The sequence below is a fragment of the Dipodomys merriami genome, unplaced genomic scaffold (assembly GCF_024711535.1).
Source record: "Dipodomys merriami isolate MVZ:Mamm:240054 unplaced genomic scaffold, mDipMer1.0.p SCAF_465, whole genome shotgun sequence".
Lineage (NCBI taxonomy): Eukaryota > Metazoa > Chordata > Mammalia > Rodentia > Heteromyidae > Dipodomys > Dipodomys merriami.
In genome coordinates, this window is record NW_027206030.1 from 96362 (window position 1) to 168450 (window position 72089).

A 72089-nucleotide genomic window follows, 5' to 3' on the forward strand; every position below is an offset into this window, starting at 1 on the left:
TGGTGTGAGTTCTGCTTTGAAGGCCTTGTAAACTTCCGCTGTAAAACCATCTCGTCCTGGACTTTTCTTAGCTGGGAGGCCTCTTATTGCTCTTTCTATTTCAATGGTTGATATGGGCCTGTTAAGATGGTTTAACTCATCTTGGTTTAGTTTTGGCATGTCAATATTTGCTAGGAAAAGTCCATTTCTGTCAAGTTCTCAAACTTTTGAGCATAAAGTTTTGAGAAGTATTCCCTTATAATGTTCTGAATCTTGGTTGTTTCCGTGGTGATGTTTCCATTCTCATCTCTGAGTTTATTTATTTGGATGTGTTCTCTTCTTTTTCTGATAAGATTTGCTAGGGGTCTGTCAATTTTGTTAATTTTCTCAATTAACCAACTCTTTGTTTTGTTGATTCTTTGTATAGTTTTTTTGGATTCTAATTCATTTAATTCTGATTTAATTTTAATTATTTCTTTCTGTCTACTGGTTTGGGGTTTATCTTACTGCTCTTTTCCAAGGAGGTTTAGATGTGTCATTAAATTGTTGGTTTCAGATCTCTCCAATTTGTTGATGTAGGAGCTCAGAGGTATAAACTTGCCTCTGAGTACTACCTTTGCTATGTCTCAGTGGAGCTGGTAATTTGTGTGTTCATTTTTGTTGAATAGTATGAGCATTTGAATTTCCTTTCTAATCTCTTCCATGACCCACTCGTGATTCAGCAGTGTGTTGTTAATAGATTCCATGAATGCCTTTAGTGATCTTTCTGTATTCTTTTTCTGCTCTCTCAATTCCTGTATTACTCTTTGATTAGCTTCCTCCCGTTCGTGGGATTCCTGTAGTTCTCTTTGAGTGTTCTCAGCCTGCTCACGCCATTCCTCCCTTTCTCTTTGAGTATTCTCAAGCTGCTCACGCAAATCCTGTGTCAGTTTTTGGGTAGCTTCCTCACACTTATGATATTCCTGTATAAACTTTTGGATTGCCTCCTCTCTCTCCTTATCATGCTCATACAGAGTCCTTTGTAAGTTTTCAATCTTTTCATTTATCATGTTTGCCAACAGTGTTTGTAGAGCTATTTGGGAACTCTCCTCTGGATTATTAATTATCTGTTCTGTTCCCTGATTATCAAGATTGGGAATTGAGATACACGGACTTGCCATTTTTCTTGTGTTTTTCCGGCTTACTCTGCCCATTTGAGATGAAAATAGCACCAGTTTTGTGCTAGAACACTATCTTAAGGCAAGCATCAACCAAAGTCTGAATTTGCACAGTCAATAGTCTACAGATACAATCTAGTTCAACAGATACAATCTAGTTCAACAGATACATTTATTCAATATCAAACAACTATATGTTAATGGGCTACGAACCACGGAGAAGAATTTGGAAAACCAGAAATTATTAGGGTTAGGGAGTGATGTGGGTAAAAAATAGGAATAGATTGATGTGGGAAATCACAGGGAGTGTTAACTAAGTCCTAATCTCAAAGCAGGAAAATGGTTGGGTAGGATGAAAGTAGAGAGAGAGAAAAAAATGAAGAAAGGGAAATGGAAAAGAAAAGAGACCATAAAAAATAGAAAAATAAAATTAATAATATTATGCAGGAATTCGACAAGAATCTATTTAGAGAAGAATGTGAATATAATGAGAGAAGGGGAGGGATATAAAGGAGATGTGAAAACTTAAAAATAAAATGCTTAATATATTATATAGTTATAAAGAAGTATTACTGCTATTAAGGAATTTATATCTCAGAGGTATTGAATTGAATAATAAATTTGTGGATTAAGTGTGTACACAATGGAGGATAGGGTCTAATAGTCAACTACAGGTTTATCTGAGGATGTGCAGAACAAGAGGTACATTCCATAAAGAAGAACGAAAGAGAGGAAAAGATGAAAAGGATAAGAAAGGAAGAAAAAAAGATGAGAAGTTCAGTAGAGCTAAACAAAAAACAAAAAGATAAGTAAAAAAGAAAAAAAGAGAAAGAAATCAAAAATGAAGGAAAAATGCACACACGTATCCCTAAAATAAAAATTGTAAGAGGAAAAAAAAGTTACTGGAAAACATTTTTTTTTCAATCAAGGCAAAAATTAATGATTAAAAAAAGTTTTAGAAATGAAATTTTTTTTATATAAGGTACCAAAAAAAAAAAAAAAAGAAGAAGAAGAAGAAAAAAAATTCTTTGATTTTTTGCGGAGGGGTGGGAAAAATCCTGTATCTCCCTTGTGTCCGTAACCAGCCTCTTGTTGGAGTCTCTTGTCTGCTTTTGGTCCTTTGGCTTGGTTGGTTTCTTAAGTCAGTTTATTCTAACAAGCAGAAAAATGTTCTACTTTACCCAGGATTTTGTGATCCTCCTCCCAGGCTAGTTCAATGGGAGTCAGATCTGCTTTGAGTATCACAAAAGAGGGAGATGCAGTGATGAGGCTAGTTTCTGGGTATAGTTGAAGACTTTCAACAAGCAGTAGCTTTTCCGGGTGGCTAGTTTGTGAAAGACTCACAAAGCCCAGCCTGGAGACATTCTCAGGGTTTCTGTTTACTGAATTTCAATTGATTGTCGAAGCTTCTCTAGGGAGGGCCAGCCTCTGGCTCTGATTACCCAGTGAAGAATGCCACTACTAGGGCTGGCGCCCAACCTGGGTGACTTTTCCCTGGGTGGAGCTGAGTCTGGCAGGTCACAACGCCGTTAAGTTCTTGTGACCTGTTAAATGATTCATTTTATTCCAAGGCTTGAGTTGGAGCTCTTTGTCAGTATCCAAGATGGAGATCTCCAATGGGGGGGGGGAGGGGTAGCATTCCCTCCTCTGCTCCCTGAGAAGGAGTGAGGACATCAGGCTTCTACTCACGCCGTCTTGGTTCCTGGGTCGTCTCTGGTCTGTGAACTGCAGGATGAAGATGTGTGCTCCTTGTCGGTTCTTGCTGGTTTTGAGTAGAATCCGCTCACCCGCTGCGTCTGGCTCCTTCGTCCCGGACTCTGTGTGGCTCAGGTATGGCGCCTGCAGTCTCAGCTGCCACTGCTGCCGCCGCTGCGGCGGCTGCTCACAAGAGCTCAGATCTGTCTCTTTGCCTGGATTTTCCCTCTCTGGCCTGACTCTCTGTCCTGTGATGGCACACTTGGTGTGATTATCTGGCTTAGGACTGTTCACTGGAACTCTAAAACTGCTTTCTATGTGAGAGCTTGTTTAGACTCCAGCTTCTCCACCATCGTCCCAGGTCTGACTTTCTTATATTCAAGTACAGTGATCTTCTCCTTCATCAACATTGCTGCAGATTTACCGAGATCCTGAGTTCAAATTTAAAGCTTGGAAGATTAAACATCACGAATTGCAAGCCAGTGAGTTAATTTTTTATTTTACTTTTCTCAGTATGGGCTTGAAGTCAGTTTGTGGCAACTCTGCCTCAACTTGGATCACCCTAGGCTGGGGTGCAGCGACTAGACCTACAGCTCCTTCTGGGATCCTAGACCCTCAGGTCTTTCAGGGAAAGCAATGCACAGAAAAAATGTGGCCTTTTTATGTTTTCTTCCTTTGCACGGTGACCCTCATGGGTCTGAATGACACTGTTGCAAAGGGTACTTCACCTTGCATTGCTGAAGGCTGCCAGACTATCTGGGAACCCATAGGCCCACGTGGCAACATAGGCCCTGATTTCGAATCCCCCTCCTAACACCAACCAATGGCAGGAGATACTAAGAAAATTGTTCCCAACCATAGGAAGAAAAATGGAATGTTATCAATGTCAATGTTCAATGAGTTGATCATGAATGATGCTACTATAAATTTAGGCAGCATCATTTCAGGAGGCTAATTGATTTTTATTTAGTATTTATGAAGAATAAAAAGAATATTATTACTTAAAGGAATGCAATAATTTCAGGACACTGATTGATTTCATTAATAGTATAAGGATGAAAACAATAACATTATTGACATGGACGCATTATTAATACCCAGGAATTGGTAGGAATCTAGTCTATATAACTGAGTAATATATAGACATCTTTAACACTCTATATAAATACATATTAATATATATATATATATATATATACATATAAATACTTCCATCTGCAGTTCAATCTGTTCTTATTTTGCTAACACCTGGGGCTTGATCTCAGTTCCTGGTTATAGCCTTTCAGCTTAATTTGCCCCAGTATGGCATGCTGACACTCACCCATTCATGAATTGGGCCTACTAGGCTTGTAGGCTGTGAGTTCAGTTGCCAGCACTCCCTAAAAATGAATTGTGGAGTAAGAAGTTGATGGCGATGCATGTTTTCCTTTTCTGTGAAAGTCTTGAGTGTCAGGTATGAAGTGGAATACATATGCAGACCTATATCTTATGTAATCAATGTTTTATGTGCCATAATAGTCAAAATAAATGGTCAATACATGAATAAAACAAATAAAATAACTGCACTGAATGCAATATGGAGTCAACGTATGTATGTAAATATGAATCATATATGTAAATTGTACATGAATAGGATGTTTTCTAGTGGTGGGGATCTATTTCAGGCCTAAAGAACCGACTTGTATTTCTTGACTTCAAGGAGGCAAGCTTCCCCTTCCCACACAGTGCAACAGAGTTACCAAGACCATAGGTTCCAATCCCAGTCCATGCAGAATAATGGCACCTTTATATTATGTAATAGCATAGTAATTCTTAGGTATTTCTTTATGCCTCCATTTTATGAATGTGATTGTTTAAATGCTTCATAAAGCATTAACTAACATCGATCAGTGTCCTATAAAATAATTATATATAAATTTATCCTACAATCTTTCAAGGACTGCTCTTTCAATCATGACATACATCATATTCTATTGGTAATCATATGGACAGGAGTAAGTTTCTTAGGATCTCCTTCCATTTTGAGGTGGCTGGACCAGGATTCCAACTGTGGGCTATAGCTCCCACCACTTAAACCCAAGGATAGGGAACTTATCAGTCTGTCCAAGAACACCAGTAAGACCAATGATTAGGCAGGCACCAGTGGCCCTCAACAGTCTTCCTTGATACTTACAAGGCTGTGATGGGTGGCTCATGGTCGAAGTCACCCTAGGCAGGAAAGTCCAACTTCAGTGCCAACAAAGCCAGAATCCCTGTGGCTCCAGTGTGGAAGGCCAGCCTTGAGCAAAAGCAGCTCACAGACTTTGCCCATATCCTCAGTTCATGGTCTGGGACTGGGAACAAACAGCCATATACAATGATCTGTGCAGCCATTCAGCTTAAGCAGGTCACGCTCTTGTCTCCAACTGAATTGGACATTGTTCCCTGGGAAAAGAGCTGGGGGAGCTGCTATCTTCTTGACTCAGCACATGCTGTTTGCATCACAGGATTCTGGCCACACCCCCATTCTTTCATTGTTCTTTCTGACCAATGAGATACAAGCATGGTGGCCACGCCCACATTCCATGCTGCCTGGTAGCACCAGGATTCCCTCTGTTAGTTTACAACACTACCAGCAGTTGAGGAAGGTATAGATGGCTGAGTGGTGAGAAGACACTCAAGGCGACTGGAATATAGAAGGAAATTGAGATGCCTGCCTAGTCCCCAGCCCCCTCCCTGCCTTCCCAAGGTTCAGAATTTCAAACCAGGCAATGGCACCCTGCCAGGCTGTGTAAAGCTCCAACTTGGTCAATGGCCTTGGTTCTCTGAGGACATGTGTCTGCAATGCCACTGCCATTCCCGCTTGCCCCACCTGGAGCAGCCTCAAGCAACTTCTCCTAGGAGCGCATGTGAGTGGCTGCCCCAAAACCACCCCTACCCTGGGTCAGACGCCCCTCTGAGGGCACCAAGACCCACTACTTGTTTCCTCTCCCTGGCTCTGAGAAGCCACCTTTCTGATTTGGGCATTTCTGAAACAGAGCCTCTATATGCTCTGGCTGGGCTGGATTGATGTCCTCCTATCTGTGACAGGTATGCTCCACCGGGCCTGGTCATCTGTAGTTGGGGTGGTAAACATGTAGCAACATGCACAGTCATCGATTTAGATGGATTATCTCAAACATTTAGTCCACAGCAGCAGAGTTTTTTTTAATTGTGAAAATACTATCCAGAGGGGTTAAAATTACATGGGCAAGATATGAGAACATATTTTATCAAGCATTGTAGCCACCTCCTTTGTTTCCCCTTCCCATCCCATCCTCCCCCTCCCCCTACCAGAGTTGTCAAGTTCATTTTCTACATACCACTTCTACGTCTCATTGTTGCAATGGGTCCAACTTTAATCCCTATTGCAACGATTTGTTTTTTCCCTTCCCCTCCATAAATTATAACAACATCAAATACAGTGAAAGCATGGATTATACGGTGGGGGAGGGATATAAAAAGCAACAAATAAATTTTATGAATGTACTAGAAACAATCGTATGAAAGAAAAAAAATTGAATAGATATTTTAGGGTTCTTTTCACTAACATGTATTTATCTGAACTTTTATGCTTGACTCAGATATATACTAGTTATTGCAAATAAGGGAAAACATGGGACCTATGTTTCTGTGGTTCTTGCTTACTTCACTTAATATAATTTTTTCCAAGTCTTTCCATTTCCTAACAAATAGAGCAATGTCATTCATTCTGATGGAGGCATGGAATTCCATTGTGTATATATAACCCAATTTTTTGATCCATTCATCTACTGAAGGGCATCTGGGTTGCTTCCATATCTTAGCTATGGTAAAAAAAAGGCTGCAATAAACATAGTTGTGCTGGATGCTTTAGTGTGGTCTTCTTTGTAAACCTTTGGGTAAGTGCCCAAAAGTGGGATTGCTGGATCATAGGGGAGCTCTATGTTGAGTGCTTTGAGGAACCTCCATAGAGCTTTCAAAAGAGGTTGAACAAATTTACACTCTCACCAACAATGAAGTAAGGTTCCCTTCTGTCCACATCCCCTCCAGAATCTGTTATCAGAGTTCTTCAGTATAGCCATTCTAACTGGGGTGTGGTGGTATCTCGATGTTGTTTTGATTTGCATTTCTTTTATGGCTAGAGAGGTTGAGCATTTCTTCATTTGTCTATTGGCCATCCTTCTTTCCTCTTCAGAGAAGTTTCTCTTTAAGGCTTTAGCCTTATTTATTGGGCAGTTGTTTCTTTGAGGATTTGTTGTTGGGGGATTTAATTTTTTGAGTTCCAAGTATATTTTAGATATGAGACCCTTCTCTCTAGTATGGCTAGTGAAGATTTTCTCCTAATCCGTGGGCTTTCTATTGATCTTGCTAGCTATGTCCTTTGCCTTGCAGAAGCTCTGGAACTTCGTGCAATCCCATTTGTCCAACCTTTCTTTGATTTCTTGTGTTTCTGGGTCTCTATTAAAAAAAATTCAACCTGGGCCAAGGAGACCTAGGATTTCTCCTATTCCATCCTGCAGTGTTTTCAGAGTGTCTGCTTTGACTCCGAGGTTTTTGATCCATTTGGAGTTGATTCTGGTGCAGGGTGATATATACGGATCTAGCTTTAGTTTTCTATAAGTAGTTAACCAATTTTGCCAGCACCCTTTACTGAAGAGGCTGTCTTTCTTCCAGTCTATTATTTTAGCTCCCTTATTGAAGGGTAGTTGGCTATATGTCTGTAGGTTCATTTCTGGGGTTTCAATTCTATTCCATTGGTCCTGAGGTCTGTTCTTATGCCATTACCAAGCTGTTTTGATTACAATTGCTTTGTAGTAGAGTTTGAAATTTGGTATGATATTCCTCCAGCACAGTTTTTTTCTGTTGAGGATCGCTTTGCTATTCGCGGTCTTTTATTATCCTCTATGAATTATTGGATTGCCTCTTCTATTTCCTTGAAGAATGAGATTGGAATATTGATAGGTATCGCACTGAATTTGTAGAGAGCCTTTGGAAGGATTGCAATTTTCACGATGTTTATCTTTCCAATCCATGAGCATGGGAGTTTTTGCCACTTTCTAAGATCTCTTTTGATTTCCTTTTTCAGGTTTTTAAAATTTTCATCATAGAATTCCTTCACTTCTTTGGTTAATTCCTAGGTATTTTATTTTTTGTGGGGATATTACGAATGTAGATGCTTTCCTAAATTCAGCCACACTTTTCTCATTGTTGGTATACAGAAAAGCCATTGATTTTGAGGGGTTAATTTTATACCCTGATACTTTGCCAAAGATTTGAATCAGCTTGAGTAATTTGGGAGTGGAGTCTATTGGATTCTTTAAATACAAGATCATGACATCTGCAAAGAGGGAGAGTTTTACTTCTTCTTTCCCTATTTGGATCCCCTTTAGGTTTGCATCTTGTCTTATTCCTGTAGCTAGGCATTCTAATACTAGATTGAAGAGAAGTGGCGAGAGTGGACCTTCTTGTCTCGTTCCTGAGTTAAGAGGAAATGGCTTTAGTTTTTCACCATTAAGTATAATGCTGGCTGTAGGTTTGTCATATATAGTCTTTATTGCATTGAGGAAAGTTCCATGGATTCCTAATTTTTCCAGAACCATCATCATAAAGGGGCGTTGGATCTTGTCAAATGCTTTTCCTGCATCTATTGAGATAACCAGGTGGTTGTTATCTTTGCTCCTGTTGATGTGTTGAATTATATTAATTGATTTGGGTATATTGATCCAGCTTTGCATCCCTGAAATGAATCCTGTTTGATCAGTGTGTAGAATTTTTTGGATGAATTGTTGAATTTGATTGGCCAACATTTTGTTGAAAAGTTTTGCATCAATGTTCATCAAATAAATGGGTTTATAGTTATCTTTCTGTGATGTGTCCCTGCCTGGTTTGGGCATGAGGGTTATTATGGCTTCATAGAATGAGTTCAGCAGTGAACTTTCTCTTTCAATTTCATTGAAGATTTGGAGGAGTATTGGTGTGAGCTGTGTTTTCAAGGGCTTATAGAATTATGCTGTAAAGCCACCTGATCCTGGGCTTTTCTTAGATGGAAGGTTTGTTATTGATGTTTCTATTTCAATGCTTGATATGGGCCTGTTAAGATGGTATAACTCATCTTGGTTTAGTTTTGGCATGTCAATATTTGCTCGGAAAAGGTCCATTTCTGCCAAGTTCTCAAACTTATTAGCATAAAGTTTTGAGAAGTATTCCCTTATAATGTTCTGAATCTTGGTTGTTTCTGTGGTGATGTTTCCATTCTCATCTCTGAGTTTATTTGGGTGTGTTCTCTTCTTTTTCTTATAAGATTTGCTAAGAGTCTGTCAATTTTGTTAATTTTTTGGAAGTAACAAATCTTTGTTTTGTTGATTCTTTCTATGATTTTTTGGGATTCTAATTCATTTAATTCTGATTTAATTTTAATTATTTCTTACCATCTACTGGATTGGGGATCATCTTGCTGCTCTTTTTCAAGGAGACTCAGATGTCTCATTAAATGGTTGGTTTCAGATCTCTCCAATTCGTTGATGTATGAACTCACAGCTATAAACTTGCCTGTGAGTACTGCCTTTGCTGTGTCCCAAAGGAGCTGGTAATTTGTATGTTCATCAACATTTGAATTTCTTTTCTAATCTCTTCAATGACCCACTCATGATTCAGCAGTGTGTTGTTACAGTGTGTTACAGGATTTTCTCTGGTGGCTTTTCCTTTTATGTTTTAATTTTTTTCCCTTGTGGCCTGAGAGAATGCAAGGTTTTACTTCAATGTTTCTGAAAAGAGATAAAATTTTGAGAGGAAGAAAAAAATTAATAGAAAAAATTAAAGTAAAAAATTAAAAATTAATAAAAAACTTTTATAAAAAAATTTGTAAAAGGTACAAAGAAAGAGTTCTTTGATTTTTTTTTTTGTGGGGGATGGGAAGATCCTGTATCTCCCTTGTGTTCTTAACCTGTCTCTTGTTGGAGACTCTGGTCTATTTGTGTTTGATTTTCCTGTGGTTTAATGGTTTCTTAAGTCAGTTTGAGCAGGCAGAAAAATCACAGCAGACAATTCTTGACCACAGGTGAAGGTCTGGGTAGGTTCGTAACAATCAGACCTCATTCTCCTCACAGGACAGTTGTGAGGAAACAAGGGATTTATACAGAGGGATCTCTGGAGCATGGCTAGGAACAGAGGGAGTAGACTTCAGATAAGGTTCTCGGCAATTCTCTGAGGAAATGACAGGAAGATAGCCAGAAAGGGCTCAGGTGGGGCCTGTTATTAATTGTGCAACAGATGTGGGATTATGAAACAAAACATGGCTCTCTCTCATCATTACCCTATCCCCATGAGGAAGAGGATCCTTCACTGTGTTGAGTTTTGCAACTGGAGATACCAAGGCAGAGAGAAGCCAGGTAACCTACTTATGACTTCAACTTCAGAGGAAGCTCTGCCTGACTTTGCTAAAATGCTCCCTAGGACAATGGGTGCTATTCAGTCCGCTTCTTGTGGTATGAAGTCCACTTCTTGTCAGTCGTGGGGCTAGAACTCTAGGCATGGGCGATGTTCCCAAAAGCCTCAGCAAAAGGCTAGTGTTCTACCACTTGAGCCCACAACACTACTTTTGATTTTCTGGTGGTTCTTTGGAGATGAAAGTCTCACAGACGTTCCTGCCTGGGCTGGTTATGAACCATGATCCTCATATCTCAGAATCCTGTATAGTTAGGATTAGAATTCTGAGCCACTGGCACCAGACTTAATTGTAATTCTGACTTTTTTTCTCTCTCTCTTTCACAAGAACGGGTCAAATGGGTGCTGGAGGAGGGGGCTCAGCATCCCCATGTGGCTGGAACCCAAGGTTGGCTGTGGGTCAGGAGCTGTCTCCTCAGCTTGTTGAAACAGCTCCATGAGATAAGCCCTTCTGTTACCTGGATAGACGGTAACAGTTATTCATTGTCCATCCAGCCTTACTAGACTTATTGTATTGTATTGCTTTCTACATCATTTTCTAGCACCTGGCCAAAAATATGATATATAGTTACAGAATGAAAATGAAATGCCATCTTAAGAAAGTTATTTAGGGCTCCGGGAATGTGGCTTCATGGTACGGTGTTTGCCTAGCATCCATGAAACCCTGGGTTCAATTCCTTAGTAACACACACACACACACACACAAAACCACTGGAAGTGGTGCTGTGCCTCAAATGATAGAGAGCTAGCATTGAGCAAGAAAAAAAAAAAGCTCAGGAAAATTCCCTACCCCTGAGTTTATGCCCCTCTACTGGCAAAAAGAACAAAAACAAATCAAATCAAAAGAAAACAAAAACATTCAGTTAGTAAATGCAAAATAAATAACCCACACTTGGAATATATAATTACTCCTTCCATACTGACCCCTGACAACAGTTCCTAATTCATGTACTTTACTTATATGAGGATACTGTGTTGAAAAAAGTCTTGTTCATTAAGTCACAACAATTAATGCCAGAGATGTGCTTAGATGTCAGGTAACGTTTAATTCTGGAAATTCAACCACTCCAGGATTTGTGTCGTAACTGCTAATCACAAAGGGAATGGTAGGCTATGTGTGATTTTGAAATCTTTTTAGACAGTTATGGCACCAAAAATGCAGAGGTTAATTAATAGTTGTGAAAGAAAATAAGGAATAACTCCAGATAGAAGGAATAAATGATAGTAATTAAGGTATACCAGAAAATGTTCTTGAGAACCATTTTTGGTTATTGTAGAACTAGTTGTCAGCTAGGCTGTTCCTCATTGCCTTTAACATTCTAAATCTCTTAGGCTAGCTCTTAATCTCTGTGTGATAAATGTATCTCCTTCTAAGCTATTCTTTCATACCTTATCTCCTTTGCTTTCTAAAAATCTTATTCTTTCTATATTTCTCTATGAACATTTCCTGATACTAAATACACCTATACAGATGGCAGAGGATGCTCATGTAAGGGTCCCATAGATCATCAGTCATTAATGTAACAAAATGGAAAGGAGGACATATTTATTGCTACTTCAATTTTTCTGAAATGCTGCAATATCATTTGGTTAAAATTTCCATTCTTTGTCTACACAGTGTCATTCAGTGCACATAAATGCAAATATGAGCCAGGTGCTGGTGGTTTACTCCTGTAATCCTAGCTACTCAGGAGGTTGAGACCAGAGGATTGTGGTTCAAAGCCAGCCTGGTCAGGAAAGTCCACGATACCCTAACCTTCAATTAACCACCAGAAACCCAGAGGTGGTGCTCTAGCTTAGCACCCAGGATCAGAGTTCAAGCCCCACAACCAACAAAAAAGGTGAAATATGACTTTAAGTTTCCCCAAAAGGAATGGCAAGTTCAGTAATCCTCCCAAACAAAAAAATTCCAAAATGATTCAGTGCACCAACTTTTGCTGAGTAATGTTATGGATTCTTTTCTGGACATATGCTCTAAAAACAAATCATTTAACTAGGGATACAGGTGGACCCATTTCAACAATGAGATGTACAAGTCGTTATGTCGAAAAACGAACTTTACAACGTTGGTGTGGGGGAGGATCCGGTATGGGGAGGGGGGAATATGGGAAGGGATGGGAAGGGGAAACAAAGAGGAGGCAACAATGATTGATAAGAAATGTACTCGTTATCTTGCCCATGTAATTGTAACTCCTCTGTACCTTATGCTCACAATAATAAAGAAAGAAAAAAATTGTAAAATATTAGCTTTACAATAAACTTCATCTAATATTTCTCGTTTGAAAAGAGAAGTCTATACAGTTGATGTCACTGGGCTTTCTTACTATCTTAGTTTAAAGCCAAACCTGGCAGGAGCATCTGTCAAACTCTTATTTGTAATTACACAGCAAAAAGCCAGAATTGGAGTTTTGGTACAAGCAGTAGAGTACTAGCTCTGGGGGTAGGTGAGCAGGAAAGAAAACTGTTCAGGGACAGGGTTCAGCCTCTGGGTTCAAGCCCCAGAACCAACACAAGCTAAACACAAAAGCAAACAAAAAAACAGATATTTCATTGGACCCTCCTTAAAGGAGTATTGGTCTGAGAAATGGCTCCTTTTGCTGATCATAGGCACTGGATGCTTTTTTGGAATCCTTACTGCTCTGGAGAACTCAGGACCAAACTAAAGTAATTGATAACTGACTTCTGCAACAAAAGAATCATCTCGGGGTGAAATATCCATCCAAAAAACACTATAAAACATCCATGTCTTTGTTTCATTGCAGTAGAATTTTTTGGGGGGGTCCAGTCTTGGGCCTGAACTCTGGGCCTGGGCGCTTTACCTCAGCTCTTCAACTCAAGGCTAGCGCTCTACTACTTGAGCCACAGCACCACTTCTGGCTTATTTTTGTTTATGTGGTGCTGAGAAACCTAACCCAGGGCCTCAGGCATGCAAGGCAAGTGCACTACCACAGAGCCAACTTCCCAGCCCCTGAAGAAGAACATATTTAAAACAACGTTATTTCTTTTTGTTCTATGCTGGCCAGCAAATGGCACATTATATCTTTTTGTAATACTCTCAACTAGAAGTTTACAGAATAATTATATATAAGTCAAAACACACTAGAAAAAGTCAGGGACAGAGTTTCCTTCAAGCCTTCGGATTCTCTTCTTTTACAGTATAAAGGAAAGCACAAGTTAACTTGAACTTTGTCAATACTCTATGTTCCATTCCTCTACTGGGATCAGTTTCCATATCCAGTAACAGTTACTTCCAGGAACAATCTATGGTGCTGCTTGAGGTATAATGAATGATTTCCGGCTTCACCGAAATAACACAAGAACACATTGGACCTGATGTAACACGTATTTCAGAGACAACTTAGTAAAGAGAAAATATGAAATTTATATTTCTTATAAATACATTATTCATGAGTATATTGAATTCAAAATTTGTAAATTCTCTGTAAATTAAGGCGAATTTTAAAGAGGAAGAAGGGTCCTAGATCATTTTTTTGTGAGTATATATGCTGCACATTATTTCCCAAGTGTACATGAATTTGTTAACTCGTGTTAACTATAGCAATAATAAGAGAAAGGGAAATTCTGTGTTTAAGTATAAGGGTTCAATACACTATAGAAGACTCTACAAATAAGACCACATTGAAATAATAAAGCCAAGTCCAGTATGTAGATTTATGAGAGTGATATTGAGAAAGCATTACTCCTACGTGGATCCCGAAGTATGAGGCCACTCCCTTCCTAATCACGCTTGCTAATGACACAACTTTGTAGAAATTAGAATGGAAGAATAATTCTGTTTCCAATGCAAGTCAGATATAAGAGCATGGATTTAATAAGGAAAAAATTCCAACTTGAGAGAGCAGGGATTATACTAGCCATCAACTGGTGGATAAGATCACATTTTTTCTTTCCTTTACTTATATATTTTTTGTTGGTGGTGGTCTTGGCACTTGAATTCTGGGCCTGGGCACTGTCCCTCTGCTATTCCGCTCAAGGCTAATGCTCTACCACTTTAGCCACAGTGCGGCTTCCAGTTTTCTTGCAGTAAATTGGAGAAAAGAGTCTCCTGGACTTTCCTACCTGGGCTGCCTTTGAACCCCAATCCTCAGATCTCACCACCACCCAGCTTAGGATCACATTTCTAACAGTGTACATTCAACATATGTAATGTTATGTTCATCTATCATTATATGAATTCTTGAGTTAAAAATCTGGGCTACAGCTTAGACTTTACACTCACAAAAATGTTTGTAGCTTAAAAGTTGTTTCTACTGGATAAATTAAACCTAAGTATGTAAAGGAGTCTGGGAAGTTCAGATTACATCCAGCCTGGGAAGAACAGTGTTTGAGACACTATCTATAATTAACCAGCCAAAAGCTAGATTGGAAGACTGGCTCAGGTGATGGAATAACAGTCATGAGCAAGAATGATGAATAAGAGCTAGAGGCTTTTGCATACATACATATAAACATAAACACACTTATATGTGCACACACATATACACAAATGAAGCAACTCTCAGAATATGTAGAAAAGTTAGAAAACAATAGAAAGTATTTCCTGAGTGAGACTAGAATCAAGTGGTAATTTTTAAAATTAGAAAATCCTAAAGTGAACTTTCTTCAAAAAAGTTTGAGAATATTACATAAGTAGGGACCAGAGATAGTAAGAGAGTCAAGTAATCAATATTAAAGGGATAGGATCCATGGAGGAATGAATCAGAGACCCGGCAGGTGCATTTGAAAATGTTCATACCCTGTGTCAAATATTAGAACATCTTTCAAAATAGTGCATGAACAGTCTAAGAAGTCTAGTGGATAATATCACTGGATAAGTTCAGAATTGATAGTCTGTATCTAGATTAAATAAACCAAGAAGGGGCTGGGAAGGTGGCTCAGTGGTAGAGTGCTTGCCTTGCATGCATGAAGCCCTGGGTTTGATTCCTCAGCACCACGTAAGCAAAAAGAAAAAAGCCAGAAGTGGCTCTGTGGCTCAAGTGTTAGAGCACTAGCCTTGAGCTGATTAGCTGAGGGACAGCATCCAGGCCCAAAGTTCAGGACCCATTACCGGACCCAAAAATAAATAAATAAACAAACAAACAGATAAAGAAATAAACCAAGAAACTATGGTGGGGCAATGTGATACAAGCCTTGAATTCTAGCACTCAAACTGACAGGAGATTAGAGACTGGAATTACTACTGATAACTTCGCTGGACCAGGTAGTATAATTTTGTCTTAATAAAACAAACCAAACAAGGAAGGAATACACAGTTGGAAATTTGGGCTAATTTTTTCATTATGTTTTGAGAAGCCAAGTTTTCTATTGAAATACAACTGGTATATAATCCTCAGTTGTGTTTTATTTTATTTTTTATTTTTTTAACTCTTTTTTAATTTTTTTTTTGGTTCCGGTTTTGGGGCCTGAACTCTGGGCCTGGGCACTGTCCCTCATCTCTTCAGGTCAAGGCTAGTGCTCTACCACTTGAGCCACAGCGCCACTTTCTGCTTTTTTTCCTTTTTGCTTATGTTGTGCTGAGGAATTGAACCCAGGGCCTCATGCATTTGAGGCAAGTGCTCTACCACTAAGCCACCTTCCCAGCCCCTCCTCAGTTGTGTTTTAAATGCGCTCTTCATTACAGAACATTCCTACATGCAAAGTGGTTCATGATTCCCATCCAAAATTTGAAAAAGTACGTAATCATCATTCTGTTAGATTCCAAGGAAAGGATGAAGGATTACAAAAGCTTAAGCCTGGAGGAATAGCAAAGATCACCTAATGTAGGTCTTTATAGATCTTGCTAAATTGGAGTTTAGACTTCAAAAAATACTTTGGTTTCATTTGTAATTTCATATTCTATAGGATACTACAAAATTCTTTTTAGGTAGAGGGTTTAATTGACAAATTTACAGATGTTTCTTGCATTCTATTTACCTAGCATATTGTTTCAAGCGAGTTATAATTAGAACTCAGTTAATAGATAATTCTAACTGTTAATGTAGAAAATGATAATGTGAATAATTTAGACAGAGTTGCCAAGAAATTGATGATATTAATTTATAAATTTAGAAAAAGCAATTTTTGAGGCTTTAATATAACATGGTATGAATAGAATAATTGTGTGACCTCTTCTTTCTTCTACCTGTATGTAACACAGGAAGCAATTTCCTTAATTACGTGCCTCTGTATACAGTGAGAAAAATGCTAGGATATGGGTTTGTTTTTATTTTTGTTTTTGTTTTATTGCTTTGTCATAGGGCTTGAACTCTGGACCTGGACACTGTCTCTGAGCCTGTTAAGCTCAAGGCTTGTGCCCTACCACTTCAACCTCAGTACCACTTGTGTCTGGCTTTTGCTGAGAAGTTTATTGGAGATAAAAATCTAGGGAACCTTCCTGCCTGGGTGGGCTTTCAACTGTAATCTTCCAATCTTAGCATCCTGAATATCTATGATAGTAAAAAAGTATAAATATAAATAATATTTGCAAGAATACCAGTGGAGGAAAAATGATGCAACCCAGTACGTTGTGGTGTTCTTTCCAGAACACGGAGGGCATCACATTAGCAAGGTGTAATATTTTTCCCAATAGAGATAAGCTATTTGTGATGTGAATTAAGGGAATTTTGAGGTGCACACTACAAGTTGGAAACTGTTGGTCTAGGATGACTTTAGGTCATAAATTTTGGGATTGATGGTCATAGAAATAATAGCTTAATCTGATAAACAATTGCTTACTCTTGAAGAATTAATTATAACCGGTGCTTTATACTTTTATCCTATACCAGAATGTGGCTATTTTTCTGTTCACTTCTCAATCTGTAACACCCCATTGGAAAATGCATCTATTGCAGAATTACATAAAATACAAACAGGTACTATTTTGAATCTCTCAGGTATGGAATGTTGAGAATTTGAAAGTGAGTAGTTATTAGTCATAGGAATTTTGAAGAACACACATATTCTGTCCTCTTAACAACTTATTTACTTTTAAAAGTTATGGGTTTCCATAGAATTAAATGGCTTTTGGTTTTAGTATGAGAAAGTACTAATTTATTCTTTTCTGAAAATATTGGCAAGTATATTGTGAATAAATTATCTAGTTGGATAACATTCAAGTTGATGGCCCTCTGATAAAGAAGGGGTAATTAATTCAAATTATATGCCAAATAGTACTGAATTTTTAAAAAGTTACTACATAAAGAATAATATTTACTATACCAATACAGTGAAATTTTATTTCATGCAGGCTATTTTTTAAATTTAATTTTAATGTGAAAGTGATGTGCAGTGGGTTAGCAATGGTAAGGCAGTGAATACATAACTTTTCAAACTTGTTATGCCCTCTCTCATTTTTTCTCACGTTTTTCCTTCATACCCAAACCCCTCACACGTTGTAATGTACATTTCCAACATATTGTCTCCTGAGTATTGCTATTGCATTGGTTTGCTTTTTGTCCTTTATCTCGCCATTTTGTTGTTTCTCTTCCCTTCCCTAATTAAGGTAAATGTATACACAATACACAGGGTACCAAATTCAAACACAGTAGGAGTTATACCATAGGGGAAAAACCCAAGGAAAATAGAAATCACATAGTACATTAAAAACAACAACTGCAAATAAATATCTCTTTCCATATCTTGGAATTCATTTTGCTCAGCATCTGCATATACCTTCATATATATGCATAACAAAACCACTGGAAAATAATAGTTTCATGGATACTATATCATGAAAACAACATGTTAACTGTTTTTGATGATAAACGTGGAATTAGGATTGGTAAATTTGAGATTCTGATAAAGGAATTCCAAAAGTGTTTTAAAATTATGGCAGGTAAATTTTAATTGTTCTAACTTTTAACTTAGCCTATTAAAAAAATTTAAAATTTCCTGGGAAAATAGGCTTTCATGCAAAGAAATCCATGGAGACTTAGCTAAGAGGGAGCAATGTGGGTAAGGTGGCTCATTTTCACAGTAAACAAACAAACCTCTCAAACCTTGCTGTAAATCCTGTATAGGTTCCCATGAGAATTGTCCTTACCCAGGAAATATACTCTTACTGTGTGAAACAAGGTTGTATTGGAATTTAAATTCAAAGTTTTTTTTTTAAATAAGACATCAAAATTTCAGAATTGACCTTTAATTACTAAACAGTAATTCTCTTAAAAAGATTATTTGGGTCAAAATATTTAGGGAGAAAGTGTCCTGCACAATGAAAGAACGTATTGAGTTTACACTTCTCTGTTTTAATACTTTCCACAATTTCTTTGCACGTGAAGCACTGAAACACAGAAAAAAATCTGACTGAATACTTCAATGATTTCACATTTCTAAGTAGCTCAAAAATATAATATCCTTATTAACATGAGATAGTGAAAACTTCTCTTATTACATAAGCCCAAAAGTTTGGGGATCAGAAAAGAATCGAGCAAATAGAAAAGGTAAGAAAACACGTCATTAGAAGCCCTAGCTAAGCGTTTTGGTTTCAGCACTGGAGGGGGCCAAAACTATTTTATATAGTGATATAGATTGTGTTAATCTTTTTGCTACCTAAAGTGATTTTACAGAGCTTATTTGGCTCAGTATAATGCAGAACAAATTGAATCAAGACATGAAAATAAATTCCACCTCCAAATAAAAGAGTTTTCAAAGAGAAACCATGAAGATGTAGCAGTGGGGGAAGCCTTATAGTGCTTCAGCTTCACTAGAATTGAAGCCAAGAACCTGTGATTAATTGGAAATCAGGCAAGAGCTAAGAAGAGGACATAGAAGTAGGACATAGAAGTATTGTCCTTTGTAACAGACAATATCATCCAAGGAATTGGTGATTTAACTCTATTCTTCTCCATACATCTTGTTGAGCAAATACAAGACCAAGAGGAAAATAACCTATTGAAATAATTTTGCAAAGAATAACTTCACTGTTCCTGATATGGTATCTAAAGAGATTCTTAAGAGAGAAGATAAAAGTTTTAAGAGAGAAGATAAAAGTGGAGTATTCTTAGGTTTCCTCTAAGCTTCTTGTTAGCAAAATATCTTTGAGGTTAGAAGTGATTGAACCAAAAAGTGGTGGAATACTTATTTTTGTGGGCACTTTAGACACAAGAAGATTTCAAGGTTAAAAAAAAAGAAAAAATTATAGCTAAATATTTGTGATTATATTTTCTTGGACTGGATTTTTGGAGACAAAGTTTTGCATTAGCGTTGGTCCTCATTAACACAGTTGTTGGATTTTCGTGGCAACCAAATGAAAAGGGGAAGTTTAATGGACTCGCTTGAACAAGTAAACAGCATGATAGAAAATAATGGCAAATAATATTTAATGAATTATTTTGAACAATTACTTTGTGAGAACAAAGAAGGAAAGATATAATTCAAAATCACTTGACTTTATTAAAAGTATGAAAATGGAGTAGTGAGGAGATTGAGAGAAAACAGAGAGGACTGTTTTCTCTCCAGTGGAGAAATAGGTTCTTGATCTTGTTTCTTCCATTCTGTCTTCACAAGCTATCAAGTGTGACTCAGGACTGGAGTATCCATTTCAGACAAAGAGCACTCGCAGAAGAAAATATTTGCCGAAGATATAGGTGATTTATAACCTTAGACAATCTTTCTAAATCTGGTCAAAATTCTCCCCTACCCCAAAATGCCCTCTTTGAACAGATTGTTTGCTTTTCCAAAGACTGCCCTTCATTAACTGCTTAAAATTTTGAGAGGTCATATTCATACTCTCTAGTGATTGCTGTTTGGTTGTCATTTTTGTGTGTTTTTGTTTGTTGTTTTTTTAACTGAATTTCAAAAGGTTGTGCAAGTGTTTTACAATTAAATATGTCCATCTAATTGTCTAATTCTCCTGGATCGGAGTCACTCCTTCTATCAATGTCAACCAACTCTTTTTCCAAGATTGAGTTCAGATTTAGCACTTCCTTCATTACATATGTACATTGAGTATTCTAGCTGTACTTGCCCCTTGTTCCATTTTTCATTCATTCTATTTCTTTACTATTGTTCCTCTCTGGTTTCAATTTCCTGATAGTCATTCTGTTAAACTGCCTGTTAATACTTTGAAACGTTTATATACATTCCATGGATTTTCACTCCCACATATACTTGAACTGATGTCAGCTTATATTTCCATAATTCATTCATCTGCAATAACAATTTGCAAGACTGGAGATGTGAAGCACTTAGACATGATTTTATTCTAGTTCATTTGGAAGATTAATCTTTAGTCAACAAGAAAATTTAAAAATGGCTTAGAATTTATTTCTAACTACCAGTTTTTATAAATTGCTTTGTAAAATGGTGTATGATTATTTTATTTTACATAGGATAATTTTTTCTACTACCTATAAGTTTTGGAAAACGAAGAAAACTAAAATTTACTACTTAGAGGAATATGACACAAATAAAAGACAGATTTTATTTTTGTCACATCTCTCATCAGTACCGATATTCAAAACTTAAAGTCATATTTCTTACTATGTTAGAGAGATAGGGAAAATATAAAACAACACATGATAAGGCAACTATTAGTGACTTTTTAAAATGTACCTTCTTATGTGATAAAATTTACTTAATTAGCTAATATTTGGGTTTGAAATATGGGAGGCTGATATATTTAACACATTTCTGGAAGGCACCTACTGAACAACACAAATGGTGGGGAGTACTATTTCTACACTTGGATGAATGGTTGAACTTGTTTGTTATTGGTGCTGGGTACGTAAATCAACTCTATTGTAACTAGCTCCCTATACTTGAAATCCTTGTAATATCACTATCATCTACTTGTCAAGTGCTATTTTGGCAAATGTGATTTTAAATAGTTTATTTGAAAATGAATATACTTTCAGGAGATTAAATATAGGTTATCTTTGGTTTGAGAATGACAACATTTTTTTATACTACAGAACCTCATTTTACTGAAGTACCAGTGTTTTGTAGCACTAAGGATCTTCTCAATTAATGTTTTTCTAAATTATATTTGACCTCTAAATCAGGTATTCCTAGCCTTGGTAGGCCACTTATGGATCTATCATTACAAAAACTATTTTTTGGCTTCACTAAAATCTTTCATTAATCATTAGGAGAGGGCTATTAAAAATAATCTTGTTCATTTGTAATTTTGTTGACTCATATGGGCTGATCATCTGTAAATTGAAAGTTTGAATTATAGTACTTTCTCTTAGATTTTGTCATCTCATCTTTCATTTTAACCTGCCTTGCAGTTCACAATTGAATTCTGCTAAATCTTGTAAGCAACTGGGGTCCTGAAATATTATAGGAAATGAGAAATTGAGATGTCTTCAATTATTTTCTGTTGGCATGTTGCATGGGCCTATGTGAGAACTCTTGCCCTTGTTATCTGATGATACAGATAACTAGGAACTGGTATCCTCGGATCCGTGGGTACTTCAGAAGAATAATAGCTTTTAGACATCATATCAGCAAAATTTGGGTATAATCAGTAAGAATGCTTCAGAAATATGGAGAAAAACACTTTGGGACCAGCGAGTTAAAACAATAAACAGAGCATCAGAGTAAAATCCATTATAGATTAGCAGAAAACAATACTGTTATTTTACCATGTGAATTCAGAAGATAACGAACACATAGAACGTATCACAAGTTTATACCGAAGATATTGCATTGATACTTTTTATATTCTAATATATATCCTAAATCTAATTATTTATATTCCATTCTATTTATCGGAATAAGTATCAATATATTTGTCAAATTATCAATTCTAGTAATATTCACTGTGTGGAATTTAAAATCAGCACATACTTTATATTTATAAATATAAAATTTATAAGTATATATAATATAAAAATTGTTTTGCATTGTTGTGTTGTGGTTAGGGAATCAAAGGCAACTCTGTTTCAAAGTATTCTTCCATTATCTCTACCTCAGTGTTTGGTAGAGTTAGACTTAAAGCTTTACCATTTTTAGATTTACAGCCTAGAGGCAAGAGGAAACACTGTGATTAAAACATTACCAATTTAAGGCCTAATATCGAGGAGAAACATATGGACTTTTCCAGGAGCTATGGAAATATTTGGTGATAGAGAGTCAGTAGTGTAAGTTCCTGCCTGGTTGGATGATAGACAGGCCAGGACAGTAGGTAATCATGCATATGAAAATTTTTTCACCTTCTTGGCTTTAGCTACTTTTGAAATGGTAAGTATAATAAACAATTATATTTTGATAAAATACCTTCTATTCTGAACAATTCTGTCTGAACTGTTCATCTTTCTATGATCCCTTGTAACTAAGATTAGTTTTGTTCCAGTAAGACAATCTATGCTGTCAGGGTAAGATATTCTGGTTGGTCTGTTCCTACAAGGAAGAAGGGTAAAGGTTCAGGTAGACATTTGTCCCAGCAAGACCTTATTTGGGAAATTTTAAGCTGCAGAAGTTTAGAAGTAGCTCTCAAGCAAGGCTTACTTTGAATCCATTAGCTCTACAAAGCTAACTCAGTTGATAAATAAGTACTTGAAAAGCCATCACCTTTGGACTTAGCTTTAAAGGCTTCAAAGTATGATCAAATTTAAAATGAAAACGACAAAATAGTCATTGACAAAAAAATTGTAAATATGAGCAATCGGCCAAATGATATAAGCTTTTCCACTATACACAGAATTTTAGAGAAATAAGATCAATCACATTTTAAGGAACAATAAGTGTTCCTTGTTACAAATAGGCAACCATGGATATATGCCTGTGTAAAGATTGCATCATTAAGTACTTAAATTTAGAGGGTACTTCATGCTTCAGCAGCAGGTCTACCCAAATTACAATAATACAGAGATTAACATGGCACTTGCACAAGGAGTATATGAAAATTTGTGAAGTATTCTATATTTTTCATTCTTCTGATGCAAGAAATATAAAAACAGTTATTAAAAAGTTGATTACAAAAATACAAGTGTAACAATACATGTAATTCATAGAATTAAAGGTTAGTTTGACATCAGTGTATTAAATCTTCACCTTAGAAAGGCCTTTACATAGCATAACCTTTACAAAACTGAAATTAGATAACATTGTCATGTTATCCCAAAGAAATAAAATAATATAAGGACCTAGGAAAAAAGGAATCTTAAACTTCTTCTATATGGAATGCAATATGAAAGGACACATTTATTAATGAAACTATACATTATATAAAAATGTAGAATTCAAAGTATTATATCTAGGAGCGAATGAAATAGATTATGGATATTGTACAAACATAGATATACTTTTTTCACAAAAGCACCATTTCAACAGATAAGTTAAAATTATTTCTGATTAAAAAAATCACAAACTCTGCAGAAATCATTATAGATGTAGACAAAAAACTCTTGAATGCATTTTGACATCAGAGTCAGGCAATTCACTTGGAAGAATACCATGGAATCCATGAATTTTTAAAGTAAGATATTGCTGTTGCTTTTTATTGTGAAAAAATTTGTAGGGCCACAAAGGATGGACTGGCATTTTTGAAATTTAAGAAACTTAACCAAACCATTACGACTTATGCGAAAAATTTGTACAGCCTTCCACAACTTCAAAGAGGTAGTGAGACATACTTATCCTTTTGGCAATATTAAATGCAGTTTCTTCCAAGCTGTTCTTCAAACCTGGTTTGATATAATGGTTCAACAGAGTATCTTTTCGATTTCTATTCCCAGCAGCAACATGCAAGGAGGACAAGAGGCCTTTAATTTGGGGATTGGCATCTGCCACTCTGGTATTATTCCACATATAAGCACTGTGCTGGGGTGTCAGCCATTCAGAGTTATTGCATGAATATCTGCCTTGAGCTACCAACTCATGGACAATGTCTAAATGTCCACTCTAGGCTTCCATATGAAGAGGGGTATACTCATCCTCATCCCTAGTATTCATCTGGGTGGCCTTTTTGGAAAGTAGTCTTCACACCATAGTAAGCAGATTAATTTCGGCATCCCAAAGAAGAAATTTGCTTGGATCCTACTTCATTTTTTTCTTGAAATTGATACCATTCCTCACTTTTTCATCTTGTTCCTTGTCTGAACATGAGGACCCTTGGTGTCTTCATGTGCAGCTTATTCTAGGAATGAGAAAATAGGAAACAATGCCTTCTTTGTAAATGATTTGGGAAATATCATGTTATAGTGTAAGAGAACTCACTATTCAACATATGGGCTTTAAGAGCTTTCTAGTAGCTTTCTAATGTTGGTATCCAACATTAGAAAAAATGTATAATGCAGTAGTAAAATAGAAGACCTTGGTATGACTACCAAAATTTTTGCTTTTTTAAAGACACTTGTTTTCATCTAAAAATAGGCCTGTCTATTGCCTTCAAGTGATTTTGATGATTGAAGATGCTTAATGAGAAGACAAAATGTATTAGTAGTCCTTTACTACCAATTAAATTTCACTTTTTCTTCTTGGAAAATATAATGATCAAAGCAATAGTTCAGAATCAGCAAGCAATAGTTCAGAATCATGCTTCAAGTGCAAGTGAATCACCAGTAAGTAATCCTCGATTCCATTTTCCACAAAGTTTTGTCACAGATACAATCTGCCTGCCTTCTGTAGCTGCTTTCCTAGCCTGGACCTATTCCTTCATTGTACAGGAAAAGTGTGATTCAACTGATTTCAGTCAGATCTGTTAGTAGAATTATCAAGTATTTAGATTCTTTTTTTAAATTAGTTGTGGGGCCTGAACTCGGCCTGGGCACTCTCCTTTAGCTCTTCAAATCAAGGCAAGAGCTGTACAACTTGAGCCACAGAACCACTTCTGGATTTTTCTGTTTATGTGGTGCTGTTCTGGGAAATGGCAGAGCAGAAAGTGAAATGATGAAACTAAAAATATAAAAGCAAAATAAATTAGGATAATTATGGAGCAACCATATTGTCTATGAGAACCATGAAAGAGAAAGAGGAAAAGAGATACATATGTGAAATGACATAGCTAGCCACAAAATCCATGCATCTAATCAATTTACAGAGCAAACAATTTTTTTATTTTTTAAAAGAGACGGAAATAGAATTTATGTATTTACTTGAAATTAGTAAATACATTTTTAGTCGCCTACGTAATGAGACATAGCTTTGACCAAATTACAGGCAAGAATCTTAATCCTTGGGCTGGGAAGGTGGCTTAGTGGTAGAGTGCTTGTCTTGCAGCTTACTACAGTGTGGAGAGTACTTTCCAAAAAGGCCACTTATATGAATACTAGGGATGAGGATGAGTATACCCCTCTTCATCGCGAAGCCTAGAGTGGACACCTAGACATTGCCCATGAGTTGGTATCTCAAGGCAGATATTCATGCAATAACTGTGAATGGCTGGACACCGCTGCACAGTGCTTATATGTGGAACATATTGCAACAGCACACACACACACACACACACACACACACACACACACACACACACATGCACGCACATATACACACACAACATCAGATTTCTTCTAAAGTATTTTTTGTGTATGGTCTTAAGAAGAAATTTACATTACTAACTTGAATTTCTGACAGGACAATATCATCACTGTACATCTTGCTTCTATGTTCTCAGTTTTAAATTACTATCTAAGTATGTGCATTACATATGTACAGGAAAAATTAAGAGCCACACGGGTGACTCAGGTCTTTAATCCTACCTAATCAGAAAGACGAAATCTGATGACTGTGCTTTGAAACCAGACAAAAAAGTCCATTAGATTCTGGTTTGAAAGTAACCAGCAAAAGCTAGAAATGGAGCTGTAGTATAAGCAGTAAAATGCTAGCATTGAGAAAACTAAAACAAAAACATAACAAATTCTGGGACAGAGCCAAGCCTTGAGTTCAAGCTCCAGTATTGGCACCAAACTAATGAATGATGAATAAATGAATGAACTAAAAATAAATTAAGTGGTCACATGTGGAGACACAGGTAAAATGTAACAACCGTGGTGATTAGAATATGTATTATTTTGTAATAAGTCAAATTATCATTTTTCCTAATCACTAATATTTTAATTGAACTTTTATGTACAATAAACCCTGAATTTGGCATTCATGTATGTGTGTGTACATGTGCGCACATGTGTGTGTGTGTGTGTGTGTGTGTGTGTGTGTGTGTGTGTGTGTGTGTGTGTGTGCGGTTGCAATGTTGCTTGCCAATGTGGACAGAGTGAGGCTGAAAAGAGCTATGTTGCAATATTGTTATTTATCACTCTTCTGTCCTGTCATTTCAGTGGAACCACCCTTCTGTACATTTTATTTGTCAAATAATAACATCATCATAATCAAAGCATTTACACCATTAAGTTAGATAAAAGAGATCACTTTCAACTCTTAGTATATGCTAGGAAAGAAGATACACATATAATTAGGTAGTAAGTTATTGCTGTAAGATGACTGTCAGTACAAAATATGTATTTCACCTCTTAAATGGGATATAATTTTAAGATATACTCATAGAGTAATTTTGACCAACTTGACGAAATAGGTATTACTGTCTGGTTATTCCTGTGAAACTCAAGGTGGATAAACTCTTTCCGGATTTCTGTTGAAAATAACTTTCTTTGTAAGATTGTATCTATTCACACTAAGATAATAAACCCCGTATTTTTTAGGTTTGAATATCCCATCATATTGACTGAAAATCGGTATTGCGGATATGTTTATTAGATATACATTGCAAAAACAAACAAAAAGCATGTGTCACCTCCAGATTGAGGATGCATTTGAAGTTGTATTATACATACGAAGGTTTCTTCATTAATAGTATTTTTGTGGGAGTAACTATCACAACTTTAACAAATAAGGCTTTTTGAATATCCTTTCCAATGTAAATAATATCCCAGAGCGAGTCTTGCAATTTCTGAAAAACCTTTGAATATTTTAGTGTTATTTCAGTTCATTGACTATACAGCTAAAGACATTTCTGAAATAAACATTGTTAAAATCTGAAAATATAAGTGGGTATATAGGCTTTTTATGCATCATTTTATGAAAAGCCAGTTTCTATGAAAATAAAAGATATAGAATAAAAGAATGGAAGTGAATTGGGTGAGCTAATTATTAGTATAAATTTATTTTCTATTAGCAAAGTCCTTTGAATGTATATGATGAAGTTAAATTATGGCCTTCGTGACACTATGCTTCAGTTATTTTTAGAATCTTTGTAGTTATAAGAGTGAATTTGTAGTATAAATAAATGTCTTTGAAAATTATTAGGATTAATCTTGTGTTTTGTTTCCTACTCCCAAGAAAATGAGTTATTTTCAAGTGTTAACAGTTTACAATTGAATCTTTAGTATCGTGAGAAATTTTGAACAAATATAGTAGTATTGATATCTTTTTTTCGGGGGTGGGGCAGTCTGGTAGTGGGGCCTGAACTCTGGGCCTGGGCGCTCTCCCTCAGCTCTTCAGTTCAAGGCTAGCGGTCTTCCACTTGAGCCACAGCACCACTTGCGGTTTTTTTCTTTTTGCTTATGTGGTGCTGAGGAATCGAACCCAGGGCTTCATGCATGCAAGGCAAGCGCTCTACCACTGAGCCACCTTCCCAGCCCTTAATGTCTTTTTAAACCAATTGTATTCACAAGTTGGAGAGGCTTTAATTCATGCTTAGGCCTTGTTGTCTATGATTTTTTATCCTCTCATTCCTAATATTAATAATAGGTCAGACTGCATTTTTGGGTACATGAAAGGTAAATTATTTATCTGGGGTCAAAGGTGATTTTTATATCAGTGTTGCTTTAACAGCATTTTAAAGTAGTACCTTTGTCTCAAAATGTAGGGTATAAAAAGCAATCAAAATACTTCTAATGGTAAACAACTTAGTTGAGCTACAATGTGGAAATGATTGGTCCATAAGACCTGCAGTTTGTTTCCATCAGGAATTGGGGAGGTCATTCTTTCAGTAAGACAGTGTTAAACAGAGTTAGGGTCCCCAGGCAGTGCAGTGTTGAGTGAAGGGATAGAATATGATTTCTGCTATTTTGACCTAGAAATCAAGAATGTTATACTTTAGCAGGTCCTTTCACCAGGGAGGTATGCATTGATTCTGAACTTCGAGTTTTCATATTACAGTTCCCTATTTTCTAACAAAGATAAACTGAAATATTATGAGTGTACACAATAATTCTGGGAATTTTTCCTAGAATATTAGTCATAAAATAGAATGAGGTTAATTGATACAGTCGGGGATGGACCTCAGGCTAACACTTACCATGTGTGCAATGTTGTACTAGTAATTACAACTCTGAAGACTTCAATATGATCATCTGAGAATTAAACATGTAAGTAGTTCCACTTTTTGGAATTATTCTGAGGATTAAATTAGATACCATCGGTAAAGTACTTGGAAAAATAATCAATTAGCATTTGGCACATTCTGCCTGTTATTTTATCATGTGGTGAATTCTAACATTTTACTGTGATTTTTATTGTGTCTCTTTCTGATGTGCAATGTGATGTATTGATATTGCATTGATCATTTTTCTGTCACTATGAGGAAAATACCTGCAAAGAAAATTTCTGAGGAGGAAACTATTATATTGACTCATGGTTTAAGAGAACACAGTTTAAGATTAGATGTCTCCATTGTTTTTAATTATATTTTTATTATCTTAACTAGTTTTACAAGGGAATTTCCATTCAGTAAATCATGATTTACGTGTAATGGATCTTTATATAACTTTTCCCTACACATTTTTCTTTTTTATTTCTTTTTTATTTTATTTTATTTTATTGGTGAACATAGTGTACAGACGAGTTACAATTACATGGGCAAGATAATGAGTACATTTCTTATCAAGAATTGCAGCCTCCTCTTTTTTACCCTTCACATCCGTTCCCAGCCTCTGCCCGCCCCCTCATCCAATACTCCCCCCCACCATAGTTGATTGAAATTAATAGCAATTATCCATTTTATTAAAGTAGAGATGGTTTTCCCAAACTGATTCTCACAATTCATCTTCCATTCAACAAGTAGTAACGTGTAACAATTCCCTTTGTTTTTCTCCTTATAAAATTTGTTTCCATTTTATTTTATAATGAAGGATGATTTCATAAATCTACTGTAGATGCAAAATATGTCAATATATTTCTAACTGTATGCATTGATCTATACATACACCTATATTACACAGGTTACAATGATAATTTATAACTTCTGTAACTATACAATTTACTGAATTATTAAAAACGTCGACAGCTCATGCCTGGAATCCTGGTTACACAGGAGGATAAGATCTGAAGATCATGGTTTGAAGCCATCCTGGGCAGGAAAGTCCATGAGCCTTTTATCTCCAAACAACCAACAGAAAATCAGAATTGGAACTGTGGCTCAAAGTATTAGAGTGGTAACCTTGAGAGAAAAAGCTCAAGGACATCACCCAGGCTCTTAGTTCAAGAACTACAATCTATCCAAAAAAATCTAATTTACACCTCTATAAGTAGAGTATTTCCATCATCCAAATGTACATCCATGCTCATTTGCAAGGTAACTCTGTTTTGTCTCAAGTACCACTAAACATTACCACTAAAGTAGCATTGGAACGTGGGTTCATTCTATCTCTCTAATGGATTTTTCTCCACTCAAATACTCAAGTACTACAATTGTTCTAATTATTTAAATCATAACTTTTTTACCCCTAATACTATAGTTTGATTGAGTGTTTTGTGCCCCTTAAATGGATGTTCTTACCACTTTTTCATGCCCCCAGCCCTAAGTTATCCTGATTATTTTTCATCTAGAAACTGGCTTCTTACTAGTGTATGAACTTGGTCTCAGTGCACTTGATGTTATTCTTCCTGGAATTTATAATAACAGGTGCATGGCATTGTGTACAGAACTTTATGTTCAGTCTGGCCTTTAGCCACTATCTAAACAGTGCACTCCCATGTAGTCACGAATTTCATAAGCTTGTCATAGCTGATTTTTTTTAAATCTTTCATTTCCTGCAGGTTTTTGAGTACTGAATTAATTTTTGTTTTCTTGGGTTGTTTTGTTTCATTTGAATCTATGTGTTGAGTTGTTCCTCACTTTTCCTTTTGTTTCTTTCCCTCAAGTTCTTACCTAAAGTGCTAAGAAACCAATTCTTCTTTTTCAAGATAGTCAGTGTGAACATTATTTATTCAAAAGCAATTTCAGTATCTATGAATGGTATACACATGCTAAGCACAGACTTTGGCATACACAGAGAGATCATGAAATATATGAAGAAAATAAAACTACAGATGAATGCCAGGAGGAGAATAAGCTATTATTAATTGTTTGACAGAGGTTTCTCTTCTAGTGAAAGAAATAAATTGCTTGATGCAGGATTTCAAAAAATCATATTGCTAGGAGGAACCTAAACAATCATCTAATACTATAGACTTGAGAGTGATGAATTGACTTCCTGAATAATTTACTTTTGGGACAAATAAAAGCAGGCTTCCAAAAAGAGAGTAGATTTTAGAGAAACATGATGAATTTTATGTAAATAGGTCCTTAGCTGATTTTGTTAATTTGTGAACTAATACAGGGAAATAAAGTACAGCAAGGTAAAAAAAAATAAGTTCACATTGAAATATTAATTTGTGTTTGTATATGTGTGCATGCATGTACGAGTACGCACACGAACATGTGCATATGCTCATGCATGCATTCATCATTCTTGAGGCTTGATAGTCCCTGGGAACTGTTCCTCAGCTTCTGTGCCCAAGGATAGTGGTCTACTACTTCAGCCACTGCTACAATTCTGCTGTGTTTTTTTTTTTTTTTTTTGAGATAATCGCTTGTATTTTCATGATGGAACAGTGGTCTTCAGATCTCAGACTCCTGAGTAGCTAGCTAAGCTTATTCAGCCTCTGAGTAGCTAGTTAAAATTCTACCTATCCTCTGTGCTTCACTACTCTTTTATTCTTTTCGTGAGATATTCACAAGCCTAAGTCATATATATGTCCACTTGCTTTAAAAATATTCTTACTGCTTGGCACCAGGGTATCACATGTGTACTCTTAACTACTTAGGAGCCTTGAGGACAGAACCCAGGCCAAAATTTAGTGGACTTATTTCTCAATCTATAGCTGGGTGAATTGGATCATTTCCACCATCCTGCACTATCTAGAAACTAAGATTGGAAGGACTGAGGATCCAGGCCAAGCAAGATAGCAAGCTAGAAAATTTGGTGTGTATCTCTGATGCCATTGATGATGGGAAGGCTAAAAGGACAGATCAGGTGCATGTTTTTGTGGAAAGGGAACCACTATCCTAAAATTAACCACAGATATGATGCCGGCCTGCAAGAACAATATACCCCAAGTTGAAATCCCAACATTTTCCACAACCAAAATAAGTATATACATTAACATCCGAAAACTTAATAAATCTGTTCTTTGTTCTAATATCAGCTTTGTCTGATTATCATATGATATGACAGAATAATTTCTTCATTAAACTTATGATAATTTAAAAAGACCTAGAAAATTCTTTCTCGCTTATTAAGTGCAAATGAATGGCAAATTGCCTCATTTCTTACATATTTGACTACCACTATAAATTTGTCATATGATTATTATTAATAGTAATATATTCTGATTTATTACTTTACTTTGTAACAGTTTTTAAACTTTTTGCTTTTCTGCTGAAGTTGAAGCATTTAAATAGTATCTTCAAAGTATATTCCTTGGATATTTAGGGGAGTTTTTTACAATGTTTTTAACCAATAGCTTCTAAGAATTCTTAATTGGTATATTATTTGGTTTATTTTTAATTTCAAATTAATTTTATTGTAATGGTAATGTACACAGGGGTTACAGTTACATAAATGAGGTAATGAGTACATTTCTTCAGGAAGGAACATTGTTATATATTCCAACGATATTTTTGTACACTCAAAACAAGAACTATTGATGCTTTTGCTGTTGCCATTGATCAATGGATACTTTTGCTTTTTTTGTTCAAGCATTTTTTAATATAAAATTGATTTACAGAGCGTTTACACTTAATTAAGTCAACTAAAGAGTATACTTCATTTTCTTTTCTTTTTTTTTGGGGGGGGGGTCAAGTTGTGGGGCCTGAAGTCTGGGCCTGAGCCCTGTCCCTCAGCTCTTCAGCTCAAGGATAGCGCTTGAGCCACTTGAGCCACAGCACCACTTCCGGCTTTTTTCTTTTTGCTTTTGTGGTGCTGAGGAATCGAACCTAGGGCCTCATGCTTGCAAGGCAAGTGATCTACAACTGAGCTACCTTCCCAGCCCCTACTTCATTTTATTTTCTAAATTTCAAATTTTGAGCTTAAATGTTTCCTTTTGTTTCTTTAGAGTAATTCTTTTTTCAAAGTTTAGAATCAGTTAATTTAATTTTGCATGATTTTTACACATGTAAATTATTCAGACACATATATTTTGCTTTTATGATATTTAACATGTGGCTATTTAAAAATTAATTTCTTAATTTTATATGGTTAGTGAATCTAAATATATTTATTTTCTTATAGTATAAAAATATTTGTCCAGGTAACAAATACTTACAGTATTTTCAAGAAGCACATACTTTACTAAGAAAGGCTTCATTACTTGGTCACTTTTTGGAAGTACTTTTATTTGAATTAAAAAAAAAAAAACTTTGAGCTCGGCATGGTGATTTGTGAAATCCATTTTCTAGCTATGGTGGGAAGTGTAAATAGAGTTTGTAATTCAGGAGAGACTGGGAAACTATGAGACCTTAGTATAAAACTATTCAGAGTGAAATTATTATGGATATAGCCATCCCTAGCGTTATATACAACACCTCGCTATCATATTCTAAATCTTGAGTTAAAACACCAGTAATATCAAACATTTGTTAAAATAAAAGGACACATGTTTCAAAATGTTTATTATTTAAAACTTATGGGCTGGGAAGGTGGCTCAGTGGTAGAGCGCTTGCCTTGCATGCATGAGGCCCTGGGTTCGATTCTCCAGCACTACATAAGCAAAAAAAAAAAAAAAAAACCCACAAAACTTATTTGCAAAAGTTCTCATGTCTTCTATTAATTTTCAATTTACTTAATCTATTAAAATCCAAGTATATTGTGACTATTTACTTTCTACTAAACTTTTAAATACTACGAGCAATATTATTATTTCATATATTAACATACTTTTACAGTTTGTGATAATTTCCTCCGTTTAATATGATAATATCAATATTGAAAGTGTGTGTATGTGGTGTGTGTGTGTGTGTGTGTTTATGTGGTTTTTTTGTGTGTGTGTGCTTTGTGTGTACTTTGTAATGCTTGGGAGTTCACACCATTGCTTCACATATGCAAAGCCAATGGTTTACTACTGAGCTATACTGTCTAGTTATAATCCAAATAGTGTTTTAAACCATGACTTTCATTCCTAGTATGCTTTTTCAAAATTATATATGATAACATGTGATCCATATTCTATCCACGCTAGCAATTTTTATTGTAATTTAGAATATTTCCACTTCCAAACTCTTGTGTTTGTTATTGATAAAGTTTTACTTTGCTTCTTTCTCTCTTCATTCCTTTTCCCTTTAGAGTTTAACTATTCTCTCTCTTATTTCTTTGAAAATTATCATATTCCTATTAAAACATGCATATACAACGCTTTAATTTCTATTTTAATTTTTCCCATTTCCACTGATTTTAGTACAAGCTATTAGATGGATTAAAAAGAAACTTCTCTCAGGACACTTTATTTTTCTCCTTCTCTTCTCTGAAGTCTTTCTGGTTTTTGAAACACAATAGCAATCACATATAGCTCCTATGTGGCCCATCATTCTTTCTCCTCTCACTTTCCTCTGTTGTACAGCTCAAGTTATCATTCAGCTTTGTTATGCTACACTGTTATCTAAATCTTAACTAATTCCTGAGTTAATTTTAGTTGTTTCAAGTAGTCTCTGAAGACATTTTTCTATATATAATATCTGGGGTCTTGTGTTTTTTGAAGGTACAAAATATGAGTGACTATCAAACATCTAGATATCTCTGTAGAATATGGGTCCACCTGCTCAATAAACTCCTATGTAAATTCAAGTAATACAGGTCAGTCAGAACAATCTTGTAAAATGGTGTAGCTTCAGCCTTCATACTAGCTTTGAAAACCTATGAAGGTACAATTCACTTCCAAAGCACTAAAATGTATACAATAAAAGGAGATAATATATTGCAAGTGAATTACATGTGATCCTAAGCAGATTGCCAGTGTCTCACACCTGTAATCCTAGCTAATCAGGAGACTGAGATCTGAAGATTGCAGTTCAAATCCAGCATGAGTAGGAAAGTTTCTGAGGCACTTATCTCTAATTAACCACCAGAAAACTGGAAGTGGTGCTGTGGCTCAAGAGGTACAGCACAAGCTTTGAGCTGAAGAGTAGAGGGACAGTGCCCAGGCATGGAGTTCAAGCCCCACTACCATCAAAAGAAAAAGAAAAGAAAAAGAAAGAAAAAGAAATATGATCTTAGCCACCAGTTCATTGCTAGAATAATTTCTGCTCTCTCAACATGGCCTTTTTTTTCCCCAGTTAAGTCCATAGTCTTATATATGACTTGCTTGGAACCAGAATTATTCTTCCATTCTAATTTTTACAAATTTGCATGATTAGCTACCATGATTTAGAGCTAGTAGAAGAAAGAGAGTGGCCTCATCCTTCATGTTCCATTTAGGAGTAATGCTTTCTCTACGTCACTCCGATAGGTCTAAATACTGGCCTTAGCTTTATTGTTTCAAAGTTGTCTTATTTGCAGAGTCTTCTATAGTTTATTGAACCATTATACTTAAACACAGAACTTCTCTTTCTCCTATTCCTATTGTTTCTCTTTCTGTTAATTTGTGTACACTTGGGTAATAATGCACAAAACAAACACTGACAAAAAATATTTCTGAGAACCTACTTCCCACTTAAAATTGGTCTTAATTTACAGAGCATTTAGGAAATTTGAACTTAATGTACTCCAGGATAATTCATGGTTTTTTTTTAATTGTGAAAATGGTAGACAGAGGGATTAGAGTTACATAAGTAAGTTAGTGAGTACATTATCTAACGAACATTGTTACCTCCTCTTTTGTTTTTCCCTGCCATCCCTTTTCTCCCCACCTCCCCAACTCTCCCCTTTCATCCCCAACTAGTAAAGTTCATTTTCAACATAGTGTCTTGTTCATCTCATTGTAACAATGGGTCATACTGTGTACTTCTTTCAGCATTTTATTTCCCTTCTCCTCCCCACATTAGAAATTTGTATATGCAAGTTGGAGCTCACCGACCTCAAATACATTGGAAACGGGTTATACCATGGAGGAAGAAAATAGAAGAGAAACAAAAAAATCACATAATACATGGTAGATTGGTAGTTGGGGTGGCTTTGCTAGGGCATGTTAGCTTGGTGAGGAGAGGAAGAAGTCTTGAGCCACACTCAAACAGATAATGAGAAATGAGACAACCAATGGCTGAAGAATTTCAAGAACAAAGGCAGGGACTTATAGGTAACCTCTAGGGGCAGTGAGGGCAGCAAGTCTGGGCATGTGGTTGTCATGCCTCCCTAGAATGCCCTTGGAAGTGAGGGCCAACTCTGCTGTGGGCTAAGCCTGGCTCTTGCCTTGAAGCAGGCACCAGGCAGGAATTGTCAGCACAGCTTCAGCCTGCCCCAAGGAGGTGGCCTGTTGTGGGTGCTGTAGCCTGGGCAGCTGCTAGGAGGCTATACTCAGCAGGGCAGAGGAAACATGGCTGGTAGGCTCTGCTCCAGCCCAGCCAAGCTCAGGGCCACTTGGGAAGTTCCAGCTCTGGATCAGGACCAGGAACTGCTCCTCAGACAATAGGGCCTCTGAGGACCTGTGCAGTGGCCGCCACGTGTGGGTTGTGAACCTCCTTAGAATGGCCGAGGAGTCTCAATGGAGAGGTGCATTTGCTTCTGTGCCTCTCCCATCTTCTGGATTCCTGCTCTCCTCCTGCCTCCTGCCATGTGCAACTACAGGAGTCAATTTCTCCAATCCACTGAGAGGCAATCCCGGAGATGTTCACAGGACTTTCCAGCTGCTTCACCATGCATGCAGGGCTCACAGGGTGCCATCCTCCAGGCAAAGTTTACCACCATTTCAGCTTGGCCGCCCCTGTCTAAGGACCACAAACTGCATTCTTACACATAAATCCAGGGGTACACAAGGCCATCCTGCAGTCTAAGGCATCCTTTCCTTCCTCCTGCTCAGGTGTGGAGCAGCTGTGGAGCCAACTCCAACATCATGATTGATTATCTGAAAAGAAGAGGAAAAGAGCTTCATTGTTCCAGATACAGCTGCCCCTGGGGTTCTCTGTGTACACTAGCCTTGTGCTTAGCAAAAGATCCCCAAAGACCACCGTGGAGCCAGTTGTCACGTGACCACATTAGGGTCATTTATTGCAAGGTCGAGCCTGGACTCACAACTGTCACCATTGCAGTGGGTCAGAGTTGAGATCCCCGACCCTTCTGTTAACTGGGTAATCTTATAACAATCTTATTGGCTAGCGAGTGCAGGCTAAGCAATAAGCAATGATTTGTGGAGGAGAAGGGGAAAAAAAACAAATCATTTAAATAGGGATACAGGTGGACCCATTGCAACAATGAGATGTACAAATTCTTATGGAGAAAAACTAACTCTACAACTTTGGTGAGGGGAAGGGGGGAGGAGGATTCGAAGGGGGAGCAGGGGGACAATGGGAAGGGATGGGAGGGGGAAACAAAGGAGGAGGCTACAATGCTTGATAAGAAATGTACTCCTTATCTTGCCCATGTATCTGTAGCTCCATTGTACAGTATTTTCACAATAAAAAGTAAAAAAAGATAAAAAATTAAAAATAATCTGTAGCTTTAGGTATTTCCTGTCATCCGCTGAAGGCTATTGCTAGGGGAGTTATGGGCAGAACTTTATTGTGACATTTCACGGTTTTTCCAGGAACCTGAGTTCTAACTTTCAGTAAATGTCTACTTACAATGGGTACTTTCAGTAAAGGCCTTCACAATGGATAGTTTCGGAGTATTCGGTGTCTAAGTCCAGAATGCCTGTGCTTTGGCAAAGATCTCTCACTCGGTGTGTGTGTATGTGTGTGTGTGTGTGTGTGTGTGTGTGTGTGTGTGTGTCTGTGTGTGTCTGTGTCTGTGTGTGTCTGTGTGTGTGTCTGTGTGTGTTGTGTGAGAGAGTCAGACACAGCTGAGGTTTGGGGTAAAATTCTCCTTCCCTTCAGCATTGAGTTTTGGTATCTATTGTTTGTCCCACCTCCCCAATTTTGAGTTCTAAAGTTGTCCTTCTAAATACTTTTATCCTTTGATCTTCTTGATATTCAGATTCCTAAGGTCTGCTTGTGAACTTCAACATTTGCTTCATGAAGGTGATGCCTTTCTTCCATCTTTTATGAAGCCATTTGCTCTCTTTAAATGCAGTTTATGCTGTGTTAGTGGTTTTACTTAGCCCAGACTGTGGTGGCCCAGGCACTGACTGTTAATTCTGAGATTAGTTTAGGCCAATATGAGATACTATACTTTCATTATATCAATGAAAGGAGTTCAGCATCTTTATTGAAACAATTTCCTGGCTGTAAATACAAACAAAAACATCCAGTGATATAAATGTACAATCTGTTGTTTTTAGTTAATTGTGCACCACTGTAATGAAAAAAAAAATCTTTTTACTAACTGAAATGAGTATTTGTAATGGGAAAAAATCAAATGTTATAAATCTTAAAAATTGATCAATTACCAAAGAAAAAGAAAAACACTAATCAGGAATGAAGTACAAATGTAAGTATTTAATAAATAAATGAAATTTTTGAGATTCATATCCACATAGCAAATAAGAAGGAAAATAAAGAGGAAAGTCACTGAGATCCTATCTTACACACCAGAATAGCTACCACCACTCAAATAAATAAACTGCTGGAGAGGTAAATAAATCAGGAACTATATTTGGTTTTGTGGCATTGTAAACTAGTGTAACCCATAGGGATATCTTAATGGAAGTTTACACAATACCAAAAAGGCAGATATTTTGATGACCTTTACTGCAATTGGATACATATTTAAGGAATATAAATCAACATGAACATACATGTTCATGGCAGCAATATTCTATAGCAACCAAGCTGTGTAATCAACCTAGATGCACCAGAAAGAGGGAATGAAGAAAATGTGCTATTCATAGCTATAAACATGTTCTGGTATATGAGAAGTGAATGTTTGTACTGTATCATTGCTAAATATTTTGAATATATACCTAATCATCCTACTTTCACTAAGTTTTGTGGCATTGTGTTTTTGCTTTAATGACGAACATCCATATTGATTTTCAGACCAATTGCAATAGGTTGAAGATTTCCTATAATATGTAGATATTAGATCAAAATTTAAATATATCAATGAACACATAGAGGACCATCATATATAGTTTATAATTTGAAGCAATTTTAAGAAGGCAACAGTTGGGTGAAAAGACGATGTTAGAAGCTTAAAAAATACACAGACATGGAAAAATACCAAAAAAATGTGCAACTAATTACTGCTAATAGTAAAATATTTTTCTCAAGTATTAACAATGAAACTATTAAAATAATACTTAATAATATCAAATAAATATGCCCCTGAAGAAAATGTACCATAGATATATGTTTCCCCATAATTTGTTTTACTTTATAACAAATGGATTAGAAGATGCTAACACATTCAAGTGTCATTGATTGAATGCAGCAAAGGAAAGTAACAGAGAAGTAGAGAAAGTAACAGAGAAGTAGAGAGTAAGAACAACCTGGGGTATGGATAAAGATTCTCAGTAGAACTTTGTAAGGAAAGAATATGCTCTGTTTTCCTGATCAAAATAGAGCTAGGACAGCTAACTTTTGACAGAACACTTGTAATGTAGAGTAGTGGAGTTAGTAATTTAGATAGTAATTTATTACATTTATTCCCTAATCTTATGATGTGATTCCCTAATGATGTGAGTTATCCTAGATTTTCTTTTTTTTTGGGGGGGGGGTGTCCGGTCCTGGGGCCTGAACTCTGGCCTGGGCACTGTCCCTCAGCTCTTCAGCTCAAAGCTAGCGCTCTACCACTTGAGCCACAGAGCCACTTCCAGGTTTTTCTTTTTGCTTATGTGGTGCTGAGGAATGGAACCCAGGGCCTCAGGCATGCAAGGCAAGCGCTCTACCACTGAGCAACCTTCCCAGCCCCCTGATTCTAGATTTTCTGAGCCCTTTTTTTCAGACAAAATCTCTAAATTCCTCACCCTGCCAATGGTTCTTCTGCTTCTCTCATTTTTCCTTGTTTCTGAACTAAACTCCTGTCACAGTTTGGTTCATGAGAAAGAGCTGGAGAAATATGAGGATGGCTTGGAGTCTGAGCTAACATCCACTCCAGCTTGGAGGATCTGGTAAAGGACTTTCACCTGGGTCTCAGAATCAGATATTAATTGACCTCTTTGGAAATGGAGAAACTCACTCACTCAGGAAGAATCTGTCATTCCTTGATTTCTCTGAAGAGATTCGATACTAGGGCACAATTCAGAGAATGAGCTTTCCCATTGTCAGAAGGAACATGTTGAAAACTAAAAGTGGCCTCAGGTCCCAATGGGCCAGTCAGAAGCCAAGAGATCACAATTTCCTCCTCATCAGGGACCTTCCGGTAGGAATAGAGTCTGAGCAAAGTCTGACATAAACTGAGACTGGGCCTAAGGTGGAAACAAAAGAATGACCCTCACTTTGATTACAAGGGATTTATGTAGTGAGACATGACAACTTCCTTCATATAAGAAAATTAAAGTTTTCTCGCTGCCACTTTGCAGGAGGTCAGTTTCCCCAAAGGAGAAGTTGTTAAATGTTGTGACTGCCAGTTTGCTCTGTAGGCTGTTGTCTCTCTCACCGCTTCTCATGTCAGGAATGCATTGCTTCTTTCAGACACTCAACTACCTGTACTGACTCCTAGGCAGGAATACTGTAGGCTGTTCTTTGGCTAACCTCTTGCATTTAAAGTAGATTAGGCCCAGGCTCTGCTCATGCCAAGAGGTAGATGCAAGAGGTGAATATAAGCTCAGATTTGTACAGAACCACGATCATATAGAAAAAAAATAAATTAAATAAATAGTTGAGTAATTTAGGGTTTATAGCCACAAAATTTAGGTAATTATTAGTAATACACCTAGAATCATGGATTAGGAAGAGAACTGTGAAGTAGGTTCAGGATACAATGGAAAAGACACACCATAGCCATAAGAGGAGATGAGAGTATGAAGGAACTATTGGCATAGGTCCATTTATTATCTTAGGAGTGACCTTGGATAGGAGGCTTTTAGAATAATATCTAAAAGAGAGGGACTTGCTGGGCACTGGTTGCTCACACCTGTAATCCTAGCTACCTGGGTGGCTGAGATCTGAGTATTATGATTCAAAGCAATCCCAGGCAGAAAAAGACAGAAGCGGTGCTGTGGTTCAAGGGGTAGAGCACGAGCCTTGAGCTCAGGGACAATGCCTAGGGTTCGATTCTTCAGTGCCACATAAGCAAAAAAAAGCCAGAAGTGCTGTTATGGCTTGAGTGGTAGGGAACTAGCCTTGAATTGAAGAGGTGATGGACAGTGCTCAGGCCCAGAGTTCAGGCTCCTTGTCCGGCCTAAATAAAAACAAAAAAAATAAAACAAAAAAACTTCCAAACTTATCTTTTCTCATAATTGAAGAGAGGCTCCTTTTACAGAAATTCTCCTTATCTAGCTCAAGGTCATCAAAACTTCAGTAGACTTTTCCTGTTGAGATGTAATGCACCTAACTTTACTGAACCTAATCATGGCTGGGAAAGTATGGACATAGATACGTTCGTTGTATTTTTCCTAATGAATATATAACATTCAGTTATTATATATAATATAGAATATATTATACATTGTATAAATATATTAAATAGATTATAACATGTATTACATATTAACAGACTTCCTCATTTTAGATGTAGGAACAGGCAACATATTGAAAGAAAAATGTTTGAATTTCTGAGTTATTTCTCTACCACAGGACAATACCAGGTTTCATTCTTATTACCCAAAGAGCAACATAGGAAAGCGTGGCCCATGGATGTGGTTCTCTGGATTTTGGAAATTGTAATCATATATATATATATATATATATATATATATATATATATATATATATATATATATATATATATATAATGAAAAATGTTGAATATGTAAAACTATAACAACAGATAAATAAGTGAATACCCATGTGCACACACTCCCAGTCACTTTCATGTATAAGACTTTCTTTTCTATGCTCCTATTCACCTACACAGAGAGTACATGAGTTGCCCTTGAATTGTCCTGGAAGTTCTTTATTGGGATACTGTAACTTCACATCCTTTGTTCCCTAAGTAGTCAGATGCTATGTATTCAATAACAAAACTGTTACAAGCAAAAGTATCCACCCTGACACATAGAGGAACTTGGATTCCAGAAATGCCACAAATAAGTGGGAGGTACAGCAGTACTTTTCAAAATTGAATAGACTACATATTTATTAGAAAGCTTGTAAGAAAAAAACTTCAGCGTAGGATGATACACTTGAAGAAAAGTACAGTTTAAATTACATATAGCTGGGAACTGCAATAGACACTAATTAAGAATTTAAAAAAAATAAATTACATATGACATCAAATTACAAAGTTCCAGGGCATTTCCCTACTCTTGAAAACTAGAGTAATACATATTAAAAATAAATAAATGAAAAGACAAATGTTTTATACCAAATTTCAAAACATACTATATGTTATACAAAAGAAATGCTATAAGCATGCGTTTTACAGTCTAGTAAAATCATATGGCATGAAGAATCTGATTAACTGATTCATAAAATCAATACAATGCAGTTAAAACATCCGATATCTCAAGTGTTAACTTAGCAGAATACTTTCAATCTATGGTGTCTATTTTGCATATTATCCAGCCCTATCCATCCCACAATGGCAGAAGGTTTTTCCTGAGAAAGTCCAGAGACCCGTCTACTGTGAGTGCTCAATGGAAACCTGTTCCAATTCTCTTTTATTTGGGCATGTGTTAGACTGACTATCCGTTAACTTGCCAAAGGCACAATTTGGACAGGCTTCCAGTAGTGATATTTTAGCTCTCAGAAAAAAAGGGAAATTGAAGACAGAGGGAAAATCTACCAGATCCCTGAAAGATTTCTATCATTGTGCTAAACCTGTAGCTTTCTACTGACAGTTGAACAAACTGCAGTAATTGCACTCCAACCACATGTCCAAAAAGAGGCTTTCCAAATATTGGCCTATTTTCACTTTGGTAAATCAAGACACACTATTGTGGCCCCGTTTAACTTAAACTATCAGCTATGGTTGGCCCAAAGGATAGTTGAACTTACGAATTTCTTAAATTTTAGGTCATCACACAATCACTTCATAACCCTTAAACATTAAAAATACCTACCCATATAAGTCTGCATTACATACTTATTACGGTTTTTCTTCATTTTTCATGTGTTACATATTTGTGTATCACAGGGCTTAGCTCTGTAATATTCCTTCTCATGTTTTTTACCACTGAGTACAGTAATTATTTCTGTATTTTTTCTCCATCTCTGTTTACTTTAATTCAAGTCCTTAATAGCATCCTGTCCATTGACAACTCCTAACTACTGATTTTAACAAACTCAAAATATCCCAAAGTGAGCTTTGATCTCTATCTACAAACCAATCCCTCATTACTATATGATTAAGTGATAACTCTTCCAGCTGTCTTCTCAAAATACCTTGGAGTCATTTCAGACTTACATACTTTTTCACACCTCATATTTAATCTATGACCAGGTTTGGACAAATTAACTAACTGTATATTTTAGGAAGCATATATATGTGTATATATACACACACACACACATACACACACACACACACACACACACACACACACACACACACACACACACACACACACACACACATATATATATATATATATATATATGGTATATGAGTGCTAGTACTATGACTAAAATTTGTGGCCTAGGTTCTTTTATTTTTTTGGGGGGGGGGTCTGGTCGTGGGGCCTGAACTCTGGGCATGGGTGCTGTCCTTCAGCTCTTCAGCTCAAGGATAGTGCTCTACCACTTGAGCCACAGCACCACTTTCAACTTTTTTCTTTTTGCTTATGTGGTGCTGAGGGATTGAACCCAGGACCTCATGCATTCAAGGCAAGCGCTCTATCACTGAGCCACCTTCCCAGCCCCTTACTTTTCTTTTTGGTTCAGTCTTTATTTGGTATAAAGATCACCTACAATGTCATTACCCACACCCTTTTAATTTAAAAATATGTATATTCTGTAGCAATGTTATTGTCATTATAACCATAATTAGGAAGATAATGTGGGTTCATCTGCTCCATACATCTTGAAAGGTAATGAATGTGAAACTTACAGAATATCCTCAGATATGCCTGGTGGAAACCTGGATTTGAATTATGGTTCTACAGCTGATCCGTATTGGGTACTTGGGAAATTTGTTTGGCCTTGTTGCCTACTTCTGTTTTTAATAAAATACTTAATTCATTTCCTAATTGGAAGAACTATCATGAGCACTAAAATTACCCTAATGCAGGTGCAGTGCTTGGAATGGTGTCTTCACATTGTGTAGTAGGTCCCAAAGAAGTCAGCTTCCATCAACATTGTCAGAACATCCTTCCTGAAGGACTTAAGAAATATGTACCCAACTGATGTTAATATCTGTGAAAACTTACATTTACAAAAAAAGGTCTTGTCTTCATATGAAACAATTAAAGTAATGTTGGGGCTGTCCTGTGGCTTTTAGTCTGAAGGAGTTTTGCCTAAATTTTATTCTTACTCTATTAGTAGTAGCAGTAGCATTCTTTAGTGCTACCCTTCATTTTTCTAGTTCTGTGTTCCGTTTGGAATACTATTGTAACTTAGTTTATAATCTTTGTTATTAGAATAAATAAATTACAACTGCTGAAGTTTTAAATAAATAGACAATTTTAGGTGTGCATTACATTTTATGTGCTTAATACTTTCCTGAAATTATTCCTTTTAAATTATATATCCAAAACAAACTATTTTTTAAGATTTCTTATATGATTTATAGATTTATTTTATGAATCTTATATGATTTCTTAGAGATCCATAAATAAAACATCTCAGAACAGGAAAAAAGTAGGTAAGAAGTTATAAAAATACTGTTGTGGTGTCTTAATGGCTAAGTGTATAGAACATGTAACAATACAGTTGGAAGATTCATTTGCTCTTTTTTCTATTCTCTCACCCTTCATTGTAGAAACTTTCTCACTATGAATTGCCAAGTGGTCTGGATATTTCAAACCTCATCTCAGTGACAGAAGTGATGGGATTAGGGACATGTGCTCCTATGACTGGCTTTTAGGAAGTTCACAATAAAGCAATACCAGTACATATAAAGAAACTTTTGTGAGTGATGTGCATTGACTTCCTCAATTGCCAAAATTAAATTCATATGTCAAAACATCAAATTACTTACAGCACAGAGTAGAAGCTAAGTCAGTAAAATGTATAGGAAGATTTTCCACTGAGAATAATTGCAGGGGGTGTTCATCACTCTTCCATTGAAAATGTACAGCCCATCATTCTACTTTAAACTCTAGAATATTTCTGATCTGAAGACAATTATAACACACCAATGTGCTATGAGTGCTGAGCAGTTTATGTGTGTATTACTGTAATATATGTAAAATCTTTGGCCTGACCTTCAAACTTCATTTTGTGTTGTTAAGTTTCATGGAAAAATGTTCACAATTATGCAATTCACACTCATCTAAGAGTGAATCGGGCAACTGAGATAAGACATTTGGGTCATCACTCCAGTGACAAGGTTTGTGACCTATGAAATAAATAACATTATTTCACAATGTATATGTGTTTCTGAAAATTTATGCAATACCAAATACCAAATGAACAAAAGGGACAATTGTCCATCTCTTATATATATCCGAAGTAAAGATACACCTGAATTATACTTTCTTGTTAGAGGATCACAGAATGACTTGTGATGTTTGGTTTCTTTCCAGGTGCTCCTATACATTTGTGAATCTTCTCTGAGGAAGTGTTTTCCATAGTTTGTTTTGAGGTGTCCCGAATATCAGTACTGTCACTAACCAGAACCATGGAACAGCAAAGATGTTGGGATACCTGGCCAAAGAACTGAGAAATCACAGGAAGTGATAGGAAAGAAGACACCAGAGGACCCAAAGCCTCATTGCCAGGTTCTGGATTCCCAAATCCTGTTTAAAATGCTTTATATTCATTCTACTACAGGGGTGGGGTAATGAGTGGCTACAGGTATGTCCACAAACTGAGGCATCAATCTAGTTTGTGGTTACAACTATTAACTGAGGTATTGTTTGTATACATAGTGATAATTGAATCCCTTATTTTTAAGGAGCAGAAGGGAGCAATAATCATTACAACCATAGCACAGACATACATCTTGTTTCCAAAGTCTTAAACTTTTAGTGTCCAACAGCTCTAACTTAAATACTTTTGAGGTAATAAATCATACCCCTGTCTTCCCTTAACTGTTTGACCTTTCCAGAGCACAGCTCTCAGCCTTTTGATTGCTGTTTGAGATGGCTTCCCAATATATCCCTTTCCAGGTATAACAGTTTGACTCTAGAATCCCTCACAAGTACTATTACAGATGGGTTATTTTGAAAGGGATATTTTTTCTAGGGTAAGTTCAATGTTTTAAATTTTATTTTATTTAAAGGTACTGCACAGAGTGTTTACAGTTACATGAGTAAGGTACTTTCATTGATGAATATTGTTACCCACTCCATTGTTGTTCTCCTATCCTTTCCCACCCCCAACCATACCCCCCACCCCAAACTTGTAAAGTTCATTGCCGGTATATTGTCTTGTGAATATCATTGTTGCAATGGGTCACTTCTTTCATCATTATGTTATTTCCCTTTCTTTCTCCAAATCAGATAATGTATATACAAGATGGAAGGTACCAGAATCAAGACAGAGATGTCCAGAGATAAATCAAAGACAAATGAAATAAAATAAGATCTATTTACACTTCTTTACTGACATCAAGGTTGATATCTGAAAAAAAAAAGTAATTGTTGTTTCCATGTCTTGGAGTCCATTTCAATTAGCATCATTTTGTATGGTCAACTGTACATAGCTCTAGAGCCAGCAATCCCATTCATGGGCATTTGTCGAAATTATCTCTAGATAGCTAATGGATGAAAAATGGAATTGAAAATAGCAAAGGAAAACAAATCAAAATTCAGGTATTATGATTTTGCAATTCTAATATGAAAGAACTGAAGCTTTTGTTTAATGAAGAAGAAAGTTTAGCCTGTAATTTCAATGCAAGGCATCAGTTGTAATGAGTCTAAAGTCTTTTCCTTAAAGATATCCAAGAGTAATATACTCATCCTCTGAAGAGTATATAAGTAATTATTTTAATTAGCTTTGCTTAATATTAATTTACGTGTAGAAAATAAGTTAAAATATCTTCTCTCAGGCTGGGAAGGTGGCTCAGTTGTAGTGTTTGCATGCAAGAGTCCCTGGGTTCAATTCTTCAGTACTACATAAGCAAAAAGAAAAAACCCGGAAGTGGCGGTGTGGCTCAAGTGGTAGAGCGCTAAACTTGAGATGAAGAGCTGAAGGACAGCGTCCATGTCCATAGTTCAAGCCCCACGACTGGACTCCAAAAAATGAAACACTAAAACTACCAGCACAAGTATGTTTTTGGCAGCATTATTACCATATCTAAGATATGGAACCAGTCCAGATGCCCCTCAGTAGATGAATGGATCAGGAAAATGTGGTATATATACACAATGGAATTTCATGCTTCTATGAGAAAGAATGGCATAGCCCCTTTCTTAAGAAAATGGAAAGACTTGGAAAAAAATCATTATGTGAAGGAAGCCAGACTCAAAGAAACATAGGCTCTATGGTTTCCCTAATTTTTATTAATTCATATATGCTTAGGATAGTCCTGGCAGATAGGTTCATTTTTTACACTCTTAATATTCGCTGTGTGTGTTTGTGTGTGTGTGTGTGTGTGTGTGTGTGTGTGTGTGTGTGTGTTTGTGTGTGTGTGTGCCTGTGTGCAGTAATGAAACTGACTCAGAGCCTCAAAATCTTGTTTGTTTTTTTTCACTCATGACTGACTGAATCTGTACTATTTTAACCAAGGTTTCACTATGTGTTTGATTGAACAATTGAACATAAATGTCTCGTGGATTGCTACCCCAGCCATCTGTGAACCATGGTCTTACAATCTCAGCCTCATGAGATGAGATACTGGCATCTAGCTCTATTGCCAAGTGTCATTTCTTCGTTTTGATTTGTTTTGTTTTTGTTGTTTTTGTGCATCAAAAATCAGGACTATTCACATAAAATTGTGTGTTGTTTAAAGATTACCTTAATAATGTAATCCTTTTACATCCCATTATGTGATTTGATTTTTTGAACTCTATTGTTGCAGTCAAGTCACTTATATATAATTTGAATCTTCTTGTCTTGGTTTTATAGGGTGTTAGGTGTTTAAAAACAGAATTTATCAAGGTTTATCTCTACACTACTGAAGCAGGACCTTTATTATTACTCAATGTCCTGTAAATCATAAGTTTATCACTACTTGAGGCACCATATGAGCACAAATAGTTTCCTATAATACCTACACATATTTTAGAGCTCAATGCCATGCAAGGCACACTTCTGTCAAATATGCAAGGACATTCTTTGTGATTCTCCATGGATTTTCACGGTTCTTTTCTCTATTCTCCAGTGTTAGGTCCTATGATGGTCATGTTGATTTTCTCCACTCTTATATTCATCATTGCATCTTGGGAACTACTGGTATGCATTACTGTACTTCTGTCTATTCTCCTTGTGCTTCGGCTTGTACCCCTCTGACCTGGAAGGGCTAAGAATTGGGGATATTTGCTTTACTCTTTATCTCAGACATCTATCTTTACTATCTAGAAATACATTCATTGAATTCCTTCGTAAAGTCTAATGTCTTGAAAATTATTACTGCATTTTCATGGCTTTGTTATTTGGCATTAGGGAAGAACATAGATCAGTACTGTAATTTAGGTTAAAGATTATTGCAATCATACTTCAATAGATATTCTTCATTGGATAATGTGTATTTCAAGGTCTGCCTGCCTGCTTCCTTTTCAGTGTTTTGTTTATTTTTCAATGTAGTCTTTTCTTCTGGAAAATATTTATGTGCCTAGTGAAGATCAATTCTTACTGTAACTATTCATTAATTTTATTCCAACCTCATTTCACAGATCCCTCTGAGTTTCTTCAGGGTCTGTATAGTGCTTCACATTTTTAAATATGTTTTAACATCGATGTATCCAATGCTGAAGACACATTCCTTAAGTCACCATTTTGATGACTGAAAAGCAACCATGCTGCAATCTCACATATGGCAATTTTCTGGTTTTAAATTCTTTTAGATTAAAACTGATGCTGCACAACAAATATTCTGTGTACAATTTTATATTTTCCTAATTATTTTAATATACTTCCCATATTATATAAAGTTAAAACATTATCACTTACTTAGTTTTAGGATTTCTAAAACGGTCAGAGTAAAAGTTCTATTCATTCACAATTATAAGATAATAGAGTGTCCATTATGACCAAGTGAGATATGTAAAATTTTTTTTGTAGTCCTTAAAGGTTGTGCTGGGGAATCCAGTCCAGTGCTTCATATTTCTTAGTCTACTGTGGGCCTCTGAGCCTGATGTGACCTGTGGTTTTATTTTCACTCAACAGGAATTTTTAAAAAATTCAATAGGAAGGAATTATTACTTGCTTACTTTCTCCAATATCTCTCGCATACATAAAAGTAATATAATTTTATGGTGACTGAAATGGTTTTCCTATTGAATAATTGTTTATTTTTTGTAGCCGCACTCTTTACTAAATCTTGTCCCTTTCCTATCTCCCCTTCCCATAAAACTTGACTGGATCCACTAGAAACCCACTTCCAGTCAGCCTGGTCCTTAAAAAGCTCAACGTTAACTAACCTACCCTCTGGTAGTCCTGCTATAAACTTTCAATGGCCTGACTGCAACCAGAATCCTTCCTGAAAGCCCTCCTCTGCTACAGGGAAATCGTTCTTCCACTCCACCCCTTCCTGGAATCCCTGCTCTGCACCACCAGAAACCAAACATATCCATATCTCCTCCTAATATCCACCTTGTTGCAACAAGAACTCCGCCTACATTGGGCTCCTCCCTCTAATCCTAACTTCATCCACCAGATACCCTGTCCCTAACTACTCTATTCCCTGAGTCCCATTGCTCCCATATTCTATTACTTCCAAGCTCCTCCCATCCCTTTCATACCCCACTCCCAACCAAACTTCTCCCTCAACCCCTCCTGGTTTCATCAGAAACTCGATCCATAACTAGTCTAAGTAGCCGAACTTTTCAAGCCCAGCCCTGAACCTACCTCTTCCCACAATTCCCTTCATGCTACACCAAAAACCCTCCACCTCTCTATAACTGCCCTTGTAGCCCCACCTTAGTTGACCAGAAGCTTCTCACACAGCCCATCTCCTGCTTGGAAAGCCAGCCCTGCTCCACCACAGGCCTCTGTATCTCCCATATCTACTCTCTCAATGGCTTCATTGTTCCCATGATGAATCCTCTTCTTATTGGCTCCTCCCACAGAGCCACACCCTACTCAACCCTGCCCATAATTACTCTACACCTTTGTAGACCTTCCACTCCTTCTCAAAGTCCCTCTTCCAATTAACCCCATGGCTCCAAGCCCTGACCTGCTCTAGAAAACCCCCACCACACTATCCCATCTCTCGACACCCACATTGCTCCACTGCAAACTACTGCATCTGTTGGCCTCCCTCTGAAAGCCTCACCAGACTCAACTGTAAATCCCTGTCCCTTCATAATCCCTTTTTGAAGATTGCCTTGCCCTACTGGAAACCCTGTCCAATTCTAATGTCCTGCCTTGCAAAACTGAAATCCCCACCCAAACTTACTGCTCTTTTCGAAGTGGTAACTGGCTACATCAGAAAACCTGTCCTAAATAGTCTAGTCCACTGGATCCTATCTCTGCTCTCACAAAGCTCTGGTCATGAAAAATTCCTCCATACATTGTTACTACATCCTGCTCTGCCAGAAACCCCACCTCCACCCTAACACACTTCCCAAAGGTCCGCCCCTTACTAGCCCACTTCTTTCTAGCACCACTCTGCCCTCTCACGGACTTTGAAAAGCCTCTCCCTCATAGCTCTGCATTCCTGCACCAGAATCCCCACCTTTTGTCAGCCTCTTGCCTTCATTATCTTCCCTGCCTTATGGGAAACCTCACCCTACATATCCCACCAGGGCTCACAGTGCTAAACCACAACCCCTCCTCTAAGTAACCTCCTCCTCTATAGCCTTGTTCTTCCTTTTCAAAGCTCTGCCCCAAATAGCCTCTTCCCCAGTGACCTTGCCCTCTTCCACTGAAAACCCATCCACCTGCCAGTCTCCATCCTAAAGTCCCACCTACTCCACAAGAGACCCTGCTCCTAACAAGTCTACTCTTTCCTGTCCCCTCCCTGCTGTCTCAAAGCCTTACACAGACTGGCTTTCACCCTCAAAGCCCCGCCCTGCTTTACCACAGAGGCTGTCCCAATACCAACTCCTCCCTTGAACCAGACAGGGCTCCACCAGAAACCCCACACCACATCATCCTTGAAGTTCCCACCTAGGAACTTTTATTACAAATGTGATTTTATAATGGTCACAGAATTCATACTAATCAATATGATAAGAAAGCAGTATTGACAAAAGACAACAAAAATTAGTTAGCTATTAGATGCCTTAGTCAAGTTTGGGGTTCTGTTAACAGGCAGATTCACATTGTGTGAAAATGTGTGAAGATGATTCCTCTAACTGGAAAGCATTCTTTGAAGTATCAGTAAGGTTTCATGAGTGATCATTTTATTTCTAGAATTTTGGTCCACATTTGTGTCCATTAACTTATAAATATGTTATTTTAACTCCTTTGGTTTGGTTGAGGAAAGAGTATTAAGATGTAAAAAGATGACTTTCAAATCATCTCTCTAATGAATAATTTTGGACTTACATCCTTTACTATGTACCAGAATTTTTAGTAACAGAAATTCTCTACCAGAATCCCCTTTGAATTTCCTACTTCCGCTAAAGTGCCCTTTGGAAAAGATTGAAGTGAGATTATACAGGTAGAATGCAAGAAATAAAAACGTATTTGAGATCATAACAAAATCATGATAAAGACCCTACCCATTGTGGTTTAAATTTTGTAATGAAAGGAACTTAAGCATATTTAACTGCAGACTTTCTGAAGACTAGAAGACAAAAATATAAGAAATGCCCTCCTATACCACGGTTCTGAAAACAAAACAAAACCAAGGCAAGACAACATAATGAGACAGAAGGGAATGAGAAACTTGTACATGTGATATAGAATGTAAAGATACACTGAATCAGGTAAAAATAATTTTGGACACAATGCCTGGTTGTTCAATATATTTCATCGTATATATTGTTCCTTTTTAACCTGTGACATAATATAAGTCTCAGCAGGGATCTGCCAAGGTAATTGTGTAGTTAGTCAATTTCATCATTGCAAGATCATCAGGATGATAAACTCCCACACACCTTAACATACCTGCAACAGCACTAGACATACATTCCTATTGGTACAACAGTGTAGGGCAGACCTGTATTTAACCCAAGTTTTGTATGCCGTATGCTATGGTTTTTTTCAGGCTTGATACAAAATGTCTCTGCCCAGAATTAAATGAAGGCATTTATAGCTAAAATGATTTAGGGTCATTGTTAACATCTAATGCCTGCTGAGGTATTTCTTTATACCTCTTCTTTTCCCTTTCTTTCTTCCTCCCTTTCTTTCTTCCTCTCTATCTTTCTTTTCTTTTCTTTTCTTTCTTTCTTTCTTTCTTTCTTTCTTTCTTTCTTTCTTTCTTTCTTTCTTTCTTTCTTTCTTTCTTTCTTTCTTTCTTTCGTTCTTCCCTTTTCTTTCCTCTTTTAGGAAATGAGTATGAATTTAAATATTTTGTTTGCTGAACAAGTATTCTACCATTAGAATAATCCGTTTTCGATTTATTTACTTTGTTCATAGGTTATCCATTTTGCTGAGGGCTGAACACAGCCTAAGTTCCTCACCTCTGTCTGCCAAGTAGCGGGGATCACAAATACATTCCAACATGCGAACCTTTAGGATGATATGAGACTCTTATTACTTTCCTTGCACACTGGTTCTGATCTGTGATCCTCTCAAATTCTACCTCTTCAATTAGAGATGTGAGTTCTAGTAGCCTGCCCTCAGTTTAGATCGTCTAAATGAATTATTGAAGGCAATTTCACTTTAATCTCTTTTTTTGCCAGTCCAGGGGCTGTTATAGTTTTATTTCTAGACAAATTTTGTGTATATATGCACATTAGTGTTAAAACATTACTTTTTCCCCCTTTTTTCCTTTTTAATTTTCTTGGTCAAGGGGCTTGAATTCTGGGTCTGGGCGCTGTCCCTGGCTCTTCAGATCAAGGCTAGCATGTTTACCACTTGAGCCACAGTGCTACTTCTGGTTTTCTGGTGGTTAATTTGAAGTAAGAGTGTCATGGATTTCCTGCCAGGGCTAGCTTTGAATTACTATCCTCAGATCTCAGCTCCTGAGTAGCTAGGATTCCAAGCATGGCACCCAGCTAAAAATGTTACTTATTTTAAGTTCTGTGTTTTAGTTGAGGGAGTAAAATAAGTGTGTAGAAATTTAACTTTCAAGTTACCTCTCTAAGTAATTTCAGAGTTTCATTTTCATATTTATTGCAGTTATTAATAACAGAAACTCCCAAAGTAACAGCATAATCCTTCATTTTCTCCTTCCCATAGGTACTATTGGAAGAGAATGAGTGAGATCTTAGACAATATGTACTTGAAATTATAAAAAAGTTATATTGATGATACATAAAGAGCCAGATAACACAACGTGCTTTGCATTTTCTAAAGAAAGGAATGTCATGAAAGTATATTTATTGGCAGGCTTTTCACCTGTAAAACAAAGAAAAAACAATTTCATAAAAAAGCTGAAGGGGATCAGCAACCATGTAAGTGTGATATAGCATTGGAGACTTTACGAAATGAACTGGTTCAGGTAAAGTAATACTTTGGAAAAGTTATCTGTTCACTAAATTTATTCATTATATTTTTTATTTTTACTTACCTGTCCCTTAATATATAAATGCATACATGTGTGTGCAATATATATATATATATACATATATCTCAGCAGTATCTGTCCAGTGAACTGTATGGTTATGTATGTTTAGGTAATTTCATCATGTCAATTCCATCAAAAAGATGGACTTCCATAAACCTTAACAACCCTGCAACACCACTGCACATGCAAACTTAAGCGTTCACCATTGTAAGCTAGACCTGTGTTTTACCAAAATTTTACATATATGGTGTTAATTTTTCATTTAGTCTTGACACAAAATGTGTGTGCTCCTAGAAATAAATGATGGCATTTATAACTACAATAATTTAGTGTAAATCTTTACAATGAACACATGCTAAGTATGAGTTGTTCTTTCTTTTCTTGTCTTATTTTATCTTTAGGAAGTTGATCTGAGTTTTGATGTTGTTTGCTAGATAAGTATTCCACCATTGGAGTCACTTCACCACTCCTTTCTAGTTTAAGTTACTTTACGCATAGAGTAGCAATTTTTGCACCCAGCCCAAAAAGCAGGGATCAGGATTGCATTCCAATATCCCTACCTAGTAGGTTGATATGGCTGATACTTTCCTTCCTAGACCTATTCAGAACTGTGATCCTCTCAAATTCTACCACTTTAGTTAATTGTGTGAGCTCCTGTTTGCCCTAATTCTAGAAGATAGGACAGACATAAATGATTACAGGTAATTTGAGTGAATCATTGGCTAATATAAGTGATTTGATATTAAAGTGTAGGGTAAGTTTGAAAGTATAATCGCAGTAGTCAGATATTTTGCTAAGTAATTTTGTTTCACATTAACAACACATCTTGACCAGAATTAAGGACTTACTTTTGATGTCTGTCTAGTTGTATGTCATTTGGTAAATTAAACTTCATGTCTTCCATGTGGGATAAAGAACTTTGAATGTTCTGATGTGCTGGTTCACATCTATAATCATGGTTAGCAATCAGAAATAAATAGATCACAATTTGAACATAGCCTAACCAAAAATTTAAGAAGTCCCAATCTCAATAAACTAGTGGATCATGTTGAATCATGCTGCCATTAATCTCAGCACCACAAGAAGCTAAGTCTCTGCCTTGTAACTGTTTCACTTGAGTAACTGGGACTCTTGGAGGCAGTCACCTCTACGGATGCAGAATCTGGGCTGAGATTTAGCAAGAGGAGGGAGGAGTCTGCCCCACCTTCCCAGGGTGAACCTCACAGAATGAAGTGAGCATGCTTGCTTTCCTCCTCCAACTGGCTTGAGATGCCATGCTGCTGAGTGTTCATTATTTGATTCCAGTGACCTGTGGTAGAAGTAGAAGGAAACATTAAATAAATTTCACATATGCCAATTGAGCTGCTCTGCCAGCCTGTGAGTTCAACTCAGCAAGTGTTCATTATTTGAGATTTGACAATGCTGAGGTAGGGTAGAGAGGGAGGGTGAGTGAAAGAGTGGAGAGATAGAGAAAGAGCTGGGCCCTGGTGGATCACACCTGTAATCCTAGCTACTCAGTACGCTGAGATCTGAAGATTGCAGTTCAAAGCCAGCCTGGGCAGGAAAGTCCGTGAAACCCTTATCTCCAATAAACCACTCAAAAACCAGAAGTGGCTCTGTGGCTCAAGTGGTAGAGTGCTCGACTTGAGCTCAAGAGCTGAGGGACAGTGCCCAAGCCCAGAGTTCAAACCCTACGACCAACCAATAAAACAAAAAAGAGAGAGGAGAGGGAGAAAAGAAAGAAAGAAAGAAAAAGAAAGAAAGAAAGAAAGAAAGAAAGAAAGAAAGAAAGAAAGAAAGAAAGAAAGAAAGAAAGAAAGAAAGAAAGAAAGAAAAGAAAGAACATGACTGAGAATGAATTGTTTGGAGTCAGGAGTCATATATCAGAAGTACTACCTGTATTTGTTGTAAGGTCTGCCCCAGGTCATGCAGACCCTATGCAGCCACTTCTTGGCTAAGTTTCAACCCTTTATGTGTTGCCTAGTATCTGGCACACCTGGAGGCAGCCACCTCCCCATCCTGTTAAATCACAACCTGGTCAGCCTCTGGTCCCACTTTCCATCTGACCAGAGGTGAGTCCCAGAACTTGAAGTCACATCCAGATCCAGTGTGGCCAGAGTTTCCCCCAAATGGCCACACCTCATCTGGTCCTTCACATAGATTCATCCTTGCCAGAGGTTGGATCGCCCCATTTTTTTACATGCATTTCCCCCATGTATTTCATGGGCAGCAGTTCATTAAATAAACTTCTTTACCTGACTGAAAACCTTGTGGTGTTCTCTTCATTGGCTACCTAATGAAACTCACCTAATTAATATACTTTACACTTCAGAGTTTCTAGTTATGAATCCATGGATATTTTTGTGACACATGTGAGATCAGTATCTACAAAACATATTTACTAACATCATTTAACAGTATAATTGTGCCTAGACTCTTTAATAGCAGCTTAATTAACGATAATGTCTATTTTGTTTGCTTTGCTTTGCTTTGTTTTTGCTTAAAGTAATAGAAGAGTTGGTGAGACAATCTGTGTGAAGACTCAGGGTCTGTGTTGGAGGTGCAGAATGATGCTGGCTCCGGCCTCAGGATTATCTGAGGACTGTGTTTGGGTATGTGGAAAGCTCTTGGCATGCCGGCCTAGAGAGGGAACATGTTCTCTCTCCCTATCTCAAAGCTATCATGTCTCAAAGCTGAGGAAGTAGCTCTTCTGCTTACTTACGCATAGACGAACAGCTAGTCAAGCATTTTCCAGAGTACGGGGAAATGGTTTGAGCTTGCTCTAAAATAGTTTAGATAAAAATATACAAAGACTTATCTCATAGTTTAAGCAAAATTGTATCTGTTGAAATTCTTTGTGTGAATGTCTCCTGAATAAATCTTGGCAAAGATAATATTTGCTTGTCTTTAAATACCCACTAACAATAAAGCACAGCATGCAGTGGCAATTGCTGTTTGCACTCTGCAACCCCTGTTTCCTGGTGATTTTGCGACCCTTACCCAGGAACCCCAATGCCTGAGACGTTCACAACTGGCACACAAACAGGGACCCTGCAGTGTTGAATAAAGGAAGGGATATTCAGGTAAGTACTTTTAATGACATGGTGATGGAACAAGTTAAGTCTACTCCGTACTTACATATGCTAAAATATTTACTTGCAGCTTATGGTGTAACTATGTCTTCTTTTGACATAGAAATGTCTATTAATGTAGTTAGGGAATAGAATCCTTGGTTCCCCGATGATGGGGCATTAGATGTTGCTAATTGGAAATGAGTAAAGTATTGTAGAAAGAGATGTTCGAGAAGGGGAAAGGAATCCTGTTAGATTTTGGTCCATTTGGGCTATTTTACATACCCTTTTTAAAGATTTAAATGAGAAAAGATTAATAGCGGACTTAAAGAAAGAGGCAGCGCCTTCTATTGTAGGTTTACTATTGGACTCGGAGGTTAAGGACGCAATAGATAAGGCTGCATCACAATTAGGAGAAAAAACAAGAGGTAAAGAAAGCTGAAAATGAACAAACTGAAAGCGTAAATAGAATGTCTGAGCAAATGGAATTGATTTTATCAAGATTACTACATATGGAGTTAGAAATTAGCAGAGTGAAAGGCTAATCTGAGAAGGTGATAGTAAAACAGCCTTCCACTCCTCAGCTTGCAGAAGCAATTTTTACCGCATCACTCCTTCACAAAACAGAAGGCTCAGTGAATCTGATGAAGAAATGCCTATTTTTTCTTATCCTGTAATTTGACCACCTCCTATGAATGGTATAGCTCAACCAACCAGATATGAGGGTGTTGCTGTCGATGATATTGGTAAACTTAACAATCAGTGGCTTATGGTCCTCAGTCTCATTATGTTAAGGGATTACTTAATAAGCTTGCCCGATAATCTTGCTCCCGAGGATTGGAAGATGCTTTGTAGAGCTTTGCTTAAGGAACCTGAATACCTACAATGGCAAATGTAGTTTACTGAGTTATATACAGAAAGGACTAGACAAAATGCACAGAGCAATAATCCACGCCTGCAGATCATAACCTGTCCTATGTTGAGTGGAACAGAACCATATGCAGATGCTCATATGCAATTGAACTCTCCTGAAGAGATCCATGAGCATTTATGAGACATAGGTATTGAGGCATGGGGGAGGATTCGGCTGGTAGGAGAGCGTTATGGCTCCTGGACTAAAGTAATTCAAAAACCTAATAAACCCTATGTTGAATTTTTATCACGATTGACACTGACCTTGGAACATAATGTTGTGGGAGAAGCTGCACAGCAACAACTACTAGGCATGTTGGCTTATGAGAATCCTAATGAGGACTGTAAACGAGCCCTATTGCCTATTAAAAATAATCTGGGGATGTAAATACATATTTAAGGGCGTGTAAAGACAATACATCCGAATCCCGGCGTTTGCAGTTGTTTGCTGAAACTATGCCCACTACCTGGTATGCTTTACAACCATTTAATCTAAAATGTTTTGGATGTGGTCAAATGGGACATATAAAGAAGAACTGTAAAAAGGATACTGATGTTAACAAGAGAGGACCAGGAATTTGCCCTAAATATAAAAAGGAAAGCACTGGGCAAGAGTGTGTAGATAAAAAATAGACAATAAAGGAATTCCGATAAAAATGCTTACCCTATGCAGGGAAATTCTCCATCTGGCCAGCCCTGGGACCCAGGATTAATAACCAAGGGTAGCCAACCATTTTTCTTCCTCGTCCCTGCCACAACCCACAGCACCGCAATGGACATGCCAATTCATTCATCTACTGAGAGGCATATTGGTTTAAAACATGCTTGCATGTAAGTATCAATTATGGTCATTCAAAAATGACAGATGTCACCTCCCCAGACATACTAAAATCATGATTTCTAAGTAAGATAGGATTTCATAGTGGTACAAGTGTTGAGATATATGGATGAGTCTAATGTGTATCTTGCACTGAATTAGGCAGGAAGATATCCAATATCATATGGGATAAAAAAAATGCTAGTAAGAAGATATTCCCTTGAGAAAGATATAGGAGGCTGACAGAAGTATGGAGAAATTCAGATAATTTTGAAGGATTTAGAAATGCAAGCTCAAGTATGTCTCTTTAATTGGAAGGGCAAAAGAAGGGGAAGAGAAGAAAATAACTGAAAGCAGATCATTGTCCCAACGTAGAGTATAAAAAAATCATAACCTATAACTTCCAAGTTAAAAAGAGACCAATATAATTCGTCCCACTTAATTTAGATACATGCAAAATATTTACTTTGCTTTTTCCCACTTTAATGCTCCAAAATAAATGAAGACTTATAAGAAACGTTATGTAATTGTCGTTACTTCAACCTGAACACTAATTGTGATGAGCCCTCTTTTTCTCAATATGCTCTTGGAAAATACTCCCTAAATTGATGGTGTTGTGACTGATTAGAGAGTCAGTGTAACAGGTTTCTACTTGTATGATAATCCCAGAATAGTTTAATGCAGTTTTTTCTCAAGGTATCGAAGTATATTGTCTGACGCTGTACTTTGAACACACCTTCACACCTGAGCACATTATTTGAAATTGTATATCAGCATTTCCTTGGCACATTCTATTTTGTGCCTTTGTTTTTTTGCATGTTCCTTTTGATTACTCTATTTCTATTTCATCTGTAAAAACTGCTAAGAACATTGTTCAGCTACCACTTCTTGTTTGCAAACACCCATTCTATTTATGAAGGTACTTTGTCCATGTTAACCAATAGGGTAGTACTCACTCTCGGATAAAAGTTCCACAGTGTAACTCTATGCCAACATTAGAAGATGTAGAATTTAAGGCATTTTGAGACAAATAGTGATATTTGAATTGAAAGTCTTCTTAGAGACATTTTCTTGGAGCTCATTCGTTCTTCTAAGGTCAGAATAAAAGCATTTGTTCCCAAATTTTAAAATAAAAAGGATCTGTTGAATTAATGGATCTAGAATTTTATGGCTTCACATTCATATCTCAAAATTTCATCAATATGAATTACATCTCTACCAGTTCACCAAAACACTGTTCTTATTGAACTTGTCTATGTCCTTTTAGTTTTCAAATCCAAATAGCATATTTCCTTCAATGTTTCTGTAACAGTTTTGACCTTTTCTTCCTGCAAATTCTTTCTTTTCTTTTCTTCTGTAAATCTGTTTCTATTGCTTTTTTATTTCCTTATCTCTTTCTTCCAATCTTGTCCACACTGGTGCTCACATTGCTACACTTATGTCATAACTTTTCTTTTCTTCTTCCCTTTAATAATGCCCCCAATTTTATCATTCTTTTTCATATTCATGGTCATGGATATTTTGATGATATCTAAACAGATCAATCTTTGCATCTGTTTAATATAAACGTTAGAACTATCAGAGAGTTTTTTCCCCTAAGTCGATCATTTTCACCTGTAATCCTTATCACCAAGAACATGACTAACACATTTGCCTGGCCATAGATGTAGAACCCTTTAGATTTCTTGTTACCCTTCTTCTCCCACCCATTATGTAAGATGAACGATCAAGGTTTTCTCAGTTTCTGTTACTAATTTGATTTCGTTTTTTTGTTTTTGTTGGTCATGGGGCTGGTACTCTGGGCCTGTGTGCTGTCCCTGTGCTCTTCAGCTCAAGGCAAGCACTCTACCTCTTGAGCTACAGCACTACTTTCGGGTTTTCTAGTGGTTTTCTTTTTACTTTCCTAGCGAGTCCATTAAACCTCCCTCTTGAATTTGGTTGTTATGAATACCCAACTTCTATGTTAATGAGGACAAACTCTAATGTAAAACTTTGTCTCCAAAAACCAGTCCAAGAAGCTGTGATCACAAATATTTGACTATACTTTTTTCTTTTTTTAAAAATTGAAAGTCTTCTTTTGTCTCAATTGCCAACAAAAATAAGTATTCCACCACGTTTGGGTTCAATCGTTTCTAAACTCAAAGATATATTTTGGTAACAAGATGCTTAGAGGAAACCAAAGTCTACTCCACTTTTTATCTTTTCTCTTAAGTCTCTCCTTAGTTATAATATCAGGAAAAGTGAAGTTATTCTTTGCAAAATTATTTCAATTGATTATTTTTCTCTTGGTCTTGCATTTGTTCAACAAGATGTATCGAGGAGAAAAGAGTTAAATCATCCATACCTTGGAAGACAGTGTCTGTTACAAAGGACAATGCTTCTATGTCCTACTTCTATCTCCTCCTCTTAGCTCGTTCCTGATTTCCAATGAATCACAGCTTCTTGGCTTCAAGTTTAGTGAAGCTGAAGGACTATAGGGCCTCCCCCATTGCTCCATCTTCATTGTTTCTCATTTAAAATTCTTTTAAGTTGACTCATTCAGATGTGTAATTTATTTTCATGTCTTCATTCAATCTGTTCTTCATCATAGTGAGGCAAATAGGCTCTGTAAAATCACTTTAGGTAGCTAAAATATTAAGAGAATCTATATCAAAAAGTTTTGGCCTCTCTACACTTTTGAAGCCAATATGCTTAGCTCGGGTTCTAAAAAGAGTTTTCTTACATTTTTCATTTCCTCAATTCTTTTCTGATCCCAAAATTTTTTGGCTTATGCAATAAGAGAAGTATTCACTATCTCATCTTAATAAGGATATTATTTTTGTGAGCCACTTAGAAATGTGAAATCAGTGGTTTGAATTATCCTATCAGATTTTTTTTCCTTTGTTTCAGTGCTTCATGTGCAAAGACATTGTGGAAAGAATTACAAACAGAAAAATGTAAGCCCAATACATTCTTTCATTGTTCAGGACACTTTCTCTTAAATATTTTGACTCAAAATATATTTTTCAGAGAATTTGGTAATTAAAGGTCAATTCACAAATTTTGATGTCTGTTTTTTTTTAAAGAACTTTGAATTTAAATTCTACTCAACCTTGTTTCACAAACTGAAAATATATTTCCTGGGGTAAGGACATTTTCAAGGGAACCTACAGGATTTCCAGCAAGTTTTCTGAGGTTTATTGGCTTGTTGGTTTGTTTGTTTAATGAGCCATCTTCACCCACATTGCTTGTAGTGACCGTCTACTCGACCAGCGAGGAAAAACGACCACCACTCCAGGAGTCTTCTCAGATCACGCTTTATTGGAGAGCCTTTTAGTTGTAGGAGAGCTTGGGCGCGAGAGAGCGTGCACCCGAAATACAGCCGCTTATATAGGGAATTCGAACACGGGTCTTTTCTATTGTTGGTCGCCTGCCTTTTACCGTCACCAGGTGTCATGGGATTGGCTGGGGACACTACCTTGCTCGCGCACGCGCACAGCCCAGGCGTCCCGCCAAGCACCGTCTGGAGTGGTAATCCTCAAAACTGCAAGGGAGTGGGCGGAGTCTCGCCTCGGCTCCCTACAGTTCCCCCTTCTTTGTTTTATGGCAACAGGTAAGAGTAGAGGTTGGGCCTCTGTCTAAGACATTAATGAGAGGACCTTGCACTGGCCTTCGCCTGAGGGGCGCCTTCCCCAGTGATGACCAGGCCCGTCCGATGCCTTTTTTGCAGAGGTGGGATCTTGGGCATCAACCCACTTGCAACCCAGCATGCTCTTCTTGAGGAGATGAGAACCATCTCCTCAAGTGCAGTGCACTTGCCTGGCACCCTGTCCCAAATTGCAAATTGCATACCTGTCCCGGTGCAATGGGATCCCCTGATCCCTCGGGGTGCTAAGGCTATGCAGGATGGTAAGGCTTAACTGCCTCTCAGGGCCGACAGCCAAATCTGGGGTGAGGATCCACTCTCCAAAGCGGCTAATGCTTGCAAGATAACAACCTTGTCCCTTCTGGTTTGGGCTCGAAGGCGACAGACCAACCATAGGCAGACCACGCATCCTCCCAAGCAGCAGGCTAAAAACATTCCAACTCCCACCCGCTCTTTGACAAAGGACACCACAGAGGCAATCCAGTCAGTAAATTGTGACAGCCCACAGCATCATCGGTTTAGCTATCACAGGGATTGCTATTAGCACTGTTGCTAACAGCAAGAAGATCAGCTGCATCTTCAAGAGCGGGTTCTGCTGCAGTCTCCACCGGCCTGGTCAGTCTCGTTGGCACCCAGTGAGGTACTTCTTGACTCTCTGGAAAAACACAAACAGCTCCCCTGGATCTCGTTATTACCGGATCCGGTCCATACCATTTATTATTAATAACATCCTTCCACATGACCATGTCTTTAGTATCCATGGAGTCTCTTGTCATATGCCGATCTGCGGCAGACTGATCGTTGTCATTTAGAATTAAAAAATTAAGGGTAAAGAGCGCAAGAGAAAGTCTTTCCCTGGGGGATGCGGACTCAGCAACTCCCCCTTTTTGTTTTTGAAGCATTTCTTTTATGCTTCTATTAGCTCTTTCCACTATACCTTGTCCTTGAGGATTGTAGGGCAATCCGGTGGTGTGGGCAACCTGCATTTGTGCGCAAAAGGCGCGAAAACCATGGGAAGTATAAGCAGGGCCATTATCCGTCTTGAGTCTAAGGGGCTTTCCCCAAGCTGCCCAAGCTTCTAAGCAGTGTATTCTGACGTGAGACACCTTTTCTCCTGCCAAAGGTGTGGCATGAATGACACCGGAAAAGGTGTCCACAGACACATGTAAATATTTCAACTTACCAAATTCCGTCAGATGAGTAACATCCATTTGCCATAGGGCATTTGGTCTCAACCCCCTGGGGTTTACCCCCACATGGGGAGGATGAAGAAAGGTAACACAAGATTTACAGGCTTTAACAATATCTCTTGCCACATGCCTGGACAAATTATATCTTTTCCTAAGGGTATTAGCAGGTACATGATACAATCTATGAAAGTCTTTTGCCAATTCTACAGGATCAGCAGCAACCAGAGCCATAGCCCGAGTTGCCTGGTCCACCAAATCATTACACTTTGCCATTGGGCCAGGTAACATAGAGTGGGCACGAATATGTCCAATATAAAAAGGATGTTTTCTGTTTAAGATAAGGGATTGAATCTGTAACAAAACATTAGAAATTGTACTGGCCTGCTTAACTGAAGCAGCAACTTTAAGAGAAGCAACGGCATTTACAACATATAATGAATCAGAAAATAAGTTAAAAGGTTGATCAAATCTTTTAAAAACTTCAAGCACAATTAAACATTCAACAGCCTGTGGGACATTCGGCCGAAAATTAAAAACTACCGGCTGTTTGTGTCCTTGAACAAAAAAGGCACCTTGTCCAGATTTTGATCCATCCGTAAAGATGGTCAGAGCATCAGCCAAGGGCTCCTTTGAAGTGACAACAGGAAAATACACTAAATTTTTGTTAACTATGGCAAGCAGAGGATGCTTAGGATAATGATTATCAATTACATTTGGAAATGAGCAAACAAGAATTGTCCACATATCCATTGTGGCTGCTAAAATTTCAACTTGCTCACCATCCAGGAGCGGACCTTATATTCCAGCCTTTTAATAATCATGAAATAGGGCGAGGATTCTCTCTGGCTACTTCCTGTTGACAAGGGGCGTCGACAATAGGGGTAAAAGGCTGGAATTTGGTCTCCTCCCAGAGAAGGTAGTGAACAGCAGCTGTCCCTTGGTTGCGTGAGTCCTTAGATGAAATCTGGAGAAGTCTCATGAGCATTGAGGGGCTGGAAAAAAAAAATACTAGAGAGCAAATAAATGGCAAGAGGAAGGACTTGGGGCTGAAAATGTTGGTAGAAATGTCCCTAGTTACTTCTGACATCTGGCGACTAGGTAGAGAATTCAGGTGACAAAGGCAAGAATATAAATCCCTGTTCAGTTAATAGGTAGACAGGTATAGACATTGGATGGGCAGGCTTCTTACTTCTACTGACCTCCCGGCTCAGGTTAATTTTGAAAGGGCAGGCACAAAGTAGCTGATGTGACATCATCTCCTCTTACTCCTTTCCACGTTCCCTTGTTCTCTAGACTGGCTGAGTCTAGGTGCTCGTTGCTGGGATGGCTTGTCCCAGTTGGTATTCAAGATTTGAACTCAAGGCCTGGGCACTGTCCCTGAGCGCTTCCGCTCAAGGCTAGCACTCTACCACACTGAGTTATAGTACCACTTGCAGAGTTTAGCTGGGAGATGGAGTCTTAGGGATTTTTTAGCCCGAGCTGGCTTTGAACTGAAATCTTTGCCACAAAAGCCCTTTATTATTTTCAATTAAAGCAACATGGAGATCAAGTAGAATAAGTAGAGCTTACCTGGTTCTTATCAAGAATTGACCAACAAATATTCTGAAATGACAAAACTCATTAGATGTGATGAAAATTTTAGCATAGATATGCCCAGTATTTTAGAACCATTTAGTCAGTAGTAGAATACACAACACAAAACAAAAAAGGAAAAACTTAAAACCTAAAATTTCAACTTGCTCACGGGTATATGGAATAATTAATTTATCTGGAATTTTTGCAAAGTGCATTAAACAATACTTCATACCTAAAATTGCCTCTTTTTTATTTTTTTTTATTTTTATTTTTTATTTTTATTTTTTATTTTTCTCAGATCAAAATTGCCTGTTTAGCCACTAATTCAGGAAAATATTGAACAGTTTTTGCTCCCACAGAATCATAGCATTAATAGTTAGCCTTTGAAGCAAGGCAGTGGTATAATTGGCCGTCACTCCATAAGTCCGGACTGCCTCAACTAAATCCTTAAGCTGGAAGTAGGAAACCGGCTCAAGAATTCTCTCATTAGTAATGGGATTTTCAAAAACTGGAAAGGCGGCCGCTAACGGCGACCAGGTGCTGCCTTTTATAAAGTGACTCTTCCCTGCCGGCGGGCACGGCGGGGGGGCCGACGGGTGAGGGGCAGCTCCGTTTCCTCTCCCTGGCTGCTGCGGTACTCCCACCCCTAGGGGGCGCCACCCTCCATATCTGTCTGCCACGTGCTCCGCCGCAGCCTCTTCTAACTCTTCACTATCAGCTGGATCGAGCTGCTCTCCCTCCTCCTCTAACATTTCTTCCTCTGAGTCACTCACAAGATTACTATATTCTTGGTCCCGCCCTTCCACATGTAGGGCTGAGAACCGGTTTGCTTTTAAAGAAGGGCACGGAGGTCTCCTTGAGACCCCCTCCCTAAAACCCTTCTCCTTTTGTGAGGGCTGCAGCCCCTCTCGCTTCAATTCTTTAGGATCCTTCTGTCTTTTTTCCCTTTTTCTTTTAGGCCTCTTTTCCTCCCCATTACTGTATACTGACTCTGATAGACTATCCTGATGCTGCGTTAGTACTTTGCGTCCTTCCTGGATTAAATCAAACCCTCCCTCCTCGAGGCAAGTGCGCACCATCAAAAAAACAAGCCACAAGGGAAGAAGCAATGCAAGCAACCAATAAATATCTAAATCTACAGTGGACAGCATACCGGGGGATGTTTACCAACGTCTCCTCTCCGCGTGTTGAGTTCTGGCTCCAATTCGGCCTCTCGCGCGGGTCCCGTCCCAGGTTCGTTCCCGGGTTTCGGCACCAGTTGTAGTGACCGTCTACTCGACCAGCGAGGAAAAACGACCACCACTCCAGGAGTCTTCTCAGATCACGCTTTATTGGAGAGCCTTTTAGTTGTAGGAGAGCTTGGGCGCGAGAGAGCGTGCACCCGAAATACAGCCGCTTATATAGGGAATTCGAACACGGGTCTTTTCTATTGTTGGTCGCCTGCCTTTTACCGTCACCAGGTGTCATGGGATTGGCTGGGGACACTACCTTGCTCGCGCACGCGCACAGCCCAGGCGTCCCGCCAAGCACCGTCTGGAGTGGTAATCCTCAAAACTGCAAGGGAGTGGGCGGAGTCTCGCCTCGGCTCCCTACAATTGCTCTCTCTCCACCAAGTCTCCATGGATTTCTTTGCATGAAATCCTCTTTTCCCAGGCAATTTAAAATTTTCTTAATAGGCTAAGTTGTTAAAAATGCTGAAGAATTAAAATTTACCTGTCATAATTGTAAAACTCTTTTGAAATTCCTTTATCAGAATCGTGAATTCACCAATCCTAATTCCACCTTTTCCATCAGAAACAGTTAACCTTGTTTTCATGATATAGTGTCCATGCAACGATTCTTTTCCAATGGCTTTGTTATGCATATATATTACAATATAAGCTGAAGCAGAGCAAAATGAACTCCAAGATATGAAAACAAAGGCTTTTTTTTCTTTTTGCGGTTGCTGTTTTTAATGTAGTATATGATATCTATTTTGTTTTGGGTTTTCTCCCTATGGTTTATCCCCCTGATTTTGGTACCCTGTATTTTGTGTATACATTTACCTTAATTAGGGAATGGAAGAGGAAAAACAAAATGGTGAGAAAAAAGACAAAGGGCAAACCAATGGAATAGCAATGCTCACAAGACAATATATGGGAAGTGTACATATCAACTTGTGAGAGGTATTGAGGAGAAGGAAAACTGTGAGAAAAATGAGGGAGGAGGTAACAAGTATGAAAAGTTATGTATTAAGTACTTTTCAATTACTGACGGGATCATTGCAAGATAATGTTAAAGCATGCATAGATGCCTCACCAGCAGTCACTCAAGGAATGGCATATGCTGCAGCAATGAAAGGAAAACCATTCAGTGCTTATGAACAAAAATTACATAAGACGCGACCTCAGGCCAGAAATGGGGTCTGCTTCTCATGTGGCCAGTCAGAACACATGAGTAAAGATTTTCAATTAAAGCAAAATAAACCTAGTAACAATAAAAAGGGTAAAGTGCCTGGACTTTGTCCACGATGAAAGAAAGGCAATCATTGGAAAAATGAGTGTAGATCAAAATATCATAAGGATAGAATTCTAACAGCAGAAGAAAAGGACACAAAAAACAAGAAGAGGGATGTTCCCTCAGCCCATTAAACGAAAGAGGGGACACACCTACTGTTACACAAAAATCCCCTAAGGGATCAGTTCCATTAAATCCCTTGTCTCCTCCATTTACAGTATGGGATTTGCCAAGAGCTACTCCAGGAAGTGCAGGGTTTGATCTGGCAGCAAAAAGAGATTACATCATCTCTATCATGCATGATGTTCAGCTAATAGAAACTCAAGTTTATGGTTCTGTAATTGAAGGAACTGTGGGCTTGATAATTGGTAGAAGCTCAAATTATAACAAAACTTTGAGGTATTACCCAGAGTAGTTGATGCAGATTACCAAGGGGAAATTAGTGTAACGGTAAGGTCTTTAAAAAATATGCAAATACATATGGATCAAAGATTAGCTCAAATCTTAATTTTAAATTATGTCCATCTTCCAAATCAAATCCTAAAACAAGGTCGAGGTACAGGAGGTTTCAGTTCCACAGAAACTGTGGCCTGGGTACAATCTATTTCTAAGGATCGACCCATAAAAACTATAAAAGTGGATAGAAAGCCGATAAAGGTCTCTTGGACACAGGGGCAGACCCAACATGTATTTCAGGAAAAGACTGGCCCTCATCCTGGCCAATTATGAAGACAGAATCTACATTAATGGGATTGGGTATGGCTAACAATGTTGCTCAAAGTTCAAAAATTTTAAAGTTGGAGTGTGAAAATAGATTTGGAAACTTTCAACCTTTTATTATATCTTCTTTGCCCTTACATTATGGGGCAGAGACATTTTGCAAAACATTGAACTAAAATTCGTTACTTCAGATTCCTTTACTGTACAAAATTTTTCATAGGTGCCGCTGATGAGAAGTTTGCTGATGCAATATCATGGAAATATGATCAGCCTGTGTGGGTTGATCAGTGGTCCCTAAGTCAAGAAAAGATACAGGTTGTAGGACAATTGGTAAATGAGCAAATACAGAAAGGATATTTAGAGAAATCCAATAGCCAATACAAAAATTGGAATACTCCAATTTTTGTAATTAAAAAGAAATCTGGGTAATGGAGGTTGTTACAAGACCTCAGAGCCATTAATAACACCATGTATGACATGGGGGCTCTTTAGCCAAGACTTCCATTTCCTGTGGCTGTTCCTAAAGGACATTATATAATAATCATTTATTTTCAGGATTTTTTAAACAATAAAATTGTATCCTAATGATTTTCAAAGATTTGCATTTCATGTGCCCTCATGTAATTTGAAAAGGCCCTGGCAGAGATATCAGTGTAAGGTCTTGCCACAAGGCATGAAAAATTCTCCTACATTGTGTCAAAAATTTGTGGATAAAGCTTTACAAAAAACTAGGGAAGAGTTTTCTAATGCTTATATTATTCATTATATGGACGGTATTTTAATAGCTGCTGAAAGTAAACATTTAACAGAACAAACTTTAACAATTAACCATTGAGCAATTAACCAACTTTGGTTTGCTTATTTTCCAGATAAAATTCAACATAATAAACCTTTAAATTATTTAGGAAAAATAATACATCATGTCACAAAAATGAGTATTAGGCTAGATAAATTAAAAACATTAAATGATTTTCAAAAATTACTACGAAATACAAATTGGGTTAGACCCTACTTGAAAATTACCACAGGAGAATTACACCCATTGTTTGAAGCCTTAAAAGGGGATTCTAATCCTAAATGTAAGAGACAATTCACTCCAATAATGTTAGAAAATTTTCATTGGTGGAAGAAAAGTTACAAGCAAAAGTGGTCCAATTGGACTATAATAAAGACTGGGATATTATAATATTAAAGACATCTTATACAAGATGTTTATGGCAAGATGGAGTCCTGGAGTGGCTTAACTTGCCTCACAGTCAGACAAGAATGATAGCTTCTTATGTATATTTGTGCAGCCAACTCATTGTCAAAGCAAGGAGTAGGTCCTGAGAGTTACTTGAGAAAGAAATGTATAATATAATTATAACTTATAATAAAAAACAATTAAAATATTATTACAGAATGATGAGAATTGGCAATTAGCATTATTAAATTATACAGGACAAATAATATTTCATGTTCCTCAACATCCTTCATTAAAATTTGTGGAAGAGGTAAAAACCATTTTTCCATTAGTGGTAACAACACTTTTCGAGGGAGCTCTAAGAGTTTTTACTGATAGGTTCTCAAATGGAACTTCAGTGGTATACATTCCAGACCACTTCCCTATTATTAAAAGGGATCTGACATTTCAGAGCAACAGACGGAAATTATTGCTGTAATTTTAGCTTTAACCATATTCCCCAGCAGCATAACATTTACACAGACTCTAAGCATGTGGTTAACTTATTTCCTGCCATAGAGACAGCTCTTTTATCAGGACAATCAAAAATTATAGACTTGTTACAACAGTTACAAAAATTAATTCAACTTAGAAAAAAAATATTTATTGAACCCATAAGAGACATACAAATTTACCAGGTCCTCTTTCATTTGGAAATAGGATGGCTGACTTATTAACTAGAGAAACCATCATGCTTTATTTGTAATTAATCACCTTAATACTAATCAACAAAATCTTACACTTATGCAAAAACATTGGAGCTAAATTGGATTTAAAGTTCAGCCAAAAGTTAAAAGATTTGCTCACAGGCACCTGGAAAGGGCCTGATGTATTAATCACCTAGGGAAGAGGGTATCCATGTGTGTTTCCACAGGAGCCGAGTCACCCATCTGGAATCGCAACCGACTTGTGTGCCCTACAAAAATAAGAGAAACCCAGGGAAAAAAAACAAAACAGAAGATGCAAATGAAGAAAGCGATGCCAAAGCTCAAAAGTCTTCATCTTCACCTTTCTCCTCAACAGGCGAAGACAACAAAAGAAGCTCAACCACCAACCTGGGAATAAATTAAGAAGCTCACCCATTCTGTGGAGGAGATTGTTGTTTCTATAGGAAAGACTATCACTGTTGAAAATACGTTTCTTGCTATGCTTGCCATTATTGCTGTGTAGGCAGTGTCTGTTTCAGGAGAACAATACTGGACATATGTTCCTAATCCTCCTCTTCTACATCCTGTGGGAAGGGGTGGGGGGATGAGGATATAATACAAGTAATGACAAATAATAGTGACCTGCTAGGGGGTTTGGAGGACTATTCTAATTCTCATATGACTTCTCAAAGAATTAATTATGAAGGAATGATAGATACCACTCCAATTTGCATAACGCTATCAGGAGAAAATCTCCACGGGTGTTTGCCTATAAACTATAGAACTTTTTTGACTGATCCCCTTGATCAATCCAATGATAAAAAGTTCAAAAAATGATTGATGTGGGAAATTGGCATGATGACATTAGGCTTTCATACTTATAATGAATCCTTTTTCATTCCCAAGAGGAATATACATTTAGGTAACTGCCTACAAAAATATCATGACAAAGATCAGTTTGGGGATGTATTAATTACCTCACCGAAATGGTGAGAATGTGGATTTCAAAAGGCCTCTTTTTACAACCCTTTGGGGCACCAGATAGTATTTTTGATTTTTCCATTGCTAACCCTGATTATGATTATGCCGCCTACTTAAAACATAATTCAGGAAAGTTTAATGGCTATGCTCCTGATAGGCACGGGGAACCCCTGAAAAGATGGCTCACTCCAGCGTGGGTGGCTTCCGTTTTGGTGAGTCACTCTCCCTTTCACAATAAAATGGGCATTCATCTGTATTTGTTTAGACTTTTTGCAGCAACAAACATGATTTTACTGAAAAAGCCCAAAGAAACTAAGAGTACTACAAGTACTCTTAGTAAGAGGATGTGTAGATTATCCTATGGGAATTTTAGCTAGAAAACTAGATAATTTAATCATTATTAATCAAGGAAAATCTTATTATATTAGCTGTAAGGATTATATTTTTACTAATTGTCTTACTTCTTCTCTGGATAAAACATATTCTGTAATTTTTATTTTAAAAAGACCTTCATATGTAATGTTACGTGTAGATCTATAAAATGACCCTTGGTTTAAAAATTCTGCTTTACAAATGCTGAAAATTCTGGATATTATGTTGCAGCCAAAACACTTTGTTGCGGCCTTGATTTTAGGAGTAAGTGCTTTATTAACAATAATTAGCTCTTTAGCGATTTCTACAGCAGCCTTAGTAAATGAAGTAAACACTGCTCATTTTGTTACTGATTTAAACAAATATGTTTCATTAGCCCTAGCAGAACAACAAATTATAGATAAAAAGTTAAAAATGAAAATAAATGCTCTGGAGGAAGTGGTTCTGGCTATAGGTCAGGAAGTTAATAATTTAAAAACACAACTCTCAGTTAAATGTCATGCTAGTTTTAAATATATCTGTGTTATTGTTCTAAAATATTACTTTTCTTTTAATTGGAATGCCACCAAAAATCATTTGTTGGGAGTCTGGAGAGATAAAGATATCTCTCATGATATGGAGGCTTTAAGGATAAAATTACAGCAGTTAGTAAAGCTCATTTAGATGTAAAAAACTTACAATCTTTGGCAGCATTACTTAAGCATAACGTGGAGGCCCTCAATCTTCTGGATTGCATTAATGTAATAATTATAATTACCATTGTCAGATCAATTCTCCCAATTCTTATTCTTATATTTCCAATCATTTTCCGGATGATCTTTAGATTTATCTCTTCTGTGCACCAAGACATTCATGAGCTTCAATTAAAAAATAAAAAAGGAAGAAATGCCATGACAATTCCTGCTGAATCTGCGTGAGAGATCACGCCAGACAAAGCATAAGCTTCATGGAAGCATGC

General features: G+C 37.2%; 1 long non-coding RNA gene and 1 pseudogene across 1 annotated transcript; both read left to right on the plus strand.

Moving 5' to 3' along the window:
- Window positions 1-5469: 5469 nt before the first annotated feature.
- On the plus strand, window positions 5470-46287 carry LOC138808656 (uncharacterized). Its single transcript, XR_011366562.1, has 3 exons — window positions 5470-5719; window positions 45306-45500; window positions 46224-46287. It is a non-coding gene; the product is annotated as an uncharacterized lncRNA (long non-coding RNA).
- On the plus strand, window positions 23049-23148 carry LOC138808663 (U6 spliceosomal RNA; annotated as a pseudogene).
- Window positions 46288-72089: the final 25802 nt, after the last annotated feature.